Raw genomic sequence first — 71448 nt, 5'->3', positions numbered from 1 at the left:
ATAGCTTTAAATGAATTGAAATGCATGATATCGTTGTAGACAAAGATACCAAGTGAATATTTAGGTGCCATTTGTAGGATAATGCTTGCATATCTCCGGAGATCCATTTCTTTCAATATGAGACTAAGCACATGATAAGCTTGCAAACAATGTTAGTCTCAAAATCACAAATAAGATAACTCCCCCTAAATATATGCATACAAGTATTTGAATTACTTGTGAGAGACATGCACTAGTCAATAACGACATTGGAAAGTTATCCTATGCCTTTAACTAGGCTCATAAGATATGAAATAAGCACAAGTGCCATTTTCCTACAACAAATGAACCATGTAGGTTGCTCAAGGGTTAGAGATAAACACAAGCAACCTACCATATGAAATTACACACTAGAAAACGCAAAGGAAATAAAATATGCTGATGCAATCCTAGACAAGTATAGGAACTAGATGCTAATTGAAAGTGCATGAAAGACATCTAGTTACCTAGTTATCTTTGGAGGATTTGGGTATTGGATTCATCAATGATTTGCAACTTGCTTCAAATCTTGATTAACCTGGCACTTGCATGAAATACTCTTGTTTTGTGGCCAAGTCTCCAAATCCTTCCGAGTCCCGCGGACTTTAAGTCTCCTTTGGAACCCAAACCTTTTTGGATCCCTTCATGGTAGTGATGATTTCCTTGGGCACCCAGTTAGGTTGGTTCCATCCCTTGCCTTGCTTTGTTGATCAAGTGAGCCATCACCTTGTCATCTTTCTTCTTTAGGAGGTAGGGTGTGCTCTTCTTCATGTCAACGTTTAAGTAAGGCTTGATGTTGAAGTTGACTTTCTTCTTTCGCTCCCCCTTCTTCTTGTTCTTGCACTCATAGGACTTGTGGTCTTGTTGATGGCATAGTAGCATGTCACGGTTGCACCCTTCTCAAGCTTCTTCACCATCTTGGGATGGTTATCTTGAGAAGGTTGTTTCTTGCTTTCATTTACTTTCTTCTTATCCTTGAGCCTTGTCAAGTCCTTCATGAGCCTTTCCACTTCTCTGAGCTCATCATTTTCTTGAGCAATGAGATCATCACATGTTTCTACAATAACATTCTTAGCACAAGTCTCATTGCAAGATGTTGAGTAAGATTTATCAATTAAATCAATGCAAGAAGTATATGCATCTTTTTTAGATTTATTTTGAAAAGGTGTGTGAGGGATATGGGTACCCCATGGGTCCCCATCGACCAGGATACTGGTTGGACCTGACGAGTGGACCCGCCGACCAGGACATATGGGTCAAGGACACGAAGTTACTTGGAGTACACGTCAAGGTAACAAGATAGTCCAAATCTGCTCGGATATCATGGAACACGTTTGGTAGTCCGACTCAGATTACCTTCCATGTAACTACCGAGTAGTTAGATTCAAACCAACTTGTAACTCCTGGTTGTCAGCCTATATAAGGCGGCAAAGGGAGCCTCTCGAGGGCATCGAAACTCATCTCATACAAAGCAATATAATCCACGCATACAGGACGTAAGGTATTACTCTCCGGAGGTCCAAACTTATCTAAAACCCTCGTGTCCCCTTTTGTGTTCTCGTGATCACCTTTGAGTTCTTGGTTTCGCAATCACCCTCACCTACAAGTCAACCACTTGGGTAACCCCCTGGTGAACTACCGAGCTTATAAATCCGACAGTGTGGATGCCTTGTTAAAGGTAGTTTTAGCTTGTTCAAGGACCTCAATTTTCTTAGTTAGCTCATCATTTTGGTCAATGATCTCATCAAACCTTTTGGCCAATTATTTATAATTGGATGATGAACTAGCCAATTTTTCTTTGAGTTCCTTATTTTTAGTAAGAAGTTTTGTTATTACTACCTCTTGACTACAAACAACATCCGCAAGCTCATGAATGGAAGGGGAGGAGTCATCATCACTTATATCGCTCTTATTCATACCTTTGGCCATTAGGCAAATGTGCGATGAGCTTGATGATGATAAGAAAACACGTGGCTTGCGGTGGGTTTCTTCATTACTAGAGCTTGTCATATCAAACCCACCTTTTGCAATTCTTGTGAAGGCCCTTTTCTTGCTTGCTTTCCTCTCATTTTTCCTTTCTTTTCTTTCTTTCTTTCTTTGCTTGTGTCCCTTCTCCATCAACGGACAATACTCAATGTAGTGTCCCTCCTCACCATAACCAAGACATTCCTTCTTATTTTCTCTTAGGTTGTTCCAAACCAATAGTTTCGTAGGGACACCCTTTGAGTTTAGCTTCTTGAGTAGCTTGTTTACTCCTTTCACAAGTTGCTTGACCTCTTCATCATCGAAGGAGTTGCTACTACTAGCTTGATCATCCTCTTTACCTTCCACCTCATCATCACTTTCTTCTTCTTCATCACTTGAACTTGAAGCCTCACTTGAGGTTGAGCTTGAACTTGATGCTTGCTCTTGAGCCTTGTTGCTTGATGTGGAAGATTCTTTCTTATCTTCACTTTTCTCTTCCTTTTGCTTCTCCTTCTCTTCTTTGCTTGATGTAACAAGATCTTTACTTGAGGGAGAATGGCTTTTGGTAATCTTTATAGATAGCTCATGAGCAATAATCTTGTTCAAGATCTTGGTTAGCTTCAACTTGTTCATGTCTTCGAAGCAATGGAAGTAAGTGATGATGGCGGCGTACTTATCCTTGAGAAGAACATGGATGATCTTTCTTGAGACGTCCACATCAGATAGCTTGGTCAAACCTATTACATTTAGCTTATTGACAATAACATTCAAACTTGAGTACAAGTCATTAGCTAATTCATTAGGCAACATTTTGAAAGAATCAAAAGCTTCTTTGATCAAGCTATACTTTTGCTCTTTAACATCACCCGTGCCGTTGTGGAGCTCTATGAGCGTGGTCCATATTTCGTGTGTACTTTCAAGCTCATAGACTTTATTAAACACCTCAATGCTAAGAGATTCAAAAATTGAATTCCAAGCAATAGCATTGAGATGCAACTCTTTTTCATCGATCTTGGTGGGATTGTTCATCCAAGCTAGGGGTCCCATTCCATGTTTCGTCACTCTCCAAACACCAAAGCCTTTCTCCTCTAGAAAACATGACATGCGAACATGCTTCAAGCATATATAAAAATCTATTCCAATTTCTATCTAGATGTACACTAGGATTTTCTATGTGTTGCTATCTCTACCGTAAAAGAGTTTTGCACCCTAGGTTCCAATCCTATAAACTGCACATGGCAATTCTGGGAAAGCTAAACGCGGAATGTAAAGTGCAAAAAGAAATGCGGATGGTAAATGAGGTAGAGAAGGCAAACTCCCGGCACAACGACACGACGATTTTTACTAGGTATCGGAAAGCAAAACTTTCCACTAGTCCTCATTGTTGGAGCCCCTCTCGAAGAGAATGCCCATGCAAGGGCATAAACTCCCCGGTCCGTAGGATAGCCGACGGGCCTTCCCCACACACAAGTTGGTCTCCACCTAGCCTCTCCCGGATGCTACTTGCTGCTCTTCGCTTGGCAGAGCTTGGGCAAAACTCCGAGAGCCTCTTCTCCCTCTCACAAGCACCAGCGGCCACTCTACAAACGCGGTTGGAGGGTCTCGCACGACTTACAAGTCCCGGATTTACAACTCTTGGTGTGCGCAAGCACCGATACAAAGGAGGTGTGCAAACTTCACCTAACTCTAGGCTAATCCCTAAAGCAATGCGCTAATAGGCCTAAACTAGCATTAATCAAGACCTAAACTTTATGCTAATTGCCTTAATCTTCTCTTCAGCACTTTGGTGGCTAGAGCACTTGTGTGTATGTGAGAACCAAGCCTATAGCTTCTCCAAGCTCTAACACACTTCAAATGGTCAGGCATGGGGTATATATAGAGCCAACCAAAAAAACTAGCCGTTACCCCAACGATCACCAAAAATAGTGATCACCGACATATACTATGGCCCTTCATAGCCATCACTGTATCAATCGGTCGATCGGTGGTCACCGATTGATACTCTGATATTACGACTGTAATCACCGTATCATTTGGTGCATGCATAAAAACTTCTAGAGCCAAATTTGAGCCGATGCCGAGCCGAGCCGAGCCGAGCCGAGCAAACCGATTCATACTATGATTGCGACTATGATCACCGTATCATCCTATGATACGTGTTGACTACAAACCTTGCCAGTCACTTATTCATACTATGATCCCTTCATGGCCATCACCGATTCATACTATGATCACTGACTTATACTCTGATATTGCGACTGTGATAAATCTTCACCGTTTTGCTTCATTTCTTCGTGTGTCTTTGCCTTGCTTCTCTTTTATGATGTCTTGGGTTGCTTTGAGGTCTTGGACAGAGTAAGTATGTAGTGTTTTCTTATTTTGGCTCAAGTTTTCGTGATACCAGGCAGTCACCTAGAAAATCCGTTTCCCAGCATTTACGCAGCAAGCCAGGCAGCGTTTAGCAACAACTCGCACGTTATTACTGACCTGAGGGTGTGATTGGTTGCAAAGGGGTGAGACATATAAGATGGAGGGGTGGTACCAGCTAGTAGAAGGTGGGATGGCCTGATGCACTTGTGTTAGTTTGGTTGCACATTGCCGTCGTTCTGAATGAGCCAAGCTGCTGTTTGGTTAAATTGGATGGATTGTTTTCGTGTATGAGTTGGCACAAGAGGTCTTGTTTGGTAGGATGAATGGCAGATGTTCAGAACACCCTAGGACCATTTTGGTGAGGTTACCACCAATGTTGAGTAGCATGAGCAAATAAAGTGTTATGTTTAGCCTAAATTATTTCCAAAAGAAACTAATTACTACAAGCATCCCCAGAATAATAAAAAGCTCCACCACAATGATGATACGGAGTCATGGTGTTGTGCTGACCGCCATTTGTGCACCCAAAACAGGAACTTGGACATCTGCATCATCAATGAACTCAAGAAAAAAATGCAGTTGCCTCTTTTTTGGAAGTGAAACTCTTGTAGCAACAGTTTGGATAACCAGTCACCTGTTGATGGCATGTGATCCAATTTGCATACGCCCAGGCTTTCTACCTCGGTAGACAACATACCAAGCCATTATGCCTTATAATAAAATGAAAATATGATTCAATTGCAAGGTGTAGTATGATCAAAGAAATTGTGGTACAGTAAAGGTTGGCCTCATATTTTTTTTATTTTCGCATCATCCCCTGACCACATAAATCGATAAATCCAATCCACATGTTTGAATAAACATATATCCATATCACGAAAATATAGATCCATATGCACACGAACAGAAGCACCGCACAGATATGAGAATATAAGAAGGTAGGGTTACTCGTCGGCAAACAAAAACTGATGAATCAACATATCAGCGCACATCTAGATGGGAGAGGGGAGGAAGTATCGTTAGAGGAGGCACAGATGTACTGTCACACCACCGAAGGACCAAGAGTAGGGTGCCGGAGGACCTCGACCTGATGGCGAACCGAGGTCGAAGAAGGGGAGGGAGAGGAGAAGGCGCACCTGGAAAATGAAGGGGAGTGAAGGGAGTGGTGCGGGAATGGAGTGATAATCCTAACCTCTTATGCGTTTATCCTCAGGATGGCGCCATCTCCCAGGCTCGCCCAAATCTTCCCGCCTTGTATCCCTGTCCCGGGTCAGCGAGGGAAGGAAGATTTTGGTGGAAGGAGGGATGCGGGGTGGGAGTGGGCAAGTGAACGGGGGGTGCGGTCACATGGTGCGAACCATGAGTGCACGCAAGCCCGCTGGCAAGACAAAAGTAGCTGCACCCGAAAGCAACAACCGTCGCTCCCTACTCTTCATTCACGGGCTCACAGATTTGAGTCTCGTCGTCCTCTTCCTCGGCCGCCTCGTCAAGTCCACCGCTCTGACAACGCGTCCCAGCCCCGCACCACCGCCGCCACCACCACCGCCCTCATTCCCAAGTCCCCCAACTCGGCGGTCAGTCCCCCCAATCTGAGCTAACGGCCTCTTCTTCCTCCTCCTCGGCATGAGCGGCTTCTTGGTAAGCATTAGCTAGGCGCTTGGCTCCCTTCATTCCCCAACAGAGCGCTGCAAGACACGGCTCCTGTTCTTGGAAGCTGGGCTCCGACTGGTTCTCGCTCTCTTGGGAGCTGAGCTGAGATGAGCTGAGCTTTGATTTTTCAGTTCTTGCTGCCGGAAGATTTTTTTTGATTTGGCTCTGACCGCGCGGTTTTTGCTTCCTGTCGCGGAATCGCTAGGCGGTGGTCGGCAAGATCGGCACCTTCCTGCTGTGGGTGCTCTTCCTTGTCCTGCAGACGGCCACCCGGATTGTCGGCAGCCTCCTCGTTGGACCAGCCGAGCAGCAGGACGACGCGCAGCAAGAGCCGGCGGCGGCGGCGGTAGCGCGGCGCAGGTCGCCGCCAGCCTCGCCGCTCCGCGACCCCTACGAGCCGGCGTCGGCGCCGCTGCAGCAGCTGTGGGACCCGCCGCCGCCTCCGTACCCGCCCTCAGCTCCCGTGGCGGATGAGTACTCCTCGTCCTCGAGCTTCCGGCGGCGGGCGAGCGCGCCGCCGCCGGCTGAGGACGTAGTGGTGTCTTCGAGTGCCTACTCGCGTCCGCCGCTGGCGGCGGCTCATGCGCATTCCGTGTCAGCGCCTCCGCTGAGGGAGACGCGGGCGGTGCCAGCGAGGGCGGCCGCAGCTGGGGGTAAGCGGCCGAGGCTGGAGAGGAAGTACTCCAAGATTGTTGACCAGTACCGCTCCTTCGATGAGGTATATGCATGTGTTATGTTTCCTATGGCTCAAATGTTGAATATAGAGGGGATTAGAATTCGAATGTTTGGCTAATTTCAACTGACAAACTATATGATGCTTCAAATGAATATGGATTTGAAACTTAATTCGTTGGTATTGGATGGAAGCTCCGGTTTTGAAGTGGGTTGTAAAATCTGACATGTGTTCTTTTTACTGTTTAATTGATGATAATGACCTTTTATGGTGAAGTCTGGAGGAAGATTCTGATTATTTTAGTAATACCTTATTTGATAAGATAGTTGACACAATCCACGTCTGTAACTTTTCTTTTTACACTGACGGATTACACAAAGAGTGGAATGGGTTGAAGTTCAGAGCTATGCAGAGAAGAAACTTGCAAGCAGGAAATGCTATATTAGGATACGACTATTTAGAGAAAGTATTTGTTTTCAAGTTTCTGGTGGTGCTTGTATTTGAACATACTATAGTATGCAAAAGTTTCAATGGATATTTTCACAAGTATTTCTAAGCACTTTGAGCAATTGAGCTTATAAAATGGACTTATAATGTCTAACCTTAGACATGAATAGTCAGACTTGGATGTTGTGAAAGTCTTAATGATTTTCCATTGTGAAACATGAATTTTCCACTAGTAGGAGGTTATTGCTGTGCTATAATTAACCTTAAGGTGTGCACCATTTTGAGCAATTGATCTGTAGTGCTGCTTTCTTCGTTACGGTCGACACTGGAGAGGATGAGGGTGCCCAATCTTGATGAGAGAAGCTTCTAGGCCCTGAATGCTGTACTGCAACAACAGCACGGTAGAATTTTTCTAGAGGTGTTGAAATCGCGGTGGTAAAATTGTCCAATGTGACACTGTAGCAATGTATTTTGGCAAGCGCAGGAATATTTATGCTCCCTCTAGTCACTAATATTATATTTTTCGGTTGGCTGCGTCTGCCCGATCTGAAAACTTCATTGCAAATTACTTTCATGTGTCGAGTTTGAATAGTTGAAAAATAGTGAGTAAATTGGTCTTGAAAAGTAGTCTCATAGTTGTATAATTTTACTATGTTTCATAGAAACATCACAACAGAAATCTGTAGTCAGCGTTGTGTTTTGGAGACCATATCGATGTGCAATGTAACTGGCCAAGTCCATGCCCATGTGTTCTACTATGTCATCCATTTACAGCACTGTATACATAAGCGATGTGCAGTTGTGCATACAGAGTCATCTTGAACACAGTGAAGCATAGCTCTCTAATTCTCTATAGCTCAAGCTAACATGTTGTACTAAAAATACAGGTTATCGAAGCATTAGCACAAGCTGGTCTTGAGTCTTCCAATTTAATCATAGGAATCGATTTCACAAAGAGTAATGAATGGACAGGTAGTTTGTGTGAATTTATCTGCAAAGAAAGAAAACATTTGTTCTTGAATCTTGATGCCTAACTATTTTCATTTGCAGGAAAGAATTCGTTCAATGGCATGAGCCTGCATCATATTGGTGAAACCCCAAATCCTTATGAACAGGCAATATCCATCATTGGGCAGACCTTATCAGCTTTTGACGAGGATAATTTAATTCCTTGTTATGGTTTTGGAGATGGTAATGTGCTGCTACTTTTACTAGGATATGGTGGAATTATACACGTCTAATAGTTCTGGTTTCAATAATGCAGCATCTACGCATGACCAAGATGTATTTGCTTTCTATCCTGACGAAAGACCATGCAATGGTTTTCAGGAAGCTTTAGCTCGATACAGAGAAATTGTTCCTCACCTTCGCCTTTCTGGTATGAAAAATTCAGTTTAGTTCTTATTATTTGGAAATATTTAATGGTAAATTCATGGATATAATTTGAAATCTGGGAACAGTTGTGTGTAGTCCCTTGGGACCCTCACAGCCTTGATTTGTATTACTTGGATTACTTCTCGCATCAAATTTGGGCTCTTCTGTAATTAGGATTGATTCTCCAACATGCAATTTTTGGCATTTTTCAAGGTCCTACATCATTCGCCCCAATAATTGAAATGGCCACAACCATTGTGGAGCAAAGTGGCGGCCAATACCATGTTTTAGTAATTATCGCTGATGGGCAGGTAGGCCCTGGTCCACTCCCTTTTTTCACTAATATTTCTATTCAAATTTTTTCCTTGTTGTGAACGAGGAAACAAATGAAACAAAATTTTCTATTACTATGTCAGTGTCTGAAGGTATAATTGTACAGGTCACACGAAGTGTAGATACCGAATTTGGTCAGTTAAGTACCCAGGAGCAAATGACAGTTGATGCTATTGTACAAGCCAGGTAATGAAATAATTTATGCCAATGAGCTATGTACCTGGGTTTTATGTTTTGGTAATGCTTGAGAACAGAAGACTAGAATGCATAAGGTAGTGCTTCAGTTGTTATGCCAATGAGAAGGTTACAGAATACATATATTTACATGGAAGTGTTTTATAATTAAATTAACATATTATTGTGATTTCTTAGTCCTGGAGCATCTAACTCTGGTTATGTCTATAGGTTATGATGCTAAAATGCTCCTGACTTGAAAACAAAGAAACAACCTTATCTTTGAAAATAAGCAGCCAAGCCTCTCTTCTTGGAAGCATCAACTTGTAGAAGATGCTACTCTGCAGGCTCACAGATTCAAGAGCGATAAAAGAGCTCCTTTTCTAGCTTGGATAGACTCCTTACGCTAACTAACTCACTTGCTCGGTAGATCTGTTCTAACCTCTTTTCTTTCTTTCTGTTACAGTTTTTCAACACTATTTTAATATATTTAACACAGTAGGGGCCTCCCCTACTGTATTTACCTAAAAAAAATGCTCCTGACTTCCGAGAAACAGTAGTAAATTTTCTTAAGGATTTAATCAGCTTTTTTATGGTGTTAGTCAACATTTCTTGGGGTCACTTATAGGATGTCAAAAATATATGAAGTTGACTATAGATTAATGGGTTTCATCTCTAGCCTACACCAACTTGCTTGATTAAAAGGCATTGTTGTTGTAGAGTTATACCATGTTGGAGTTGTCACAATGCCACAAGAAAGGTGTAATATATTAGATTCCAAGGTTTATAAGGATTAGGAAATTTGATGGAAGGCTGACCTTTCCTTTGCACAAGCAGCACAAAAAACATGATAAATTTATACTATATTTTTTTTCTCGAATGTGCTGGAGCGCTGCATGTCATTGCATTGAAGAAGTGATGAATTTATGATATAGTATTTTATATACCAGAACACTCATAAAATAGCATTGCTTCAACATCTCATATTAGTGTGTTCCTTTCTTTTGTTATAGTGAATTTCCCTTGTCTATAATTCTGGTTGGAGTTGGAGATGGTCCATGGGACATGATGAAGGAATTTGATGACAACATACCGGCTAGGTCTTTTGACAATTTCCAGGTAGGTGCAAGAACTACAGGAGCATTTTTTTTGGGCTTATTAAGAAAAATAACTAATAGTAATTTTGACACTTGCTCTCATAGTTTGTGAACTTCACTGCGATCATGTCAAAGAAGATAAGTCAAAGCAAAAAGGAAACGGAGTTTGCCCTTTCAGCACTCATGGAAATTCCATTGCAGTACAAGGCAACATTAGAGCTTGGACTTTTAGGGTATGGAGAAACGAAAGCAAGACCATTTACATATACATATTTGTTGCTTGGTCCTTGTTGACCTAATTCATTCTTTTTATCTTTGTTTTTCTAACCAGACGTCGACTTGCAAAATCGCCTGAGCGGGTTCCACTTCCTCCACCCTTCGCAAGTTATAGCACTGTTTCAAGAGCAGCACCATCTCGGGCAAATAGCTATCGAAGCGTGCCTTCACGTCCTAGAGAGGAGCCAACTGTAGATTCAACTATCACAGCATCAGTGACATCCCCACCAGCTGTCGAAACTAGAGTTCCAGAACCTCAAGTATGATAAATTCTTCTATCCTTCTACTTTGTAGAATACAATTTGGTAATTGAGAAAAGTGGAAAATGGGCATTCTTACTGGTGAAACATGAGAAAGTGTTTCCATAGTATTTGAATTTTCCAATTAGTTTTATAGAAACTAGAATAATTAACTTGATGAATGATTTTTGTTCAATAATGAAAAATTTGAATCTAGGGTTACAGTGGAGCGCAGCATGAAGAACATAGTGCAAATTATTAGATCAATATGTTTGTCTGGTTAGTAAGTGAGTCAAATAGTTTTGACGAAATTTATGAGTCGGGACTGTTGTTTGTTCAACTAAAGTAAAATTTAAGGTTCAGCCTCTGATGATGAAGTAAAATGTTTCTGATTCCTTGCTCACCTTTGGAAATGTTAACCTATCATAAAGCACTCTGAACTCATGTCTTACGAGTTGGTTCAATCTTGCATCAACTTTACAAAAGGTGCTATCCCCCTGATGGTCCTTGATGGTTTTAGTTCACACTTCTTTTTTACTTTCCATAAGAAATCTTGGAAACACACAACTCTTGCAGCACTTATGTATTTTCTAGGTTTCGTTCCTCTATAAATTCATTTATGGTTTTATTTTATACATTGTTTTACTTGCTGTATACAAATCTATGGAACATGTAACTCTTCTGTTGCTTATGCACTTCCTATGATTTCATTCTTGGATAAATTTCTCCTATACCACTGGAATTTAACCCATTTTCTTAAGGACTCACATGTTAGTGATATAATGAGTGGTAAGTAAGGGACCATGTAAACTTTCATCTTCAATTATAGCGTGCATACGACTTATTGTGATTTAACTAATATCTGATTACAAATTCTTGGTCTCACTATCTGTAGATGTGCCCAGTTTGCCTTTCCAAACCCCGGGACATGGCATTTGGTTGTGGTCACCAGGTGAAACCTACAACAATACAGTGGACAGGTGTTCTCCTTCATGCATAATTTTTTTACATGGTTTAACTGAATTTTCCTTTCCCTTGGTACAGACATGTTCGGAATGTGGACCACAAGTCGCAGATTGCCCCATCTGTCGAAGGCCCATTGATACGAGAGTAAAATTGTACTAGTCAGGATATAACTGAAGCGCTCTCAATCAGGAAGTAGAATCCAATGAAATAGAATTCTCATTAGACTATTAATGATGTAGGGTGTATTTAATTTAATAAATCAGCTGTATAAAAATGGAGAATAATAGTCCTTTGCTCGTATCCTGTTTCAATTCTGTTTGATTGTAGGTCAGAGTTACCTCCTTTATCTAAAAAAAAATATTGTACGCTGGTGAGCTACATGTTGCAGCTTTTACCATGATGTGCTGCCATTTTATTGTGCAGTTAGGCGTGCGGGCGTGTGGTGCAGTGATTTCTTCTGGGATTCTGGATTTTGGCTGACACTGCCCTTATTGTTCGTTTCCCCTTTGTGCAAATGAATCTTTGTAGCAAGTAGGTAAAAGTCCAATTATATACTACCCTTAAGTATGAACAAATGTGTGCTGTCATCATAATAAGTAGCCTAACAAGCATCGTAGCTGTGCTGGCTGCTGAGTGTTGGGAACCAGATGCTTGAGAGCTGGTGAGCCTACTGCTGCACGCTCACCGCGGTCTTGGTTGTCTTCCTGCTTGAGTGCTTGTTCGCCGCCGCGCCGATGAGTCGATGACAAGGCGCCGGCCACCGTCTCCACCTTGCACGTACACTACAGCCTGCCTGAACGCCCATCATGGACTGAACGTCGGAGGCCTGGCTATGGCAAGAATGGGCCGAGCAAGAAAAGCCTTGGATCGGTACGTAGGCCCGTGCAACACGGGCAGGCCGTTTCCTCTTTAGCGCCTCCATACCCTATCGTGACCGAACTCTTGGGAATGGCACGAAGGGCAAATTTTGGCTATAGGGTTCATAACCACCAAAATAAAATCACGACCACCATCCAAGTTGAGGAATTCGTCTCCCTTTTGGATTTACATACAAGGACATCCTTCAAACTTCAACATCGTTGCAGATTTGTGGGAAGCAACGACGAAGTTATTCCACATGGATCAGCGTCGCGCCTTCGGTGGAGCTTATGGAAAGAATGCAACCGCAGAATTTGACAATGTACACTCAACAGCGTAGCAAGTGGCTGAGCGAGCTAAATATCATTATGAGCAGTACAGGCAGGCGTTCGAATCAATGAGATATTAGAGTGTTTAGAGAGTCTTTTGTCTTCCATGCCTTCCTCTTGCACGTACGACTTTTGCATAGACCTCATCACCTGAAAGGAAGTTCACTACAAAAACAACAAGAAGCGAAGTTAAGATGCTCCAAAAACACACAGGAAAAAAGATGAAGTAAAGATCAAGACCTGATTATGTAATGTAGAATCTTTCCTCGTAACAAAAATGGATGTGAATCTTCATTTTAATTCAAATCATTAAAATAAATTGACAAAAAGCTAGATATTTTAGTCAGAATCAAGTGTTGAGACCACTACTGGAGTAAAACAATGCATGCCATTCGCGGTGACTTTGAGCACTCATTAATTAATGAAAACAATATTGCATATAGGAACATCTCCAATTTAAGTATAATGCTCAAGTCTTTCAGTACCTGTTGAACATTGGCAGGTCACAGTGCTGACCGAAATGAGCAAGAAAATTTGTCAGTTGACTCAAGGTCGGATCCAAGTGAAGGCGACAAACTTGCAACCCGTTCAGCCAATATAATGGTAACAATCTGTATGATCTTGAAATTAACTTTCTTGCCTACCCGTGCAGTAATTTGACTTAAAACTTTAACGTCTGTATACAAAATGTGTACCATGTCATCTTGGCTGTGCACCATTTTGACTTTGGAATTTTCCCTGTGCCATCTCCAATTTGTGAATAATGACAAAGTAGCACCCTGTACCTTGACAGCATCTGGAAGCAAGACTACCTTTCAATATCAACAAGAAACATATGTGCCTGCAACTCTCTCAGGCAATGGTATTTGAACGAATGGGCACGAGAGTGTGCCTATTTCATTGATAGAGTAGAAGTTTACAGGAAATAGAACAAAAGAAAAACACGGCGTGCCGTGAGAAAAGATAAGGACTACTCTCGCGTTAGGATTAACTCTAGGTATTTAGCCCCGCCACTAACCATGCTGACGCCTCCTCTTTGATTTCGCCATAAGCATCATCGGTGAGCTCTCTTGTCTACTGAAAACGCGCGCGTTCCGTTCCTTCCAAATCTCCCACATGATGAGTAGTGTCAGGCTTCTCAGAGCTTTAGGGGGGAGTCCGGTGTCATAGTTATATTTTCCCACCATTCCAGGGTGTTAGCTAAGGGCCGCCACGCAGTTGGCCTCAGGTTTGGCTGCGCTATCCATAGCGCTGTTAGATCCCAAATTCTCTTTGTCTATCTACACTCAGCTAAGATGTGGTGGTTAGTCTCCATGGTCCATCTGCAGAGGGTGCAAGTGGCGTTGTGCAACCATCTGCTTTTAGCCATTCTATCCGCGGATCACACGTGGTTTTGTGTAATTAGCCACTCAAAGAATTTACATTTTGGTGGCGCCCATGTCTTCCAGATGGAGGAGAGATTTGGTGTTTCGGTGCAGCTTAGAAACTGTGCTTTATATGCCAATGCAGTTGTGTACACTCCTGATTTGGTTAGTTTCCAAATGATAGTGTCCTCGGTTCGTGGCTATAGCTCCGTTTGTCTGACCTTGTTCCATAGCAGGGCGACTGAAGCTAAATGTGAGTTGTAGATATTACCATTGATGTTGAGATCTCAGATCCAGTTATTATTATTGATGACGTCGTGAACCGTCCTGTTCTTTTTCCTTGAAATGGCAAAGAGGAGTGGCGCGATGTCTTTTGGTCGCTGGCCCTGCAACTAGCCAAAGTTCCAGAAGCTGGTCTTTTTGCCGTTGCCGAGGGTGATGACCGTGCAAGCAGCAAATAGTTGCATATCCGTCTCGTCGCACAGGATTTCCGTATTGGACCAAGGTTTGTCCGGTGATGTCCACTCGTGCCATAGCCACCTCAGGCGGAGAGCTCCGGTGAACTTCTCTAGGTTTGGGATGCCGAGTCCCCCATGCTGTTTCGGGAGGCAGCTTCTTGTCCAATTAACTTTGCATTTGCCACCTATTAGTTGTTGATCGCGCGCCCAAAGGAATCATTTATGGAGTTTGTCTAAATCTTCTAGCACCTCATTATTTGCTTTGAGAGCCATTAGGAAGTATATCGGCTGTGAGGAGAGGACTGATTTTGTGAGGTTGACTCTACCTGCATGGGTGATAGCGCACCCTGTCTCAGACCTCTACCGTGCTGAATTTGTGGCAATGGCGAGCCGTTGAGTAGCAGTTTTGATGTTGAAGTGGCTAGGATGGATGTAACCCATTGGCTCCAACGAGTTGGGAAGCCTCTGTGGTGCATAAGGGAGATGAGGTAGTCCCAACGTACTGAGTCAAAGGCTTTGGAGATGTCTAACTTCATTAGTAGAGCTGGTGTCGCATTTCGATGAAAATAGCGAGCGATGTTGCGTACGTATAGGAAGTTGTTGTGAATACTTCTGCCTTTTATGAAGGCGCTCTGGCAGGGCGAGATAATTGCATGCATGTGCAGGGCAAGTCTTAGCGCTAGCACTTTGGTGATGATCTTTGCAAACGCTTGGATGAGGCTGATTGGCCGGTACTCTAGGATGCTTTCTGCCCCTTCTTTTTTTTTTTGGAATTAGAACGATGTTTGCCTTGTTGAGTAGATTTAGGTCGTTGCAGCGGATGTTGTAGAAAGCATTCACTGCTGTCATTATATCTCCTTTAATGATGGTCCAGCATGTTTTGAAGAAAAGCCCCGTGAAGCCATCCGGGCCTGATGCTCGATCATGCGGAAGCTGTTTAATAGCGTGCAGGATCTCATTTTCATCAAACGGGCAGTCCAAGTCGGATAAGTCTGCTACAAGGGGATCTAAGTTTACCCACCGCAGGTCTATGTGCACTGTTTTGGGGTTGTCATTATGTTAGAAATTTGGTCATGAACGATGTCTTGCTTGTCTTGGTGGGAGAGATCCCAACTCGTGTCTGTTCGCAGCCGTTGTATGAAGTTCTTCCTTTTATGCGCATTGACCTTAAGGTGGAAGTATTTTATATTTGCATCCCCCTCTTGAAGGTTTTTGATACGTGATGATTGTCGTTTCCTTGCTCTTTCAATTACCGCCCACCCCAGAATGCGTTTTTTCAGTTTTGCTCTGAGGGCGAATTCTGCATGTGAAAGAGATCTAATGTCTTGCGCAGCATTGAGATGTAGGATTACCACTTCTGCCATCTGAAGTTTTAGTTTCGTGTCCGAGATGATGGAATTGCTCCACTTCCTAAGCACCATGGCTGTTGAGTGCAACTTGTGGTCTAGACGGTGGAACGGCTCTGTATGATTCATGGGTAGGTTCCATGCCTATTACACAGTCTCTTGGAAGCATGGTAATTTGGTCCAGAAGTTCTCAAATTTGAATGGGTGTGGCCTCTGCGGCCTTGAGAGTCTTGCTAGTAGAAGTGGGCAGTGATCGGAGTGGGAAAAGGAAAGGGCGTGTAGCGTGTGATCGTCAAATGCGATGTCCCAGGCTTCGTTGTAGAAGAAGCGGTCCAGGCGTGAAAGCGTTGGTTGACGCCTTTCACTACTTGACGTAAATTTTTGATTTTGAAGGTGTATTTCTTTTAGCCCACAGAAAGCTAGAGTACTGAGGAAGCGACGCATCAGTTGAAGGTTCAATCTTCTGTTATTCTTGTCCGTGGCTTTGTAAATGAGGTTGAAGTCACCAATGATCAGCCATTTTGTGTTGATGTCGGGTTTCTATCCTAGATGGTCCATATATGGTCGTTAATTTGAACTTGGAGCTGCATAGTTTGCCCGACACTGTTGCAGTAATTGAGAAATGCCCAATCTGAATGTCTTTTAGGTCAACAAAATTACCATCCCAAAGAATTAGGATGCCCCCTTGGTGCCTTGCATCGGTTTGTAAGCGAAGTTGGTCATACGGTAGCCACCTAGGAATGAAGCGAGGGCCGCGTCAATTTGATTTAGGTTAGTTTCTTGCAGACAAGCCATGTGACATGGCGTTGCTTTGAGTGTTTCGTGAACAACCAGGCATCTCACGTGCGTGTTAAGGCCTCGCACGTTCCAGTTGATAGTGTCAAAATTGTGTGGCGGAACCGCCAAAATTAACTTGACTAAAATGCATATAAGTCGCCTGACACGCGATTATGCACTTTAAGCAAGTCAACCTGGTCGACCGTCGGATTTCATCCTTACACAGGATCGAGAAGCATCGCTCACACGAAGGTGAGTAGCACAGAGATTACAACATTCCCATCACATTAACTTAGTTCTACAAATTATTACATCAGAGTTTCTAAAATTCAAGCAATTTGCAAGGTTCGAACAGTTGAATAAAATAAGCGGAAGCTAAACGTCGATACATGATATCATGACGAAGCTGATCATGACATCAAAAATCCCTGCCCTCACCGTTCGAGGAGGGATCCCACTCGACTGTCCAGCCCGGAGGGAGCTGGGTAGGCCAAGTGGTGCCAGCAGCCAAACTATTAACATCACCTGAAAAGTTAAGCCACAACAAGGCTGAGCAGCTAACACTCAGCAAGACAGACCCGTCGGGTAAACTATTTTACCAAGACCTAGACATGCAAGGCTTTTCTGGCTCTGGGTTTGCTTTGCCAACAACATCTAAAACAGGTCCTTACTTTCCACATTTTAGCTCAAGTTCTATGTTCTTTATCCAGTCTAGATTAGCAACTTATACTAAGCAAGCATAGTTTCCAAGCAATTAAGGAACAAGAATCAAATTAATATCATCATCATGTTCCATCGTTACTCAGTGCAGAATAGCGATCAAGTAGTCCCAAACTATGAGAAGCAGACGAACCGATTCGAGTTTATTAACCATGCATGGCAAACCTAATCTCACAACATCCACGCACCATGAGGGGTCGCTTCATTTGTCAGCCATCCCCATCGATCCCTTAGGCACGTGTCAGGGCCAACTGCCTTTGGCATGCAATGCTCCATAATCCCGGCCTCTGCCATACTATGACCGCACTTGCATCCACATGATGCACCATGGGAACGACGTTCCAAGGATAGCCGGAGGGTATGCCACGCCCCAGTTCAATCAGGTACTAGGCTTCCCCATTCTATACTAGGTATGAGATTAGTACTTTCAAACACTTGATCACGAACGCCGACACGTTTCGACCTTAGATCAATTTCATTTAGACAGATGGGGCAATCCACCAAGTATCAAACATAAGCCCGACCCTGTCCGTCGTCCTTATAGTTGCAACATAAATAAAACATTCAACTCCTATAACTCGCGAGTGACAGGAAATCACTCGACTTTTACCAGAACCTATTAAGCATTGCAACTACTCGACCTTTAACAACTAGTATTCAGATCAAGGTACTAAATTCATGCATCTATGGTTTCAATCAACTCCTACAAACGTAAATGCACAATCATAAGCATCACAATTGGCATAAGAGTAAAACAGGGAATTCATGCACCAGGGCTTGCCTTCAGGAAAAGTCAGCGGTTCCTCAGGGTCCTGATCCGGTTCGGGCTCGCCCTCCAAGTGATGAAGCTCCACAGAGGGGTCTTCCTCCGATGCCGGGTGGAGCTCGTAGGTTCCGTCGGCGAGATTTGCTTCTATACGACATGCACATGCAAGAGTTTAGTTGTATTCGCGTGTGTACCCAACGATGCAAGGCATGGCTTAAAGAAAAAGGAGTTGCAACAGCTACACTCACTTCAACAAGGCTTAACTTTCTTTAACTTCAAACGAGTGTGGTCGGTTTAAACTTGAGTTCGAATTGGATGGTGATTGTGTACATATATAGTTTCTTACAACTTAGAGTTGCATAAAGAGAGTGAAAGGTCATGTTTGGGTGGTTCAAGTGCATTAGGAGAGTTACTTACTTTTGAATGTTTTTATGTACCTCTTCCAATTTACACTTATTTAGCGTATTAAGATTTGTGCTTTTCTTTTATTCTTTTAGGTTGATTAATTAACCAAAAATGATTTCATAACCAAATAGTAGCTAAAGGTACTGGGAATTTTACAGCACCTCACTTAAACCAACAATGAGTTACTGTAAAATTTTGGAAGCCATTGGGTGACTCAAAAATGAATTACATGCATTTCATTATTAAAGGTAGCATGAGCTTAACTTTTTCTATCTCAAAAATTACAGAGAAACTGGGGATGAAATTTTACCAGTATGTCAAGGGTGTGTTACAGGAACTTTGGTGAATTTTTCGTGATTTTTGGAGAAGGAAAACTATTTCCTCTATTTTCCTTCTAATTAAACATGCTTAACAAATAAGGTGTTTTTCTTTCTGATTTGCACCACAACTTATATTTTTCTTGCAAACTATACAACAAAACAAACTTAACCCAACTAGTTTCACATTTTTCTGAGCTCTGGATCAAAACTTATGCAAAAATGAAGATTTAATCTTAGATTCCCAAAATAAAGTTAAATCAGTGACTTTAAGTTCTAGACCAGAGCCCTAATCATTTTTCTGAGCTTCTACACATAGAAACAAGCATCACAGAGTTAGTTTTACATTTTTCTCACTTTTCTTCTATTTATTTATTAGGAACTAGACAGAGCAAGGATTCCAACAAAAGTGGTTTGGCATTTTTATGATTTTTCTACGATTTACTAGGCATTTACCAAGTTTAACCCTTTTTCTGCCTATTATTAAATTAAAAAGCCGAGGCAAACTTGCATCCTACCCCCTGCGTCTACGGGTTAAACATGCAGGGGTCCCTGAGTTTTTGCGCCCAGGCCCCTGGAAAGAATGGGGAAAACGCAATGTCGTCCCCGGGGGCGCGCGCGCGGCGGCGTGGAAATCCCCGGCAGTTCGCCGACGGGGATGAGGCAACAAGTTGCCGGAGAGGCTCAGGGGCTCACCTGAGCTCGATTTGGCAGGACTGGGGTGACGGAGATGGCCGGCGGGGGTCACAACGTGGCGGCGGCGACAGAGCTTGGCGGGCGGCGGTGCAGGCGGCGTTCAGGCACACCGGCGGCGTCGGGGAGGCCACGGGCTGCTCGGAGACGTGCGCGGAGGGGTGGCGAAGCGGGCGAAAAAGTCGTCAGAGCACGGGGTGGCGCAGAGGTGTGAGCTCCACGGGAGCCTAGCGGCGACGCAGAGGAGAAAGCAGAGGTGCGGTTGCGGGCGGTGGCAAAGGGTGGCGCTATCGGCGAGCGTGACCCTTTTATAGGGCAGCGGTGGCATGGAGGGTCGAGGTGGGGCTCCGGTGGTGGGAGGATAAGGCCGGGGAGCGGCGGGTGCGCGGGTGAGGTGGCCATTGGCCAGCGGCGCCATTGGGCTGGGGAGGCGGAGCTCCGGGCGCTCTCCTGCCGCGATTGGCCTCGGGCGGAGCGTGTCGTGTGCCTCTGGTCTGTCGGGCGGGCGAAGCGGAGGGCCACGGCCTAGGTTTGGCGAGCGGGCGGAGACGCGGGACGTCGATGGTGTGGCGGCTTCTCCGGCGGGCGGGCGACACGCGGGTTGGGCGGAGCAGATGCGCGGTAGGGGGAAGGCACGCGCGCGGCCGGCGGTTGGCCAGCCTGGCGTTCGCCCCGTCCTATCGTAGGCGCGGGTTGGGTGCCGTGGCTCTCGCCCTATCGCTGTCTCGCCAGGGATAGGGCGCTGGCAAGCTGCCGGTGGCCGGCGGCCACGCAGCGCGCGGCGCGCGGGCGAACATGCCCTGGGCACGCGGGCGTCGAGGTCACTTCGGGCAGTAAGCCCGACCGGTTTTGGGAGCTCCTTTCTCTAGATTTTTCAACTAAACTTTCAAAACTCCTTTAAGCAAACTTATTCAACTCTGGGTGTAGTTCAAACTTGGTTTAAGGTATTTGTTCAGATTTGGAAAGGATTTGGAGATACCTCGAGCCAAAGTTTGCCAAAAATCTGGAAATCCAGACTTAGTCAATTTAGCCGGCGAGGTGGAAATTCAGGGGTTTAGCTATCTTTGACTCGATTTTAGGGGAGCTTTTGAGTTGAATTAGACTTAAGCGTTATTGAAGGAGTTGCTCTCAAAACTGAGTACTTCAACTTCTATTTAGGGTTTTTCTTGAGTTTAGTTCAAAAATTTGGAGGAACGCCCTCACCAAGAGGTGCACTCTGAGCAGTTTTCCAGACTGTTGTAGCGCCCAGCGGCTGAGTTGACTGTTTTACCCAACTTTGACCAAGATTTTGAACAGGTTCGGATTCAATTTGGACCTGGGTCAGTGTAACAAAGTTGGAACATACTCGAGGGACTACAACTTTTTATTAAGGGGCTGACTTGAGTTTAGATATGAAGTCGTGAGATAACAGGTTGCAAAGCTGGAGGAAAACTTGAATTCCAGGATAGGTGGTTTATAGGGTTCTTTAATACTCCGGTTTTGATTCCTATTTTTGACTTCCTCCCACTCCGAATTAGACAAAGTGCCTTTAACAAAAGTTGTTTGAAATTAAAATTTTTACAACTCTTATTAGGGCAAAAATTTAAGTTTGCATATAAAATCTCAAGTTTTATTTCGAACTCCAACAAGAGCTTCTTAGGGTTAAAATGGACAATTCACTTCTTTGCTTAGTGACTAATCACTTGTTTAGATGTGCAAGTACTTAATTTAGGTAGAGTTGTTACAAATTGTCTATATGCATTTAAACTGCCGTAAAGCGCTGCAGGGAATCATGTACCAGTCCTGGTAGTCGGAGCTGGAGCTGCCCGGAGATGTCGCGTATTCAAGTAGACGAGATGTGCCGATGGTGAGACGCATGTTGGGATATCTAGGATCGGCATATGCGGTTAACATTTGATGCGCTGATAAGTGTGTTGTCCGAAGGTCAAAGCAAGCAGGACCTAGTCGATGTCGCGTACAATAAGCCTGAAGGTCGAAGCCAGCAGGGCTGATCCAACAACTTGCCGAAGGTCGTAGCCAGCAGGATGTGGAGGACTAAATGAAAAATAGTACGAGGAATGTCTGGGATACATGGAGAGAGTCCTTCTCCGACTATGCTGAGGTTCCGAAGCTATCATTCTTGAGGGAGGGTGTGCTCGTTCTGGATGTCGTCGATGGCCTGTCCAGTTTGCTGTAGGAGTGCATCGTTTACCCTTTCCGCTCCTTCATCGTCCAGATCAAACAAGGCCATCATTGCTGCAATAATGTGGTCCAGCAGCGGCCACTAGTGTGAGTTGATGTAGTCCTGCAGTATCTCCTTGATTGGCCAGAGCTCATTGTCTAAGCCACCCAATTTGTGCCACATGTTGCGCTGGGTGTGCTCCAGAGCCAGTACAGCCGGCCTCTTGGCCTGCCGCGCGCTTCTGCGAACCGAGGACATGTCAAAGGTCCAGCGCGGGTGCGGGTGCTGACGGCATTCCGGCAGCTGCTGAAAGATCACCGGAGCCGGCGCAACGAAGAGGTCGTCGACGGTCTAATCCGCTGGGACAGGCGCAGGAGTTGCCGCGGCCAGCCCCTGTCCAGGAGGCCGTTCCATGCCCGCCTGTCTGCAAGTAGCCAACGTGCGGGTCTGAGGTGGCGAGGTGCCGGATGGCACCGCAGCTTTTTCAGCGGAGACAGCGACCGTCTCTTCCATTGCAGCATCCCGCCCGTCCATCGAAGCACTCTGGCCCTTGCAGCTGCAGCTTGTCCAGCGCGAGCTCGACGTCACGCATCGTTAGCGCCCCCTGTAGCGTCGCATGGAGCCTAGCGAAGACGCACTAGAGAGGCACCAGCTCCTCCATGGGTGCAGACCAAACTTGATTCCCCTCCGAGTGGAGCGGTCTGTCGGCAAGCCCGATTCTATCCGCTAGAGAGCAGGCCTTGGAGATGTAGTCATCAGCCCCGTATGTTCCGATTTCCTGTTGGGTCATTGAGTGCATAGGCGAGGTGAGCGTTGTGATTTGGCGCACCTAGGACTCAACCATTGCCTGAATGCTGCTCCTGATCGCCATAGCTTGGGCACTGAAGAGTGCCTGGACTTGTGCGTTCACCATGTTCTTGAGCTCATCCAGGCGTGGCAAGGCAGGAGCAAAGGCGGCCAGGCTCGCTTTGAAGGGCGCCGGCTTCAGCGTTGTTGCGGCAGGGAGGGGGTAGCAACAGTCCTTTGCTGCCCTCGCTGAACTCAGCCTCCCAACGCCTGGGTGACCGCGTACGGTCGTGGCGCATGATGTCATGGCCGCGGCTGTCATGAAGCTTGGTGTTCTTTTCGCGGCCTCGTCCTGGATGATCATATCCGTCGTCGTCGTTGTTATCCTCACTCTGATGCGGCCAGCAGAAAGGCCTATCATAACATGAGCCTTTGCCTCCCCGCCTTACGTCGCGGTTACATCAGTCACTGTCGTCGCGCTTGCCGTTCCTATCATGCTCGCCGCGGCCATGCTCTCGATTGCCACAGCCGCGCTCACGATCTTCTTCCTCGCATTGCTCCGGTTCCCGTGGCGACCGGGGTAGCCGTGTGGGCAACTTGTAGCGAGCATCAGAGGGAGCGCCGTCCGGCACCCCATAGCGCCAGGCATGACCCCGGTGCACTGGATTGAAGCTAGAGGGGTTGTTGATGGCACAGTCTAGGTCGCATGTTGCCACCGTATAGTCCTCCAGCATGCCCATGTGCAGGAAGACTTCATAGCGAACTCCCTGTTGCCAGCGGTCCGGCTGCGACATGGTGATGGTGATCGTAGACAACTTGTCTGAAGGCCGGTGAGTGAAGATCAGCCACACACGCTTGGGGATGTTGTTTGGATTCACCATCCAAGCCTAGAGGTCGACGTGCCTGGTGTCGGTTGGCTAGATGAGATCCGTGTTAATTTAATGGAGGGTGCATCGCGTGTTGATGATCCTCTCGACGATCTTCGACGTGCACGTGTGTACTGGAATGCCGTTGAGGTAGAGTCGCACCCGGAAGAAAATGCGCAGTCCGAGCGCGTGGCTCAGGCTGCGCCATGGCCGTAGGCATACGTCGAAGCTGCGGCCTTGGAAACGCCCGCGGCTGCGAGCTACTGCGCACTGCTCGCTGTTGATGAAGCGGACGAGGAAAGGTTCCGGCTGGTGGACAGTGACGACGACCTCGCCCTATTGAAGCTGCAGCCTGTCCCACAAAAGCTCCTCAATCTCATGGGTACCGGCGCTACGCGGGAGGTGTAAGGCTCAGGGGACCAAAGCTGTCCCCTCCCACTTCCTGGCATCCCGCTTCAGGTCGAACGAATTAGGCACCATGATGGTCTCCTAGTTGGGGCAGGTGTTGGGGTTGCCAATCCCCATCTGGTGAGCGACCCTCGGTGACGTTGGCAGCCGCGATGGCGGTGGAGGCAGTGTCCGCGGTGGCAGAGGTGGCAGTGGATCTTTGTGGCGATGGTGGTGGTGGTGGAGGATGGGGTGAGCAATGGCGGAGGGTGAATGGCGGTGAGGCGACCGGCGGGTTAGGACTGAACGGGTTGGCACCTGGCGTGGATGTGGGGCGTCTCGGTGACTCAGCACAGGCTGGAGGTTGCAGCAGCCGTGACCTGTGCAGGCAAATGGACGAAGATTGAATTGGAGAACCAGGGAGGCCAGGTGCAGCCCGCAGCCGTGCAGGCGTGCAGCGTGCCAAGCGCGTGGGTGGCGGCCGCCCGCCGGCGCTGAACGCCTGGTGCATCGCCGAGACGCCGATCGCTCGCAAGGGCAGATGAAACAAAACGTCGATGGAAGAACTGCTTTGTCTTCTTCGGTTCGTTATTAACAACAGGTCAAATAAAAGTAACACAAATTCGAGCCATCGGCGTAGTAAGATGAAGAAATGTTTTGTGCCTTCTTGTTCATGGGCTGACGATGGACTGAGCCAGAGCACTATTGTTGGGCCAGTGGGGGGCACAAATGGTGAAATTTTGTCACCTGCAAGGGCTGGGCCGAAAGTTGAATGACGGCCTGTGCCCTTGGCTGCAGCGGGCAATCCCATGTGATTTGAGCTCCAAAAGTTTTTTTTTAAAGCTCACTTATCCACCTTGTCCGCTTAACACCCTAATCAAAATTTAAGCTCACTTTACTCCCTCGAACTACTCCTCCGTATCAAAATATTTGTCACTGTTGACTTTTCTTCATGACGTTTGACCATTCGTCTTATTCAAAAATTTATTGTAAATATACGAAAAGATAAGTCAAGCTTATAATACCTTTTATGGTAAAGTAAGTCACAAACAAAACTAATAATACTTGCATATTTTTTTTGAATAAGACGAATGGTCAAACGTCATGAGAAAAAGTCAATAGCGACAAATATTTCGATACGGGGGTAGTATTTCATTTGGCCTAATCTACCCCTAATTAGATTTCTCTTTTTTGTTTCTTCGCCTACGAGTTGAGTTTTAATTTTAGATTTTATCAATTGAAAGATAACATGATACTTTATGTTAGAAAAATATATTAGAATTTTTTCATAATTATTTTCCATATAGTTTTGTATATCTTAGATCGATTTCATACTAAATATTCCTAACATATGAAAATAGCCATGAGAAATTCTTAGTATAATTTTTTAACATATGTCCTCGACCTCATTAAGCAAAAGGTACACTAATCCGGTGAATTAGTCTGGATACATATGTCCAATTCGATCGAAGAACACATCGCATTCGGCACGAATCCTACATTCCTTACTACAAAACAGTTCTACCTATCACCCAACGCCGCAGAGGCCGCCTGCGTACGAAGGATTTTTGCCGCGCGCCACCGTCGGTGCCAGCGTGGCCCGCCGACTCCCAGCCACATCACTCGCTAAACCACCTCTATGGCCTGCCCACGGCGGTTTAGACACCCAAGTTCCTCAGCATCGGTGGCGTCATTGTTAGTCCGCCACTGCCGCCCCCGATTCTTCCTCGCCCTCGACCTTTCTTATGTACTGCATCATAGTGTCATGGTCGCCGGTGCTGCTATTGGCCCTGTAGAGGAAGAGGGTGGCCACATAGGTCGCCACATTGTGCCCGCCCGCGGCGGCGTGGGCGAGCTCGTCGAGGCATGGCCGGGGGTTGCGGTTTTCCCTGAATAACTTGGGTCAGGCGAGCAAGGAGGGTGTTGTAGCTGTTGCTATCATTCCACTGCATCTCCATGGCAAACCGGTCTACTGCCATGCGCTAGCCAACGATGCGGTCACCACACACATGGCGCATGGTCGAGGAGGTCGGCTGTAGGCTGCGGAGGTCCTCCATGGGCCGCTCCGAGGTCGCAGCGAGGTGGCCCACAATCTCAATGGACACCTCGGTAGGAAGCTCTACTAGCAACAACGGGTGTCGCCTCAATGCCATGATTATTGCCGGTGCCGACGTCGCGCGACGCGGAGCGCGAGGGGGGCACCTGAGGGCTCGCGCAACGGCGTGGATGGAGCTGCGGCGCGTGGACGGCGGTGAGCTGAAGCACTGGAGAGGTGGAGCAGTGCGACGTACGGTGATCGAAGGGGGGTGATCGAGGGGGTCGAGCGCGTGGACGTGGAGTTCTTGAAAACCCCTCTTGTCTAAAATGGCAAGGACGACGAGAGGAGGAGTTCTTGAAATCCCCTCTGCGAATTGGAGTGGGAATTGGCGATGATGGCAAGGAGTTCTTGAAAAGCTCTCTTGGAACTGCCGTCAACTGCTGGCCTCTCCACTCACAGTTTAGGCGACACCGTGTCTCGGTGAGCGTGCACGGGAATAGGAACCCTCGTGCCCATGTGAGTATTTTGCTCAAAAAGAATGTGGTTGTGTAGATAGTCGAAAACACTTGAGTAGTGTAGAGGTTGATAGCATCTGCTGCACCGCCTTTGGCCCGTGTTCAAACCTGTGTGACAGCAAAATTTTTGCTCCCTTTTTAGGGCTCATTCGGCAGAACTGTTATTCAATGTGGGCCTGTTTCTCTTCGTGGGCTGGATCGAGTCTATCCTGGTGGCTCACTTGAATCTGGACTGGCTCCACAACAATTTCATCTTGGGCCTGACTTTGAAAGAGGTCGAGGCCTTATTATTTGCGGGCTCCATCATCACACGTGGCCATGATGTGGACACGCCGAATGGGGAAGCAGGCCCCATATCTACACCTAGTTGCCACAACTACCTGCTGGACCCACTGCGTGTACACGTGAACAAACGGGACCCACCCTACGGGACCTGCATGTACACATGGTAGCCACATCAGCCTACTAGCCCACACTCATACACTTGAACGGCCAGGTCCCACCTCCCTAGTGGACCTTGCATTCACATATTGAACCCACAACCCTAACACGTGGACCGTCGGGTCCCAGTCACTACACATGGCTGCCAGGTAGACATGTTGGACCAGTCAACCAGGACCTATAGCTACACGTGTTAGCCATGTCGGCCTGCTGGGCCTGCACTCGTACACGTGGATGATTGGGTCCCACCTCTCTAGTGGACCCCACGTTGACATATTGACCCACGGCCCTAACTCGTGGACCGGCTGGTCCTCGTTGCTACACATGGTAGCCACGTAGACACGCTGGACCCTCTGGCATCACAAGTGGACCTATGGGTACGAACGCTACATGTGGTGGACTGGTTCTATGAAAAATCACTAGCATCACAGATACGAGACATAGGTGGCGCACCATTTTGTGACGATATAAGATGTTGTTCTATGACGTGCATTTTTTTCCTCATAATTCCATAGCGGTCGAGGGCTCCCGCCGATGATCTATGAGGAACCCGAGATTTTCATCATAGATGTGGCATGTTCAATGAAGTTTTAGAACATCACGCGCAAAATGTCATGGAAGCTACTATTTCTAGTAGTGGAGGTTTCTGGAACATTCTAAATCTAATTTTTGTGGAGTGTTGTTCAAAGGAGGTTCAGAGAAGAGATGATAAACAAAAAGAAAGAAAGAAAGAAAGAAAGAAGAAAGAAAAGAAAAGGAAAAAGTATAAAGAAGAGAAAAGAAATAAAAGGAAAAGAAAGAGGAGGAGTTTTCACTGTTAAGAAGATCAAGAAAAGTGCAAAAAAGGATGACCTTATTTACGAAATGGTTTTTCATTCCAACCATGTGCAATCCCACAACAAGGACATCGCTTGGGCCTCAATCATTATTTTATTTGCCTTTGCATATGTCCACTATTCTATATCTTCTCATCCTTGAAAACCTCACATTATATGGTTCTTCTTATGATCATTGGCTCGGAAGGTAAGCGACCATTAAAGAGTTTTCTTAATTTGATAATATAAGTGTTGATTCTTGCTAAGCCTTGTCCAAGCTCCACCATATAATGAGTGACTTTTGAGAGATGAGAGCTTGCAAACTAAATAGGATAGCCACAATTAATGTGAGCGACATGATAGTACCTGGAGGATAATCTTGGTTTTAGTTCTTGTTGCAGGGAGAATGCTTTATGATAGAAGAAAAACCCTCCAAGATGATCTAGAAAGTGAGTGTGATTAAATCTTGAAGTAACTTAGTTCTAATAAAAGTTGTGGAGTACTTTTTGCTTTGATAAGTTTTTGAACGTCCATACTTTGATTATCTTTGCTGCTCTGCTGATCTTTTGTTTGAAAGGCTAGGTACTTGACTCGCTTGCTCAGGTTTGGTTCAAGATCATTGTTCAACCTGTTGGAGGAGTTTATAATCTTCTGACTTGCTCGAGGATGAGTAAGAGCTAAGCGTGGGGGGATTATTGACGCTCGTTATTGACACACTTTTAGTGCTATTTAACTAGTGTTTTCATTCATATTCTTATATTACCCGCCACTTGCATATGTGTTGTATTTTGGAGCATATTGTATTTTTGGCAGGAAATATGACATAACCAAGGGGATTTTCAAAAAGAGCTTAATGGATATTTGGACATGGGTGTGGCGGAACCACCTCTGATTAGCTTGATTAAAACATGGTTAAGTCGCCTAACACGCGACGCTCATGCCTTAGCCAAGTTAACATGAAGTGCCGTCGGATTTCATCCGATTTAACCACTTTAACAGGACCGAGTTAGCAAACTCACACGAAGGTGAGCGGTTCCAGAGAATACAACAAGTCCACTGAGTTAAACAATTTGACCATTTAGTTCAACAACAAAACAAACATCAGAGTTTTACAAGGTTCAAAAGCAGCGGAAAGATAAAACAGCGGAGGCTAGCGCCGGGGGTCGGACGTCCTTGGTGAGGCCAGCCAAGACATCAGTGATCCCTTTCCTCGCCGTCCGAGGAGGGATCCCACTCGACTGTCCAACCCGGAGGGAGTTGGGGCGGCCAAGTGCCAACAGGAGAAGACTCAGGAGCTGCGGCTTCACCTGAAAAGAAAGCCACAACAAGGCTGAGCTACTAAGCTCAACAAGACTTAACCGACCGAGAGTAAAACTACTCCACCACTTCTAGACATGCAAGGCTCTTTGGCTGAGGGGTTTGTTTGCCAAAAGCACTAAGTAGATCCTTATCTTCAAAATTTTAGCTCAGGTTCTAAGTTCATTAACCGGTCTAGGTTGGCAACTTACTCTTAAGCAACAAAGATCCAACCAAAGGGTATATAACATCATCAAGACCATGTTATCATCATATTCCGTTATTACTCAGTGTAGCATAGCGATCAAGCAGTCTCAAACTGTGAGAGGCAGATGAATCGATTCGAGTTCTTTAACCATGCATGGTGAACCTAACCTCACGACATCCGCGCACCACCGAGGTCGCTTCCTGTGTCGGCCTTCCCCATCAATTCCCTAACCCGTGTCGGGCCCATTTCCTTTGGTGCAAGGTTCCACAGACCCGGCCTCTGCCGTTCTGTGACCACACTTGCCACCACGTGCGCCCGCAGGGGAACTCCGTTCCAAGGACAATGGGGCGACCGCTCACGTCTAGGTTGAATCCGGTACTAGGCTTCCCCATCCCATACTGAGTATGAGGTTAGTACTTTCAAACACTTGATCACGAACACCACCACTGTCGGGCCTTAACAGATTCCGTAGACAGACAGGGCGATCAGCCGACCACCAAAAGAGTTAACCAAAACCCTGCCCCATCCATCGTCCTTATAGTTGTAACAGAAGAGAAACAACCAACTCCTATAACTCGCGAGTGACAGGAAATCACTCGACTTTTACCGAGTCCTATTTTAAGCATTGCCACTACTCGAAGCCAACAGACTAGTGTTCAGATCAAGGGAACTAAGCCATGCATCTACGGTTGCAAACAAATCCTATACGTAAGTGCACAAACATGATGGAGAAGGCATGTGCAAGTTTGGGAAACTGGGGTTCATGCTCCGGGGCTTGCCTTCAAACGAGGAGGAAGGGAACGGGTCTTCTGCTGGGGCGGCTTCGGCTTCTGGAAGCGGTAGCTCGGCTACAGCTCCGTCTTCTGGCGCCGGGTACAGCTCGTAGACGCCGTCAGCGAGAAGCAACTCTACACGAATGCAATGCAGGAGTTAGTGTTTTAGACGGTTAATTCAATAGCAACACTTGCAAGTTAAAGCTCGGATATTGGTAGCAAAGCTACAGAAAAGGTGGGGAAGTGTACTGGGGTTGGTGGAGAGTAAGAAAAAAAAGGTTGGATGGGAAGAAACTTATGATCTGACCCTTAGACTAGAGGAATAGTTGTGCTGGGGGGTCCTCAGACTTAACGCAGAGAAGTCCCCAATTTTTACACATATACCCTCAGGTCAAGGAAAAAGATACAGCCGAGTCCTCGGGCGAGGCGGAAAAGGGTCGGTGAAACAGACAGGGTCGGGCGAGATGGAGAAAGGGGTCGGACGAACGGACAGGGTCAGGCGAGGTGGAAAATGGGTCGGGCGGACAGACAGGGTCGGGCGAGGCGGAAAAGGGGTCGGACGAACAGATAGGGTCGGGCGAGGCGGAAAAGGGGTCGGGCGGACAGACAGGGTCGGGCGAGGCGGAAAAGGGGTCGGACGGACAGACAGGGTCGTGCGAGGCGGAAAAGAGGTCGGTAACTTACCTTTGGTTTATAGGTGAAGCTTGGGGTCGGGAAGGAGCAGACTGGGGTGGAAGGACTGAAGCACTAAGACTTGGGCAGGCGATGTCCGGCGGTGCTCCGACGGCGGCGATGCGTCTTGTGGACAACAAGCAAGCTCTAGCACAGCGCGGAGGAGCAAGCGGCTGGGTGGATTGGGAAAGGCGGGCGTTGAGCGGAGAGGAGAGTTCCTCAGGAACTTAGGTGGTAGCTCTCGAGCACGAAACAGAGGAACGACGGTAAGGCAGCGATGGCGAAGGGAACTCCGGTGGGACTCTGGCATTCCCTTTTATAGCTGCGTGGGGAGAGAGAGAGCTGGAGCAACACGAAGACCGGGAAGAAAAGGGGGAGTGCGCTGCCATGGCGGCGATTGAGCAATGAGGGGCGGTGGAGCAAAACTTCGGGGATGACACCTTCGGCCATTGGACACCAGAGACAGGGCGGCGCAGGCGCGGTTTTGCAGGTGGTTGTGGTTTGGCGGAGGCGGGCGTCGTCGTGCGGCGGATCTGATGGGTGTGACAGGGGGAACAGAGCTAGAAGCGAGGTTGCACAGGTGAGAAGACAGGCGGGCTGCGGCTGCGCGGGCGAGTGCGAAGCAGTGGTCTGTCGGGGCGCAGCTCTGGCAAGGCGGAAAAAGGAGCTGCCGCGGCCGGGGTCGGGGTTGGCGAAGGAGGAATCGTCGCGTAGCGCATCTGGGGCGGCGCGACTGTGGAGAGGTGGCGGAAAAGCCGGGAGGCATCGGGCCTTGCAGCCGGCGGTCCGGCGAGGTGATGATGGGCGCGAGCTGCGAGGCGCTGCAGAAAGGGTTGCAGAGGGGCTTCCACTGCGATTGGGGAAGAGGGCGCGGGAATCCTTCCGGTCGCGGCCGGCGACGGGGCGGAGCGGCGGGGGTCGGAGGAGTTGAGCCACGCGGCGGAGAAGCTCTGAAGTGGGCATGCCACTCGAGTGCGTCTGCACCGGGAGATCGGGGAAAAGATTTGCGGGTCCACCGGTCAGTCTCGGTTGGTCCTCGGCTCAGATTGAAAAGAGACACTGTTGGGGAGACTTCGAAGGATCCAGCGGGGTAGGTTGGGGGTTGGCAGGGGTCGGAGCTGGGAACCGGCGGAGAGGGGTCGGGTTCTCAAGGGTCGGGACCGGAACTGGAGGTTGAACACTTAAACTCGGGGAAGCTGAGTCAGGTGGGTTTAGGACTCGGATTAAGACTAACCTGAATGATTTGGGGTTGGTCGTTACAGCGGGTCGTCGAGGGAAGCTAGCATGATGAAGGAGAGGACCAGAAGGGCTAGAAAGGGCCTAGTCCGATCGGCCTGGGACCCTTGGGGTCGATCGGCCTAGCCCATTCCGGGGTTCGGTCGACCTCCCGTTTCTTCAGCGTGAAGTCTACGATGTTGTCTAGGGTTTTTTCACCAACATCGGTCCAGAGCCGCCACCTATGAAAGACCATAAATATCCCCACATGGATATGAAGGAAGATGAGTTGGAGAAGATAGGAGAACACCATGCAAACATCATCCACCACCGCCACAAGATCAAAAAAATGGAGAGAAGATTGGATCTACAGGAGGCCACGTGAAGAGGAGCACCAGGGGAGGTGAAAACCCCCCAAGCCGATCGGCTTGGATTGGCCTGGGGCTTTTCTGCCCCCATTCATCATCGTCTTCAGTCCAGTTGATCTACAGGGCGTCCTTTACCCCCTTTTGTGTCAACATGTGGAAGATCATAGGGTAATACCTCTATTTGTCCTCGGAGTTGTATGGAGATCTTGATTTGTAATCGCTAAACCTTTGGTTAAGATCTATTTTGTTATCATTCATATCCTGATGATGCTCTTTCATGTAAAGGCCAGCTAGCGCTACTTTGGGTTTCTTTATTGCTTACCTAGAACAATCATCATGTCGTGTTCTTATGTTCCAATAGTTGAGTACCCCTATGTAGTGATAGTATTGTGGGAGGGAAAGTGTTGGGCATAGTTCACATCCACTCACGATAATACTTAGATCTAGTTCTTTCATGCTTGGCGATTGCATCTGCAAGTGATCCTAGATCCCTAGGACAAGTGTTTAATCTATCTTGTTCACACCCTCTATTCTCTATCTGCTTAATCTTGACCGCTTAGTTCTTTTATTAGCATAATCACATCTTATACAAAGAGTTTTCGGTTACATCGATTAGTGCTTAGTTAAGTGTGCAAATCCCTTGTTTTGTGAATTGATAAACCTTGGGGGAATCTCTAAGGGAAAAGCTACAACTGATTCGTGCGCTTGCAATTCACAATTTGGAGTACTAACTGCCGTCTACACTAGGCCGATCGACCTGGGGAATTCCTTCAGCCCCTCGCCTTTCAATTTTTGCCACACGCTCTCCATACTATAAATACCCAAAAAACCACCGAGCCCCATATCCAAGATGACGTACTCGACGTGAAGCAGCAAAGAAGCAGAAGGATCTTGAGGGACACTACTTCAGAGAGCTGAGGGCCATGCAGTTGTCTAGGGATTAGCATAGCTAAGCCCTAGCCAGTGTGATCACCCTGCGAGGAAGATCCACGTAGAAGTTCTAGAGCTAGGAGTCATCAAGATCAAGGTAGGATCCCGGTGGTGATCTGTAATACCTGCCATTTTTAGTCATCAAAGTAGCTTTGAAGAAATGGAAGAAATTCATGAAGAAAGGGAGAAGAAATTGGCTAAAAATCAAATTCGGGTCAAATTTGACCGAAATTTGAATTTTGAATTCGAAATTCAGAAAAATTTGGCAAAAATATGGAATGGAGGTGTAAGGATGATTAGAACTTAAAGATCAAGATTTGGGACAAGATTTGGTCCTAAATACCTCAAGAAAATCAAAGAAAGAAATTGAAAATCAAAGTTACTGTTCCCTGTCCGACAATAGCAGTTTCAGAAAAACAGCACAGAGTTCATTTTTGGAAATTGAATTCTGTTGAATTTTTCAAATAAGTGGATCCAAACAGCTATACCATATTAAAGTATGGACCTTGGACAAGTATCTTCAGGTGTTGTTGATCAGGAACAGTAGAGGGAACCATTTCAAATGGAAGCTCAAAGTCAGCACTTTACAACGGTCAGCTTAACTGCTGAACTGAAAATTCTGCCTAAGTCTGAAACCGTGACAACTAGCTATCTTTGGAGCTGAATTCAGAAAAATGGAGTGCAAAGGGTATAAGTGATTATGGGCAAAATGGAATCCTTGGATGCTGTAGAACACAATTGGGAAGAAGTTGGACCAAAAGAAAAGGATTTGGACCACTGAAATGATTCACCAAGTCGGGTAAATGACCACATCGACTGACTGACGAACTGAATGGAAGAACAGAAGGGTTCAGTTATTTGCCACAGAAAAATTCAAATTTGAAAACTTTTGGATGCTTATCTCGGGCAAAGATTTAAATATGAATTGAAAAGCTCAAGATTATCTACAACTTTGGTTAAGACACTTGTGGGCCATCGAATGTACTTTCGACCAGGATTGAGCTCTGAAGTTCGGGCGTTAGAAAAACAAGAAAAGGGGGGGGGGCGGGGGATGACAGAGCTACGCTCGACGTGTCGCCGCCGGCGTTCTCGGTCGCCCGCCAGCGCGGTAGCTACGCCACCTCCTCGCCATGCAAGCCTATGAGTAGACCACGGTGTCGCCCATGCGTGCGGTAAATCGTTCGTATATCTACTGCTCCCGCGCCGCCCCTTTTACCGCTGTTCCTTTTCACCGCCGCCGCTCACTCTGTCAAACCGCCGCTGCCAAGCAAAATTCTCCCACCACACCGCAGCTTCCGTCGATTCTCTCGTCCACTCCTCCACAGATACCCCAGCTACACCCCAGTCAAGCCCTTGTCCAACATCCTTGCCGGAATACCCTGCACCGCTGTCGTTTCTGTCCGCCGTCGCCGCACCTTCTGCTCGCGGTGAGCACCTCCTTGCGCTTGCTCTCTTTCTTCTTGGGTAGTCGTAGGCGGGTCCTTGGGATGCTAGGAAGCCGTAGAGGGAGTCGTCGGGGTAAGCTAAGCCGTTGTCGTGCTTCGCCACGACCGGTCGTAGGCGCCGCCGCCCGCCGCCGTGGAGGGAGTAGCTCCGGCCATCTCCCGGGGAGTTGTCGCTGCGCACGGGTGTGCTATGGCATGGGGATGCTTCCCCGGCCTAGCCCCGTCGCCGGTGGGGCGCCGGCCGGCGAGCCGCGCCGCCCCCTGTTGCGCTCGGGATTTTGGCGGGAGGAGGAAGAAGGCGCTGGAGCAATGGGCCCGCGCGTCAGGGAGAGGAAGAGAAGGAGGAGGCAGGCCGAGCGCGGGCGTCGGATGGGCCGCGGTCTTGGAGGCCCAGGTGTGGGCGCGGTTCGCTGGTGGTAGAGAAGGCCGGAGGCCCAAGAGGGAAGCAAGCCGGGCTCGCAGAAGAGAAAAAGGGGAAGCAAGCCGTGGGCCGGTGCCGGTCCGGGAAAAGAGGAAGAAAAAGAAGAATCGGCCCAGTAGGGCCCGGCCGAGGAGAAGTAGGTCGGCGGGTAGGAGGAATAGGAGAAAGGGGTGGGTCCGCGCCACGGGCCCAGCGTAAGAGAGAGGGGGTAGAGTAGGGTCGCGTGAGAAAAGTTGCCGGGGGTGTTTTTCGGGAAAAATTAGATTTCCTTTATAGAATAATTAGTTGAAATCCGAATTTCACCTTTTAAATCACAGAAATTTCTAGGAGTGTCCAAAATTAGTGAAACCAATTTTGTTAGGCTTATTTTATTTTCCTTTATGCATTAAAATTTTTATACCCTAGAAAAATAACAAAAATTTGGGTATTTATTTAATGCCTTTCTTTTAAGGTATTTAAATAAATACTTAATCTTTATTAAATGCATAAAATATGGAATAACATTTTCATAATTACAAATTATTATTAATTCATAGGAAATTAGGTTTTAAAGCTAGAAAATAATTATAACATTTTCTAAAAATAAAACGAAAAGGCCCTAAGTAAGGTTAGTTAAGGAAATAAAATTGTGGGCTAATCTTTTCGGGTTTTTGTGTGTTGGCTTCCAACTTTATCATGATAAATTGTATAGTCCTTGTTGGCTTGCAACTCTATCATGAAGGAAAGTTGTATAGTCTTATATTCAAAAATTTGCATTCCTAACCCCTGCATGTGTTGTGTTATAGACACCGAAGTACCAGAAGGAGATTTCTCGGAATATTCAGAAGGATCTCCAGAATTTGAGGATGTCTTTGAATTGGTCCCCTGCGAGGCCAACCCTTCGGACAGTGCTAACTTTTTTAGTGAACAAGGCAAGCCCTGGTGCATTATGCCTATTATTTTGGAGTCAATATTTCATGTGTCCATTATTGGTTGTTTGCTATATGTATGCACTAAGTCTAGGAGTTGCTTGAAACCCATTTTTGTGCATAATCATACCTTGCTTTAAGGACATCTTTGCCACTTGTTCAAACCTTTGGTAGATAACCCAAGTCTAGAATTGCTTAGTTGCTTAATACTTGGTTTACCAAACCTTAAGGTAAATATTAAGTCATGCATGTTATTTATGAAAAGATGACTTAAAAAGTGAGAAGCGGACAGAAGCTAAGGATGTAGTTCTGTCTGCTAGTTTAATCTAGTTAAGGCTCGATTCGTTGTCTTAACCTTTGATCAAGTGAAAGACATCTGATCACTTACTGGGTATGGGACCAGTAAAGCCCAGTAGGTTAGTAAACCCTCTGATCGGGAATACTTCGTACCCGCGCTTGACGTGCTGGAGATTGGCAGGGGCGTAGCCTGAAACTCACATGGTGATCGAGCCAGACGTGGGGTCCCATGTGGGGGTGTGTCCCTGCGTAGCCTGAAACTCACATGGTGATCGAGCCAGACGTGGGGTCCCATGTGGGGGTGTGTCCCTGGGTCCGGGTAGTCTTATTCCCAATCATTGGATTTGCTAATCGAAAAGTCGTTACGTACGACCTGGACAGTCGTATATAGCTCGTGATCAGGTTACTCTCCTGCAGGATGTAATATGATCCGGATCGCCGCAATTCTCGGTTATGAATGCACTTGATCACTGTTGAGCATCGTAGCATAAATTCATCAATGCTATATCTTTCTACTAAGGTGTGGTGTATGACTTAACACCTTGTTGTTTGCAATAGTCTTTTATCATCACCTAGAATGGTTAGGTAATGACTTAACCCAAATAAAAGATAAAGCTAAGGTCTCACTTTTAGTAAGCTTTTTGGCAAAAATATATCAGCCAGTACACCGAAAAGCTATCATGTACTTCCAAGAAAAACTATTATATTGGTTAGTCGGGTAAGCCTTGCTGAGTACCTCGTACTCAGGGTTGTCCCTTGTGGCTATTTTCAGAAGCACTGCAGGAGTCCACCGAGGAAGAAGCCCCGAAATCCTAGGGTATTGTTACGAGTCTCACAATACCCTTAGAAGAAGTCTCATAATGCTCATCTCCATCGGAACCGTTTATGTTTTCTGTCCTAGAACTCTGTCTAACACTGCACTGTTAAGTTTGCTTCAAACTATGTCTTGTATTAACTCGTACCTCGTGTATGTATGTAAAAATGTAATATTTGTTGATGCTATCCCATCGCGGATACAATCCTGATGTATGGCTATGAGACATGACGTGGATCTTTCGAGAAGTCCTAGGGACACTCGACGGACGACCGGACTTATACTGTTTTAAGTGCGTTTCGGATAATTGCTGCGTCGGCAGCAATTAGGCGCATTTAAACCGGTTTAAGTTGGACGGTTCCGCCACAGCTGGTATTAGAGCTGTAGGTTGGGATAGTCAACATATATTACCAGTTAAACACTGAGACTCTATTTTAAACAAAGAAAACATGAGTCACAGGTGGCCGTAGTGTTAACTGGTTGTTTGTTTTGCAGATGCTAACTGTTTGCTGCGTGTCGCTAGTATTCGGTAGTATATTATTAGGGAGAGATTACGATGCCACCAATTTCTGTACGAGTGTGTATATGAGTCTGTGAGTACGTAGGAGTCGTTGCATCATGTTGCATAAGCATGTTTTAAAAACTTTTGGGTTTGGTGAGTGCCGTTAGACCTAACCTCGTTTCTTTTATAGGATGTTTCAAGAAGGCTACACCGACCAGGACGGATGGACCCGAGGGCATTACCTGGATAAGCCAGGGTTTGTGCAGCTGCTATGGAAAATGCTGCAGGAGTTAGGCTTCCATAACCCTCCAGAGTACTATTGGAGGAAGGAGGACACATGTCACAAGCAGTGCTGCACTGTTTATGTGCATATTCCAGATGAAGACACCAACCCCAATTGGCGTTTGGAAGAAGTGATGGAATCGGGTTTTGAGTTTAACGACACAACTGAAAGGGCGGCTATGACTGCTCTCACAGACCTGTGTGAGAAGCACAAGGTAGAAATAGGGTCGAGCTCTGCTCGATTCTATCCTATAAAGCATCAGGACGATGGAATCTGGAAGAGAAGGATTAAAGCCTTGAAGAATTCTTCTCGTGTAGAGCATGATATTTTGGTTGCTGCTGCCTCCGACTACATGACGGCCATGTACAACTTGCACCAGTCTTGCATCAGGGAGTATTATAATCAGAGGAAGAAAAATGAAGATGCCAAGATGGAGTTAATGGGTGCCAGACACGATAAGGAGTTGTACAAGAAGGCGGCATTAGCAAGGGAGCACGACATGGAGAAAATCATGAGAGAGCAGTCTAGAAGAATAGATGAATATGAAGAGAAGCTCCGGGTCATGCAGGGATTCATGGATGCCAGTAGGAGTATGGCAGACAGGGCAAGAGAAGAAGCTGAGGCCAATGTTAATAGGCTCGAGGCAGAAAGATTCTAGCAACTGGACGAAATCTTGTCTCTTCGTCTGGCTTTGGAGGAAATGCAGGCCCAGGTACCTGCTCAGAACGTAGTCAATGTTCCACCGCCTCCACCACCAGAAGAACCCCAGCCACCGAACCCAGAAGAAGCAGACCAGTTGGTGGACTTTGTAGGAGTGGAAGGTGATATTGCTCCACCTGCAGCTCCCGAGATCGACCTATACGCTCACGAGAATTTAGAAGGGTTTGATGTTGACATGGAAGATGATCAGGGTGAAGCTCCCATGGGAAACCAACAATTTGCCTGGGCCAATGCAAATGCCGATGGGTTAGATCCACAAAGCTACGGACCAATGCAGCAATGGGGTGACGCTGAGCAGGAAGACGGAGAAGAAGAAGAAGACCCCGAAGAAATGGAGGGAAATTCCGGAGTCAGTACCTCTGCATCCTACACTTCCTACACTTCAAGTGACCCCGGGCCAGAGTCAGAGAGTGAGAACTCAGTAAATCAGGCCCCACCTGTTGCTCCTCCGAGACAGACACTGATGACAGTGGATCAAGATATTCTGCAGGCTGCGATGGCCCGGCTAGGACTGAATGCCGAAGAGCTAGGCATCTACCCCTACGATGGTTGAAGCAAGATCTTAACCAAGGGATGTTGTGATGTAGTTATGTAAGATAAAGGTAGTCGACAAAGTAGTATGGTGGTTTTGTAAAAAGTAACTTCAAGTCATGTAATATAAATAAATATGTATATAAGTGTGGTTTGTGTGTAATTGTGATAGTCATGCTGTGATGTGTGAAATACTAGTGTGCACAGGGAACTGTTGGTGAAATGTAACTTAGATATTAATACTCTGTTTGCTTTTGACAGCATGACGGATCCGAGGGGTCCACGAGCTTCAGGGTCAGGGGGCCACGAGGAGAATTTACCGAGAGCTCCAACGTTGGCAGATGCCATAGCCAGCCTCATGAATTCAGGAGCCGAACAGGCTCGACTGCTTCAGATGATCGTACAAAACACCAGCAATGGTGGAAACTGATGGGACCCAGAACGGGGTGTATCCTACACCCAGTTCCTGGAAACTCGTCCTCCAATATTCTTGAAAGCTGAGCACCCATTGGAAGCTAATGAATGGCTTCAGACGATGGAGTAGAAATTTCGGGTGATTCCCCAGTGCACCACCACCCAGAAGGTAGAGTTTGCAGGACTGTAGCTCGAAGGTCCCGCTGGGACCTGGTGGACCAGCTATCTAGCAAGGCAACCAGTTGGAAGGGAGGTTACATGGGAAAACTTCAAGGAAGCCTTCCGGACACAGTTTGTGCTAGAAGGTATCATGCGTATGAAGCTGGAGCAATTCTTAGGGCTACAGCAAGGGATCCGCAGCATTCTGGAATACACCAATGAGTTTGATCACTTAGCCCAGTATGCACCGGAACATGTCAATACAGAGTCCAGAAAAAGAGATTGTTATCTTCATGGACTTAATGCGCGGATGCAGGAGAAGCTGTCCACCTGCACCTTTGCTGACTATAGCTCTGCGGTAAGCACAGCCATTACTGCAGAAGAAAAGATGAGGATCTTAGATGAGACTTTAAAGAAAGAAGAATCCTTGAAGAGGAAGAATATTCCTTTTGGAACCTTCAGGAATGCCCCACAGAGAATGAAGGTGGTATACCGAGGTCCTCCTCGACCCATGTATCGGCCTTCGTTTCAGCAAAGGCCCTTTCAGACCTGGAATGTCAGAGCTCCTATTAATGTTCCTCGACCTGGAAATGCACCACCTCTTGGGTTTTGTAACCCTACTCCTCCAGGGAATCCACAGGTTTGTTTTAACTGTGGAAAGCCGGGACACTTTGCCCGGGACTGCCGTTTTCCAAAAGTTGGGGGAAACGCGAATTTAAGAGCTCAAACCTCTGGTCAAGGCACCGGGCAGAAGTTTGTTCGTCGCAAGTTTCTGAACACTAAGACGGGGCAGGCTCATTATATGAATGTGGAAGAGATTCCGGAAGGGGAGCCTATTCTGGCAGGTATGTACCTTGTCAATGATTATCCTGCCATGATTTTATTTGATTCGGGTGCATCACATGCTTTTATAAGTAGAAAGTTTGTTACGCAACACCAACTAGAAGTACACACCTTAAATGTCAAATATGCTATTCAAGCTACTGGGGCTACTCAGAATACAAATCAGGTAGCTCGCAATGTGATTTTGAACTTAGAAGGAAATAAGGTGAGTGCTTATCCTTTAATTCTGGAAGATCAAGGAATAGATATTATTCTGGGGGTAAATTGGATGAAGGAACATAAAGTTCAAATCGATATGAATAACCGGGTCGTTAGTATGAGGGATGACCAAGGCCATCCTTTTGAGCTCCAATTATCCGCTCATCCTTGTCTAGACCAGATGGTCAAAAAGACTAGAGCAGTGACTCTAGAATCTATTCCTGTGGTTAATGAGTTTATAGATGTGTTCCCAGAAGATCTACCGGGACTACCACCTGATAGAGCGGTAGAGTTTACCATTGAGTTAGAACCGGGCACTACTCCTATCTCGAGAAGACCGTATCGGATGCCACCTAAGGAGTTAGCAGAATTAAAAATACAACTCCAAGAATTGTTGGATAAAGGTTTTGTCCGACCTAGCACTTCACCATGGGGCTGCCCTGCTCTATTTGTTAAAAAAAAAGATGGCACATTAAGTTTATGTGTGGATTACTGTCCCTTGAATGCGGTGACCATTAAAAACAAGTATCCGTTGCCACGGATTGACTTGTTATTTGATCAACTAGCTGGAGCCAAGGTGTTTTCAAAGATCGACCTTCGGTCAGGATATCATCAGATTAAGATAAAACCCAAAGACATACCTAAAATAGCCTTCTCAACCCGATATGGATTGTATGAGTATTTGGTTATGTCTTTCGGACTGACAAATGCCCCAGCGCATTTTATGTACCTCATATATTCGATATTCGTGCCAGAATTGGATAAATTTGTGGTCGTCTTTATAGATGATATCCTTGTCTTTTCTAAAAATGAAGAAGAACATGCGCAACACCTGCGTATTGTTCTAAGTAGACTCCGGGAACACCAGTTATATGCCAAGTTCAGTAAATGTGAATTCTGGTTAAAGAAAGTTCCATTCCTTGGGCACATACTGTCCGAAAAAGGAATTGAAGTAGATCCCGGAAAAGTCAAAGACATATTGGATTGGAAATCACCAACTTCGGTACATGAAGTAAGAAGTTTCTTGGGAATGGCCGGGTATTACCGTAGGTTCATCCCCAATTTCTCAAAAATTTCCAAACCAATCACAGAGTTATTAAAGAAAGAAATGAAATTTGGGTGGAACCCCGAATGTGAAGAATCGTTTCAGACCATAAAGAAGTTACTGACTACCGCCCCAGTGCTAGCTCAACCTGATATAGAGAAGCCCTTTGATGTGTACTGTGATGCCTCAGGGACGGGAATAGGGTGTGTTCTTATGCAAGAAGGCAGAGTTATTGCTTATGCTTCTCGTCAACTGAAGCGTCATGAAGAGCATTACCCTACCCATGATTTAGAGCTTGTTGCTGTAGTCCATGCACTAAAAATATGGCAACACTATCTTCTAGGTAGTGAATGCCGTATCTTTACTGACCACAAAAGTTTAAAGTACATGTTCATGCAAATGGACTTGAACATGAGACAAAGACGGTGGTTGGAGCTGATTAAAGACTATAAGTTAGAAATCCACTATCATCCTGGTAAGGCTAATGTGGTGGCGGATGCTTTGAGCAGAAAGGCCCAATGCCACTGTACTACTATCTAGTCTGACCTCAAGACTTTATGTGAAGAATTAGAAGATTTAAACTTGGAAATAGTAAAACAAGGCGCCCTCCAGAACATTATTGTACAAGATACCCTAAAGGAAAGAATCATAACAACCCAAAGAGAAGATCCTTGGATTAAGGTGCTCTATCAACAAAGAACAGAAGGAAAGATTCCCGAACTCACTCAAGAAGAAGATGGAGGACTCTATTTCAAGAAAAGGATAGTAGTTCCTAAGGATGAAAGTCTAAGAAAATTGATCTTAGATGAAGCACATCTATCTAAGTTCGCCATTCATCCCGGGAGCAATAAAATGTACCAAGATTTAAAGCAAAGATTCTGGTGGGTCAAGATGAAGCCTGAAATTGCAAGATATGTAGCCGAGTGCGATACCAGCCGGAGAGTTAAACCCATACTACAAAAGTCGGCGGGTTTGCTTCAACCTTTGGAAATTCCTGTCTGGAAATGGGAGGATATTTCCATGGACTTTATAGTTGGATTGCCTACCACTTCAAGAGGGTATGATTCCATATGGGTTATTGTCGACCGACTTACTAAGTCAGCCCACTTCATCCCAGTCAAGACTACCTATCTAGTGTCGACATATGCTAAACTCTATATAGCCCGGATCGTATCCTTGCACGGAGTACCAAAGACAATTATCTCCGATCGAGGTTCCCAGTTTGTTTCCAGATTTTGGGAACAACTACAAAAAGACATGGGCACTACTTTAATCAGAAGCTCTGCCTATCATCCCCAAACTGGAGGACAGACAGAAAGAGTCAACCAAATCTTGGAAGATATGTTAAGAGCATGTGTCCTTACCTTCTCTAAGCTATGGGACGAATGTTTGCCCCTAGCCGAGTTCTCCTATAATAATAGCTATCAAGCTAGTATCAACATGGCACCTTTCGAAGCCTTATATGGTCGAAGATGCCGAACCCCCTTGAATTGGTCGGAAATAGGAGAAAGGACACAGTTGGGATCAGATTTGGTTATGGAAACCGAGGAAAAGGTCCGGAAAATTCGTAAACATTTGGAAATAGCCCAGTCCCGACAAAAGAGTTATGCAGATAAAAGAAGACGGTCCTTGGAATTTCATACCGGAGATTTTCTATACTTGAAGATATCCCCGATGAAAGGAGTACAACGTTTTGGAATAAAAGGTAAATTAGCCCCAAGGTATATTGGTCCTTATGAAATTCTGGAACGAAAGGGTCCGGTAGCATACAAGCTGTCGTTACCAGACCAACTTGCTTCTATACATGATGTGTTTCATGTATCCCAGCTTAAAAAGTGCTTAAAAGTTCCAGAAGAGGTTCTAGAAGATCCAGAAATTGAGCTCGAACCAGATCTAACCTATGAAGAAAGGCCTATTAAAATTCTGGATCAAAAGACAAGAGATACCCGAACTCGGAGTATTACATTTTACAAGGTACAATGGAAAAATCATACTCCGGATGAAGCTACTTGGGAACAGGCTGAAGACCTAGAGTCTAAATATCCTGAACTATTTGAAACCATTAGGATCAGATGAACAGAAGCCACCACCCCACTTCCCTTGTACAAAAAAAAGAAAAGGATAGTTGGCCTGACGCAGTTTCCTTTCCATTCTCAAAACCAAGGATTTAACCCCGGGAATCTCGGGATGAGATTCTGTTAAGGGGGACAGGCTGTAATACCTGCCATTTTTAGTCATCAAAGTAGCTTTGAAGAAATGGAAGCAATTCATGAAGAAAGGGAGAAGAAATTGGCTAAAAATCAAATTCGGGTCAAATTTGACCAAAATTTGAATTTTGAATTCGAAATTAAGAAACATTCGGCAAAAATATGGAATGGAGGTGTAAGGGTGATTAGAACTTAAAGATCAAGATTTGGGACAAGATTTGGTCCTAAATACCTCAAGAAAATCAAAGAAAGAAATTGAAAATCAAAGTTACTGTTCCCTGTCCGACAATAGCAGTTTCAGAAAAACAGCACAGAGTTCATTTTTGGAAATTGAATTCTGTTGAATTTTTTAAATAAGTGGATCCAAACCACTATACCATATTAAAGTATGGACCTTGGACAAGTATCCTCAGGTGTTGTTGATCAGGAACAGTAGAGGGAACCATTTCAAATGGAAGCTCAAAGTCAGCACTTTACCACGGTCAGCTTAACTGCTGAACTGAAAATTCTGCCAAGTCTGAAACCGTGACAACTAGCTATCTTTGGAGCTGAATTCAGAAAAATGGAGTGCAAAGGGTATAAGTGATTATGGGCAAAATGGAATCCTTGGATGCTGTAGAACACAATTGGGAAGAAGTTGGACCAAAAGAAAAGGATTTGGACCACTCAAATGATTCACCAAGTCGGGTAAATGACCACATCGACTGACTGACGAACTGAATGGAAGAACAGAAGGGTTCAGTTATTTGCCAGAGAAAAATTCAAATTTGAAAACTTTTGGATGCTTATCTCGGGCAAAGATTTAAATATGAATTGAAAAGCTCAAGATTATCTACAACTTTGGTTAAGACACTTGTGGGCCATCGGATGTACTTTCGACCGGGATTGAGCTCTGAAGTTCGGGCGTCAGAAAAACAAGAAAAGGGGGGAGGGGCGGGGGATGACAGAGCTACGCTCGACGTGTCGCCGCCGGCGTTCTCGGTCGCCCGCCAGCGCGGCAGCTACGCCACCTCCTCTCCATGCAAGCCTACGAGTAGACCACGGTGTCGCCCATGCGTGCGGTAAATCGTTCGTATATCTACCGCTCCCACGCCGCCCCTTTTACCGCCGTTCCTTTTCACCGCCGCCGCTCACTCTGTCAAACCGCCGCCGCCAAGCAAAATTCTCCCACCACACCACAGCTTCCGTCGATTCCTCTCGTCCACTCCTCCACAGATACCCCAGCTACACCCCAGTCAAGCCGTTGTCCAACATCCTTGCCGGAATACCCTGCACCGCCGTCATTTCCGTCCGCCGTCGCCGCACCTCCTGCTCGCGGTGAGCACCTCCTTGCGCTTGCTCTCTTTCTTCTTAGGTAGTCGTAGGCGGGTCCTTGGGATGCTAGGAAGCCGTAGAGGGAGTCGTCGGGGTAAGCTAAGCCGTTGTCGTGCTTCGCCACGACCGGCCGTAGGCGCCGCCGCCTGCCGCCGTGGAGGGAGTAGCTCCGGCCATCTCCCGGGGAGCTGTCGCTGCGCACGGGTGTGCTATGGCATGGGGATGCTTCCCCGGCCTAGCCCCGTCGCCGGTGGGGCGCCGGCCGGCGAGCCGCGCCGCCCCTTGTTGCGCTCGGGATTTTGGCGGGAGGAGGAAGAAGGCGCTGGAGCAATAGGCCCGCGCGTCAGGGAGAGGAAGAGAAGGAGGAGGCAGGCCGAGCGCGGGCGTCGGATGGGCCGCGGTCTTGGAGGCCCAGGTGTGGGCGCGGTTCGCTGGTGGTAGAGAAGGCCGGAGGCCCAAGAGGGAAGCAAGCCGGGCTCGCAGAAGAGAAAAAGGGGAAGCAGGCCGTGGGCCGGTGCCGGTCCGGGAAAAGAGGAAGAAAAAGAAGAATCGGCCCAGTAGGGCCCGGCCGAGGAGAAGTAGGCCGGCGGGTAGGAGGAATAGGAGAAAGGGGTGGGTCCGCGCCACGGGCCCAGCGTAAGAGAGAGGGGGTAGAGTAGGGTCGCGTGAGAAAAGTTGCCGGGGGTGTTTTTCGGGAAAAATTAGATTTCCTTTATAGAATAATTAGTTGAAATCCGAATTTCACCTTTTGAATCACAGAAATTTCTAGGAGTGTCCAAAATTAGTGAAACCAATTTTGTTAGGCTTATTTTATTTTCCTTTATGCATTAAAATTTTTATACCCTAGAAAAATAACAAAAATTTGGGTATTTATTTAATGCCTTTCTTTTAAGGTATTTAAATAAATACTTAATCTTTATTAAATGCATTAAATATGGAATAACATTTTCATAATTAAAAATTATTATTAATTCATAGGAAATTAGTTTTTAAAGCTAGAAAATAATTATAACATTTTCTAAAAATAAAAAGAAAAGGCCCTAAGTAAGGTTAGTTAAGGAAATAAAATTGTGAGCTAATCTTTTCGGGTTTTTGTGTGTTGGCTTGCAACTTTATCATGATAAATTGTATAGTCCTTGTGGGCTTGCAACTCTATCATGAAGGAAAGTTGTATAGTCTTATATTCAAAAATTTGCATTCCTAACCCCTGCATGTGTTGTGTTATAGACACCGAAGCACCAGAAGGAGATTTCTCGGAATATTCAGAAGGATCTCCGGAATTTGAGGAAGTCTTTGAATTGGTCCCCTGCGAGGCCAACCCTTCGGACAGTGCTAACTTTTTTAGCGAACAAGGCAAGCCCCGGTGCATTATGCCTATTATTTTGGAGTCAATATTTCATGTGTCCATTATTGGTTGTTTGCTATATGTATGCACTAAGGCTAGGAGTTGCTTGAAACCCATTTTTGTTCATAATCATACCTTGCTTTAAGGACATCTTTGCCACTTGTTCAAACCTTTGGTAGATAACTCAAGTCTAGAATTGCTTAGTTGCTTAATACTTGGTTTACCAAACCTTAAGGTAAATATTAAGTCATGCATGTTATTTATGAAAAGATGACTTAAAAAGTGAGAAGCGGACAGAAGCTAAGGATGTAGTTCTGTCTGCTAGTTTAATCTGGTTAAGGCCCGATTCGTTGTCTTAACCTTTGATCAAGTGAAAGACATCTGATCACTTACTGGGTATGGGACCAGTAAAGCCCAGTAGGTTAGTAAACCCTCTGATCGGGAATACTTCGTACCCGCGCTTGACGTGCTGGAGATTGGCAAGGGCGTAGCCTGAAACTCATATGGTGATCGAGCCAGACGTGGGGTCCCATGTGGGGGTGCGTCCCTGGGTCCGGGTAGTCTTATTCCCAATCATTGGATTTGCTAATCGAAAAGTCGTTACGTACGACCTGGACAGTCGTATATAACTGGTGATCAGGGTACTCTCCTGCAGGATGTAATATGATCCGGATCGCCGCAATTCTCGGTTATGAATGCACTTGATCACTATTGAGCATCGTAGCATAAATTCATCAATGCTATATCTTTCTACTAAGGTGTGGTGTATGACTTAACACCTTGTTGTTTGCAATAGTCTTTTATCATCACCTAGAATGGTTAGGTAATGACTTAACCCAAATAAAAGATAAAGCTAAGGTCTCACTTTTAGTAAGCTTTTTGGCAAAAATATATCAGCCAGTACACCGAAAAGCTATCATGTACTTCCAAGAAAAACTATTATATTGGTTAGTCGGGTAAGCCTTGCTGAGTACCTCGTACTCAGGGTTATCCTTTGTGGCTATTTTCAGAAGCACCGCAGGAGTCCACCGAGGAAGAAGCCCCGAAATCCTAGGGTATTGTTACGAGTCTCACAATACCCTTAGAAGAAGTCTCATAATGCTCATCTCCATCCGAACCGTTTATGTTTTAAGTCCTAGAACTCTTTCTAACACTGCACTATTAAGTTTGCTTCAAACTATGTCTTGTATTAACTCGTACCTCGTGTATGTATGTAAAAATGTAATATTTGTTGATGCTATCCCATCGTGGATACAATCCTGATGTATGGGTATGAGACACGACGTGGATCTTTCGAGGAGTCCTAGGGACACTCGATGGACAACCGGACTTATACTGTTTTAAGTGCGTTTCGGATAATTGCTGCGTCGGCAACAATTAGGCGCATTTAAACCAGTTTAAGTTGGATGGTTCCACCACATGATCTTGTGATGTACAATCATTCATGGTGAAGTAATAGATGTGTTCTTGTTCTTAGCGATCTAAGTATCTCCTTCTATGGTTTTATGCTCTTTTGGGTTTTCTTACTTTTCAATCTATGATTGATGATATATTGCTTAGGATGTTCATGTGATTGTGATGATTGGATTTGCATGCCTGATCTACCAATGAGTATAACGTATTCTTTTGATCGTGCCCTTAATCTACCTGTGCTGATAGAGGGGATCATGACAGGATCTTTCTTATGTAAGGTGGGGGTTTTTGGGAGCAGGACCGGAGGTGTAGATTTAAAGATGCTTTTTTACTAAGATCATATGTGTGTTGCTTTGCTATCCATGCTCAGAATTACAAAATATGCATATTCTAGGTTGCTCTATATTGGTTACCTCTGCTCTATCTGTTATCTATCTGTACATGCTTAGTAGATTAGATTTGAATCACTTATCAACACCAAGTTCATACTAACAATGCGAGTTGAAATAGATCTTGTGCTAGAAGTTCCACAGATTGAGAATCGTTGGGGGAGTACTTTGAGGGAAGAGCTACAACTGATCCGTGCACTTGCGGTTCATAACTTGGTGTGCTAACAACCATCAACAGGGAAACGGCTCGTGAAGAAGTCAGTTGCTACTCAGGATGTCCCACCCAAGATAATTACCTTTGTGGAAGGATAAGACCCTGATTATCATATCTTGTCAAAGGATGTATCCAATGACAACACCGTGTCTACTCAGGATGACACTAGTGGTTTGCAGGTACTCGAGCCAGTGATGGATGCGGAGAAAATAGTCGCCATTCACCAAGGAAATAATTGAAATTGAGGATGATCCAGAGCCTCCTGTTGTTGTCGAGGACAACTCATCTAGACACATGGTGGACCATGCTAGCGGAAGAACAACCCAAACAACAGAGGCGGTATCTAAGGTTGGCCAAGATCCTATTGTGGATGTGCAGGCTGCGCCAAAGGCACCATCTCCGATCATTAAGCCTCTGCGTCTAACAGGTGAACCCACGCTGAAGTTGAGGAGACCTTCAAGGTAATCCCTTTTACTCCTTTGAGTGCTTATTATAACTCATAGCATCTTTTGTTGCTCATGTTTGTGAAGTTTTATCTTGTATAGGAAATCCTCGGATGTACAGCTGTCGTGGCCTGGCTCCAAATCTATGACTGATGGGAGTAGCCTCTCAGCTCAAGACATTGCCCCGGTGCCACTAGCCCCCGAGCCTAAAGAACAACCTGTGGCGAAGTCATCCACCCCGAGCGCTACATCTGTTGTAGCAGCACTTATGCGGGAGGTCATATCATTTGCAACTGATGTGGTGGTGCCAGCCTCCGAGCCGCAAGTACCCGAGGAGATGGTAACTACTTCTAGTGTCATGGCTACTTCTGCAGCCCCTAAGCCAGGAGTAGAAATTGAAGCAGCGACAGCTCTCAAAGCCACGGCTACAAACATATCTTCCAAGCCAGGTTCATCAAGCGACGTTGCTGTAGTTCCACAGGAGGAGATGAATCCTAAAGCTGAAGTGGACCCCTTGGCGGCTGGGAAGATCTATCTGGAGGACATTCAACTCATCGATGATCCTCTACATCATCCCGAGATGGTGTCAGGCATCATGGAAATGCACCATCACCTGGGCAGTTATGCAGAGGTATGTTTCGTTTGTCTTGATTTGTTGTCAAATAGCTTGTAGCTGGTGCCCGTGCATTAACTCTAGTAGCAATTGGTGATGTAGGATCTTATCAAGCGCTCTTACCGCAATACGGCAATATTGGAATTAGACAAGGAGAAGCTTTTCATCTCCTGGTTAATGATGAAACATGACGGAGTCATTGCTGGTCTTCAAAATAAAATCCAGCAACTGAACGAAGAAAAGGATCACCTCGATGGCCGGAACAAGTCATTGAATCAGCGGGTTAAAGGTAATCTCTTTCCTTGTTGATGTTTGAGTACTGATTTCCCCTGTATCACTGACCATCTTGTGCATTGATGTGCTGGTCTTGAAAAATCATATCGTGATGTCCAGGGACAGGTTGATGATTGGAAAAGCGCACACTATCACTTGGCCGACCAGCATAATTAGTACTCGAATATGAAAAGCTGGAACATCATCTGGAGAAGAAGAAGAAGATGCTCGAGAATGCTGATGTCGATGTCAATGTCATGAAGACCATTGAAGAAGATTGTTGAAGCTGCCCAACCTATTTGCCAATATGATAGAGCCTCCAGTTGAAGGCGTGGAATACCCCCGGGTTCAACAATGAGTAACATTGAATAACTACGCTATCCGCTGCTATGATAAATGATTTGGCCAAGATTGATTCATCCTCTTTGTCTGATAATATTGCTGCCTCATAACTCATGAGAAATTTCCTAGGATCAGAGTGCCCTGAGAATTTCAGCAATGGACCTGGCCTATAAGTCTGAGGCCAAGGGGTTAGCTGGAGCTCTTGTGATAGCAGTGACTTTCTATCCCAGGTTCTGGTGTGCAATATTCTTACTTCTTGATTTGAAGGGATGACTCCAATTGATTGCTCACCGATGGAAAAGGGATGGTTTGCCATGCCCCCACCCTCAAACCTCCTAGGTTGTTCTGGGTTGTTTGCTGATCTGCCTGGACTGTCTTTCCGCATTCGAATTTGCGGAAGCACTTAGCTACAGTTGTTTTGCCCTCAACTCTTCTAATTCAGCTTGTAGTTTCTTCACTTCTTCTCTAGCTTGTTGCACTTGTTGGGCGGCATGCGCTGCCCTCTGCTGCGCTGCTACTTGCTCTGCTAGCCTCAGTTTTGCTTGATTTAGCTCTTCCGCCTCCTGCAATAACTTGGTCAATTAGATTTCCTCTAGTGTTAAGTTCATGACAACTCTCATTTCGTGATGGCTCCCAATTTATTTACCCCTAGCCTCCGTTACACTACAATAAGAGCAGGGGCACAAGCAGAAATTCATGCAGGCGGGTTGCTCCGTAACTTTATTTAGGAGGATATCTACTAAAAAAGGATATATACAGTTGCTGATTTGTGCTTAAGGTTAGATAATTTAACTGGTTTTAGACAATAATGCACTCCTTGATGGTAAGCAAGCTATAAGACTCTTATCAAACGCTCCAAATCAAATGATGATGAAATTGCAACTAAACATATAGAATATGATGACACCGACAATCCAAATAGTGCAAAAACTATATTTGGATTTCTGTTCAAAAGCCACTCTATTTATCATTCCAAAAACATGACCCTAACACACCGTGAAAAACATCTCCCTGTTGTGGCGGTAAAGGTTATTGTGGCAGATCAATGGAAAAATTCTACATAACCTCCCAACATATGGATGGTGGTTCACTTCATCCCCTAACCTACAAAACTGGAGTTTTTACACGTTAAACTAGAGAAAACCATTCATCTAACCCCCTAAGGTGGTTTTGCACCCTGGTTTTGATGACTTGGCATGCCACATGGGGCAGGGATGACACCTAAGCATTTTTGGCTCCACTTGTCGGTTCTTCGTAGACTCACAAATTATGCTGACAGTTATAGGATTTTTGGAGGGCCTTTTTGCAAAGATTTGGGAGCTCGTTCCCATGGCTAACGATGACTCTGGCTGAATGCTGTTGGCCTCAGCGTGGCTCCAGCAAGCCAGGTGCACCAAGATTGGTTTAGAGAGTAGAGAAGAAGGAGAGGAGGCCGTGGGTGTGCTCACTATTCACCAGGGTCAAGTAACGGACGGCGGCGATGGGCAGCATGGCAAAAGCTTGAATGGCAGAGGCGGGCGCGCTGCTCTGGCGATGAATCGGTGACGGAGTGGGACGGAGGATGTGCGTGGTGGCTCAGCGAAGCTCATGGCGATGACGCGTTGCTCTATCGGTGATCAATGGTGCCAAATTTTGTGGTAGAAATCAGCGCGGGTGAGGTCCTCTTCTTCTTCTGCCCCTTTCTCTCACATGGTTTCTTGCTTTGGCTTGCTGTCCATCCTTGAGCAGCTCAAGTTGTGCCCGTCCGCCTAGCCCGCGCAAGTAGTGCACCTCCACAGACGCCCGGTGGTGTGGGCAGCTTAGGCGGGGGCAGGCAGCTCTGTGTGGAAGGGGGCGTGGCAAACGACGGGCAGCGGAGTGTGAGGGAGCGGGGTGGACGAGGGCGGTGGTGCGGGAGAAGGTGGAGTGGAGGGCGAGTGATGGGGTGGCAGCACGAGTGGGTCAGGTGGACTACAGGAGGAGGTGGCATGGATGACGTGTGGCAGCGCGAGCAGGGGAGGGGAGATGGACGGTGGCGCGTTCTGGTCTTTCTGGAAGAGAGATGGAGTAAAACACTTACAGGTGGGCCCAAATGCTTCGGTGTTATTTTTATCCAACGTGGCATTGCCAACTCAGCGAAACTGGATTGCAAAACCACCTAAGGGGGTCAAATGAATGGTTTTCACAAGTTTAGGGTGTAAAACCCCAGTTTTGTAGGTTTGGGGGTGAAGTGAATCACCATGTATAGTTTGACGGGTTATGTAGACTTTCCCCCAGATCAATTGACCTTGTACGCAACTAGTCCTTGTTAATTTATAGTCTCAATGTAGCAGACCAAATGACACCATAAACTAGTCTTATGTTCGATGAATTTTCTTTGCACTAGCACCACATTTTGTTTTTGTTTTGGATTTGTCTTTGTGATGTTGTCGGCAACAATGATGGATTTTTCATGGACTCAATGATGAAATGTAATCCAAACTGAAAGTTGGAGTACATAATTTTGAAGCCTCCTTGATATGTTCAATTTGGAGTCCAGACAAAAAAAATAAGCTCGAAAAATCAAGAGGCCTGCTGACCTGAGGAGGAATTCCTATGGTTTCTTTCGGAGGGACACATAAGAGTCCTTTTCTCCCTTCATGTAAGGGATCAGGTCGTCGTCAAGGCGAACTCGCATTAAGATTGCAAGTATAGTACGCTAGAAGAAAGTCAATCCGCAACCAAGTGTTCACGTACACACCAAGAACACGTTGAACGAACGAAACGCACAAGTCCTACCAAAATCCATTAAAATGTGCAAGACACAAATAAGGCAAGTTCTGCATCTAACTGACAGTAGTTTGTAAACCTTACTAAACCTGGCCTAATGCATATGGCAGTAGTTCTTAACCACTAATTATTATCAAATCTACTAAAGAACTAATTATTTAATTACTTATAATTAACTAGCCCGACGTAGTCGAGCTCCACCGATCCCAGCCATAGCTTGCCGTCTTTCTCCGCGATGTCGCTGAGCGTGACACCCTTGGCTGCTGTCATCACCTCTAGCTCCGCGCCCTTGCTGTCGACCCGGACGCCGACGAGGTGCTCGGGAGCCGTCGCGTTGATCTTCTCCCTATTCAGAGCGAACCAGTAGCCTCCCCTGGTGTCTCGCCTGATGTTGTCCGCATACCCCGGTAGGTCAGCGAGGAGCTCGTAGCGGCCGGCCTTGGGCCCCCTGATCCAGTACCTGAACGCCTGGCACGACCCGTGTGTGCCACCACGACGTGCGTCCGGTCTGCGCTCAGGGCGACGCCATTCGGGTAAGGCAGGCCAGCTTTGAGCACGGTGACACGCCCAGCCCGCGCGTTGTACCTGAGCAGTCTCCCCGTCACGTCGCGGTGGATCATGATCTGTGTGTTGCGCGCGCGCGTGTAGGTGGTGCTGGAGTCGATGAAGTAGATGTCGCCGGTGACCTGGTCGACGTCGATGCCGTTGGTGAAGGTGAACGGCACGCCGTGGGCCTCAGCGGCGAGCACCTCGGCCTCGCCGCCGTTGGACCCAACCTTCATCAGCCCTAGGTACGCGTCGGCGATGTACAGATCGCCGGTCTTGGCGTAGAATTGCAGGCCGAGCGGCCGCCCGCAGATGCTCTCGACGTCTTCCTGCCGCCTCGCGGGCGCCGTGCAGATTGGTTTGTTCTTGTAGTTGGCGTTGTACGCGAACGTAGTCCAGGAGTTGGAGCTCCCGTCCCACCGGAGGATGCGGCCATCGGAGACGCCGGTGTAGGGCCCCTGGCCCCTGCGGTCGAAGGCGAGGCTCTCGGCGCCGGTGACGCCGTGGGGCAGCGGGATGTGCTCGAGGGCAAGGCTCTGTGTGGCGCTGCCGGGCTTCTGGATGCTCCAGGGTGTTGGCTTGGCCGCCTCGAGCTGCTTGGCATCCGCAGCACAAGACGACGGCAGGAGGATGCCGACGACAACGAGAAGGGCCATGGCGCGGTTGGGCGACATCTCGACACGGGAGTTTCCTCGACGGAGGATGTTGTTCGATAAATGACTAATACTAGCACGTATAAATAGGGCGTGATATGGTGGACGCACTCACGATACCTCAAGAGAGTCCAGGGGAAAGAAATTCGGTGGAGGGATCCAAAGCGCCCTCCGTGTATACCCCGACGCTGATGTCCGCAGCGTGATGTGTCCCAGGGATCCAAGGGCAGGACGGGCGCGGCTGCAGAGTCCAGACGCAGCGCGAGGACGCGGCTCTAGCCTCCACGCGACGAAGATCCCCGCTCGGCTCGGCTGCAGTGCACGACAAGGCTTCACATCCCCGCGGCCTCCTGCGCCGGCCCCCTTCATCTGCCTTTGCTTGGCTCTACCGAACTGGAGCGACGTCGGGAGAAATACTTGCCCTCGTGTTCGACGAGACCGAGCTCCTGCTCACCCTGCCGGCGCATGGAAATAAATGACGGCTGGAAGGTCGCGGCGCAGCACGAAAATGGGCTTCGACGTCAAGCTGAAGGTGGAGCAGACGACGTCATCCGCCAGAGCCCGAGAAGAAGACTTGCGTGCCCAAGTATCGTTTCCCTCCTCTATTAGTTGTCTTTATCCCTTCTCCGATCACTTGTCATCAGCGCAGCCTCTACTGGTGCCATGAATTCTACTTGATGCATTATGTTGCAGCTGAGCAGAATCATACGTTAACCTATCACTACCATAATCTTCAGTTTGCAGCAACATGTAGATTGAGCAAACAGGAAGTGATGTTGCCTTCCTGTTTGCAGGAAACTGAAGAAATGAGCATGTCAACTCTAGTTATATTTAGCATGCCAATAGCTGTGAAAAATATCCCACACCCCTGATGATATAATACATCATCTTTCTTCAACCTATAGATGATCTCAATGTGCCAATCATGTTACAAACCATCAATTTACAATCACAATTTGATCTGCCATCCATCAACAATTTGATCAATGAACAATGTTTGCACAATTCACAACAACAAAAACACAATTTCATCCTACCAGCCAGGATCAGACTGCTTTCGTTTTATCCAGTAACTAGGAGTGGAGGGATGTTCTCAGTCTGCTCTATGCACAACTTCTGCCGGACACCAGCAGCTTTCAGCTTCTCAGCAAGTTCTCTTCAGCTGAGTGCCCGTATCTCTCCTTTCACCTCCAGGCCCCAGCTGTGATTGCTGCGGGGAGGGAGTCGAGCCGAGCCGAGATTGTCGGCGAGGAGAGGAGCCGGGAATGCGTTCGAGACCCAGGGCGAGAACGTGATTCGTTGGATTGAGGCGTCCACCAGGTCCGATGGGACCAGATGCGTCGTGCATACCGAATGCACCCAATTTTCTTCGAGTCCAATGTTGTTAGGATCGGCAGTGGCGGAAGGAAAAAACGCCACCTATCAACTTGATTTTTTTTAAACGGGGCATTAAACCTCCAGTGTCAAGGACAAATACGTGTAGGAATGGTAATGAATCATGACCCTCATGCCTCATTCACAATCCAACTCAGCCCTGAGAGACCAAGTTGAGAAGTGCCTTGGTATATTTGTGATGAGTGATTGACTAGATGATTTGAAGCTTTACTGGTTGAGTCCATATTCCATATATGCTTGATTATGCTAACGGCTAACCGGAGGTTTATGTTGTGTGAGATGTGTTGTGGTATTTGAGTATACTGTATGTTGTGTGTTGTATCTCTTGACTTGTGATGTGCATGTGTAGGATGCGATGTGGCGGTCAACGGCATGAGGTGAAGGTCAAGCGCGAAAGGTTCATGCTGATGTACTAGGGCTGTGAAGGGTGGACACGAGTAGGCTTGGAGTGAGGGACCTGAGGAGTCTGGGCGGAGTCATGGGCGATCCACATGGTGCACGGAACAGCAAGAGTATACGGATGGGATGGAGACGGCATCGGTCAAGTCAAGCGGGACGGAGACGAGTCGAGTACGCAGCTCGGGAGCCGGGAGCAAAAGACTTGGAGGCTTCGGAGGCTTGGCGGAGGCCGGACACGCATCGACATCGGTGAGTCACGTCGGGTGCGGCGTGCAAGAAGGTTTGACCGGTTTGGCCTCAAAACTGGGGGTGAGTCACGCTAGGAGGGTGTGCGGTTTGGATGATTTGGGCCTCAAAACCACTGCGTAGGCAGGTTTGCCGGTTTGGGCCTCAAAACCGGGGGCGAGTTTAGTGCGGCCAGATGGCGTCGAGTCGGAGGACGCGTGGTACCATCGTGAAGCTTGCGTCGAGGCGAAGCGAAGTCGTGAAGGCGTCGGGTCCGTTCGATGAACGAAGAAAAAGTTGGATGACTTTACCCATAGGGGGTATTTGGGTTGTGTGCTTAATGTAAGAGCATTTTGGACATTTGCCAAATGCCTATATATGTATAGGAGGGCTGTTTGGGGCAGCCATCCCCCCTGGGCTAGTTAGTGGTAGGCTACTCATTTATTTTGTGAGAGTCTTTGGTAGAGGTGGAGAGGGAGAGAAGAGTGGATCTTTGTGTTGATCTTTTTGCCATCCAAGTTTTGTTTGTGCTTAGGATTGGCTTGTAACCGGATATGGTGGAGTAATCCAAGAATCAATTTCGTGCTCAATTGCTTCTCCTTCTCAAGATCTGAAATTTATCTTTCTCCCCATTTTTGGGTGAATTTTTAGATCTTACGATTGGCAGTGTTTTGAGGTGTTTTTCTTGGGGCAAATCGGTACTAGGACATGTGAAGAACACCTAGGATGATCCCCTAGCAAATCCATGTATGCGCACCTTGGATTTTGAGATTTCCCGAAAATCCTCTTCTCGTGCCCTTCTCCAAATTCATGGAATATTGTGACCAATTCGTGAGCTTTTTGACTTGAAACTTTGGGAACACCTCGGGAAAATCCTCTTCTTGTGCCCTTCTCCAAATTCATGGAATATTGTGACCAATTCGTGAGCTTTTCGACTTGAAACTTTGGGAACACCTTTGGAATATTGTTGTGAGGCTAGGTTCAAATTTCGTGATTTTTGGAGGTCATTTGGTCAAGTTTCGGATTTTTCTTCTCTCCTCACGAAGGCTGAAATCTGGGATTCCGGAATATTTCGGAAGTAATTCCGGAAATTTCCGCACCTTCGGAAGTTTCCGAAGGTTTCTCCGGAAATCTCCAAAAATCCGGAATTTTTCGAAGGTTTGGCCGGATTTTTCCGCACATAGGTGTTGTTTTTCAAAGTCCTTCTTCCGGTACTCATTTCGACTCTTTCTTACTTCCGTTATTCTCAAATTGGGTTCCTAACATCATTGTTAGGTCCATTAGCTCATGCATAGCTAAGTGGACTTGATTTTGCTAGAAGAGAGGATTGGGGGAGTTTAGTCGAAATTCTTGGAGAAAATTTGAAATGGCTTCCATTCACCCCCTCTAATCGCATTTCCGATCCTTCAAGCCCTATCTATTTTTAGCTCAAAATCATATATTATTATGACCCAGTTCTTATTGAACCCGATCTTTAAATTTGCTAGGCTAAATTAAAAATTCTTTACCACACCTAAATACGTGACAGCCGTCCAGTCCTGCCACGGGCGCCCGTGTCATCCTCAACCTCGAGTTCTTCTTTTTCTTTCTAATAAATTGGAGTGTATTTTTTTTTGTTAGATTTGGATACATTAACCAGACTTAACCGCGCACGAGAGCTTGTAGAGCGGTTTGTGCATCATTTCTTTATATCTCGTGACACTAAATGACGACCGTGGTGCTAGCTAATTAATTTGCAGCTGCTGATGGCAACGATCACACACAGTTTCCGATAATGTGTTGGTAGACCTTGCAGCACGAATTGCACTTATCCTGGCCATCCATCCCTTCTCGTGTACCATGTGATCTTATCCTTCGAGAGAATGTATTCCAGTTGTATTTGTTTTATTTGAATAGTATGCGTACCGGCAGCAAATAATCTTCGCAGGTGGACACGATGGAAAAGTACTAGGTGGAAGACACGATGGAAAAGTACTATGTGGGAAACCTTGAAAGGATATAAAGCAATGTAGATAGGTGGGAAAGGTGCACTCGTTATATGCTCTGTAGTCGGTACACTCATCTCCAATTAAAAAATAATCGGCACCACTCATTGCAAAATTAAAAAATAATCGTTACACATGACAATTTTAATTATACTGTACATTTATCCTTGTTTTTTTTAACCTATCTTGTTGTTAAGTATAGCATGTGATATACCATGAATCCACCACTTGTATAAATTAAGAAATCTCCTATACTTCGTTGTACCGGTGCCCATTGTTTTTGTACAGCTAGATTTGAAGCCCAAATATAATTGATACTAGTGATTTAATTTCCGCATGCCCATGCGCACGTGGAGTATTGTCGTTGTCAAGATCGGCGGATCAAGACTTAGACTAGTAAATTCTTTTATGCGCGTAAGCCTCAGGTGGTGGCATGGGAGACACGGGTTTAGACTGGTTCGGGCAAGGGAAGCCCTACGTCCAGTATCGAGGATGTTCGTGTTGCCCACGCGGGGTTCTGTAGTAGGGGGTTACAGATCGACGAGAGAGGGACTGGTCCCCAGTCTCTTCCGTGCTTGCGCTCTCAGGGAGAGTAGTGATGTGTTGTGGCTTGCGGGGGAGAAGAGGCCGATCCCCCCTCCGGCCCTGGATTCCTCCTTTTATATCGCAAGGGGGGGTGGCCGGAGTTACAGCTGGGATCAGGTGAAGAGGACCGTAAAGAGTAAAGCGTAGAATGGTAAAAAATACGGCAGGAAGGAGGAGCAAGTTCCTAGGCGCCCGACGCCTCCGCCGGCCCCTGGTGAACGCCGGCGTGCATGCCGGAGGGGGAGGCGGCCGCGTGCCAACTGTCGTTGCATCCTACAGATAGCTCCTTCGACACTCGTAGGCGTCGAGTCATGATGAAGGCGTTCCGTCGTTATCCTGGTGTCTGTTGGGGAGGACGGTGGATGCTATCGTTCAGACGACAGCTCCTAGAGAGAGGGCGTCACATCCTTGCTGCTGGGCGCGCGGGACCCAAGGGCGTGCGGGGCCCGAGGACAGGCCGGTCTCTCCTTCGCTCCGGCCGGCGCAGGCCATGAGTACCCTGCGGCGAATGGGTGCGAGCTGCCCGCACTGTAGCTTGTACAGTGTGGTCGTGCACGGGTACTTGCGACGGGTTGCGTGAGGAGTGCGGTCATCCCTTCCCTCCGCCAGGCCTGCGGCGCATTTATGGCGAGGCCGACGGGGGACCCACAGGATTTTGTCTGTCTTGCCCACCTGGACCGCATCCGAGGGGGATGCGTGCCCCGGGGGCCCTAGCGCGCCCGACCCCTCCGCTTGGGGTCGGACGAGGCGGAACTTCGTGGCGAGGGGTCGGGCGCCCCCGACCCCGGGGCCGCAGTCGGGCGAGGCGGAAGCCTTGTGGAGGGGGGTCGGGCGTTCCCGACCCTGGCGCCTTGGTCGGGCGAGGCGGAGTTTCGATTATGCTTAGGTGGGCTCGGGCCTCCGCGTTTGCTCTTTTAAGCAGTATTTTAGGGGTATTTCCCCCCAACAGTAGCCCCCGAGCCTGTGGTGGAGCAGAAGTGCTCCTCCGGAGGCTTCTTTCGCTGTTTCGCCATGGGCTCTGTTTTATGGCGCGCTTGTTTTATCCTAGCTTGGCCGGGGAGCCTGCGAATGGTGACCACACGCGTGGCCGCTAGTTGCGATGCTAGCCCCCGAGCTCCCGCGCGCTGCAGGAAACCGGTCGGGAGGCTAGGTCGACTTTTGATCGTTGTCCCTCAAGCGTCCGTTCGCTAGGATGGAGGGGTTGAGCCGGGCCACGTTATCCTCGTTGGACGAACCGTGGTGCTCGTTTGAGCTGCAAACGGGTAGGTTCGAGTGGAGTCCCGATCCCCGTTCAGGGGGGTCCGGCTCGGGCCAAGCTGGTGGCGCACTCCAATTTCCCGCCGGCCAGTTCATATAGTTCCCGGATTCGTTCGACCGGATCTGGGGGCTCGTTGCCTTTCCCTGTGGAAAAACCATGAACTTTATACCGGACGGTACTCAAACATGAGGTCGGGACGCCCTTGGCTTTCACTTGCCTGGGTGTTGGCCGCTAGCGGACCCGTCCCTTCTCACCCTTTGCTCGGGGGATGTCCTGAGGCAGCTGTCGAACCCGTGTTGGGCCAGCTTTCGAACCTCTGGACCGTAATGGGCCATAGGGGCGTTTTCAGCCCCATATCCCTTTCTTACCTCCTTGTGGGCCGTGGGCCGAAGCGAAGCGGTCGTTGCGTCCGGGCCGAACGTGGGGGCGTCGTGGGCGCGTCATCCGGGAAGTGGAGTTATGGGGAGCGTCGTCCCGCGAATCGAGGAGGATAGGATGTTTTTCGCGGCCGATTGTGCGCGCGGTTTTCGAAAAGGAAACGGGCGTGGTAGGGGCGTACCTGGCGCTGCATTTATGGCGGCCGGGGCGTCGATTTGGCTTCCCCGGTACCTTTCCTATAAAAACGGGAGCTCGCCGCGCCGGTTCCGCCTCCCTTCTGCATTCGAGCCTTCTCGCCTCCCAGCCTTACGCTCAGTCCATCCGCGCCTTGCTTCGTTTCCTTCGCTCCAAGCCGCACGCTCTTCTTCCCGTCTTCGTCGATCTCCTCCCTCCTCCAGCGATGGGTTCCTGGGGGGTCTCTCATTTCACCTCCTCGCGCGCCGAGGGCCTGGTGCGGAAGGGCCTTCTTTGCGAGAGGACGGCGGCGGGCGAGTGGGAGCTGCCGGGGCTGGAGCAAGTTCCGACGCCTCCCTCCGGCTACGTCGTCTCCTTCGCTCACTTCCATGAGCGGGGGTTCGCCTCTCCCCCGAGTCGCTTCTTCCGCGGGCTCCTCCACTACTATGGCCTCGAGCTCCAGCACCTCAACCCGAACAGGATCCAGCACATTGCGGCGTTTGTCGCACTGTGCGAGGGATTCCTGGGCATCGAGCCCCACTTCTCGCTGTGGAAATATTTTTTCACAGTGAGTTTGTACCAGAAGTCGGGGAAGGCCGGGAGCCAGCAGCGGTTGCCTCCGGTACCGATCGGGTGCGCCGGGATCCACCTTCGTCATACTCGCTCCAAGGAGTATATGACGATGAAGACCTCAGCGTCCCATAAGGGGTGGCACAATCAGTGGTTCTACGTGAAGAACTACCCGGACTCCCCCCTGCCGGCTTTCACCGGCCGTACCATCGACGTGGCGCCGGATGTATGGGCGTACGGGCCGGTGGAGAAGGAGAAGAAGCGATTCTTCAACCTGCTGCAGGCCATCGAGCGGCTGAAGAGGAACGGGCTCACCAGCGCCGGGGTCTTCGGAGCGTATCATGCCCGACGGGTGGTGCCGTTGATGCTCCGGATCCGACCGCTCGCCGCCATGACCCCCGACGCGCCGACCGAGGGCACCGTCTTGGCGACAGGCGCGCTTGCCGCCTCCGAGATCCGGCAACGGATTCGGGAGGCGCTGGAGGACAAGGACGTCGAGTACCCGATTCCCGGGCACCCGCCGATGCGCCCGGAGGTGGGCTTCCTAGACATGGTAAGGAGTTGGGGCATCGTCATCCTTTCTTTATATCCTGCGATCGTCGCTCTGACGCGGAGCTATTTTGCGTTTGCAGGGCCCACTAACCCGGGTTGCGGACTCGCTTCCGCCGGTGCCGGAAGATGCCAAACGGCAAACTCGCAATCGTCTCCTTGCCGAGGCGCAGAAGCGCTGCAAGGACAAGGAGACGGCGAAGAAGCGGAAGAAGGCCGCCAAGGAGTTCCAGCGGCGGCGGAGGGGGTCGGTCGTGTCCGACGACGACGACAACGACGATGATGAAGATGAAGAGGATGAAGATGAGGAAGGTGATGAAGAGGAGGAGCTGGTTCCCCCCCCGATCGGGCGCCCTTGTGATTCGGGAGGCGCCCCCGCGGACGGCCGCGGGAGGTGAAGCGGGGGAGGCGTTCGCCCGGGCTTCGGCTCCACCAGGCCCTGGGGCTGTGCCTCAGGGGCCAGCACAGCGCGTGCCCCAGGAGTTGGAGCGGGCCGCCCCCCAGGGGTCGGCGCAGGACGTCCCCCAGGAGCAGGTGCGGGACGCCCCCCAGGGGTCGGCGTAGGGCGTCCCCCAGGAGCGGGTGCGGGACGCCCCCAGGGGTCGGCGCAGGGCGTCCCCCAGGAGCGGGCGCGGGACGCTCCCCAAGGGTCGGCAAGGGGTGCCCCCCTGGGGTCGACACGGAGCGCCCCTCGGGGGTCTTCGGAGCCTGCCCCCGCCGCAGCTTCGGATCCGGCGTGGGGCACTCCCCAGTAGTCCGTTCAGGGCGCTCCTCGGAGGTCCATGGAGCCTGCCTCCACCGCCATGCCCGCTGCCGGAGAGCAGCGAAGCGGCGACAAGCGGCCGTTGCCGGATGCCCGGGGTCGGCGTTAGGCTACGAGTCGAAGCGCGCGCGCCGTCCTTGTGCTTCGTAAGTTGCCCTTCCTTGTGCCTCGTTCCTCACCTCTTCTTTCGTCCGTTTCTGCTGATGTCTGCTCATTGATGTGTAGCACTGCTCCCCGTGGCCTCACCCTACAGCTGGCGCCTAAGAAGGCGCTGCGGTTGTCGGCTTCCTCCGGGGGGCGGACCGCGGTCCCGCCCGCGGGAAGCGGCGGGGTCCCTGGTGAGGCCGCGGACCCCTCCGCGGAGGTGGCCCCTGCGGCGGCGGCTGGCGGAGCGACAGCGGCGTCAGCCGCGGCAGGGGGGGCGGACCCCACTCCGCCTTCGGTCGCCCCAGTCGTCCCTACAGTGCAGGGCGCGATCCTCCCAGGTTCTCAGGCCGGGGAGGTGATCGACCTCGACGCCGACGAGGCAGAGGGGACGGCGGTGATGGGAGGTAGGGCGGATGCCCCCGCAGCTGTGGTGGGATCAAAGATGGAGGGAACGCTTGCACCTGGAAGCGCGGCGGCGGCGGAGGCAGTGGTGACGGAGGCAGGGACCTCCGCCCCAATCACCCCCGTGGGAGTGGCTCCGGCGGCGGAGGCGGAGGGGCCCACTGGGATGCCGCTGGCGGCCTTGGCGGCGACGAGCGTGCAGGTGCCTAGGTCATCGGTAGACCCGGCGGCTCTTAGTGCAATGGTGCCGACCTTGACGGCAGCGTCAGGGTCGGCCCCTGCCTCGGCCTTGGCTTCCTCCGTTCCCAGGGCGTGGAGGGGGTCCGTCCTTCGCTGGTCATCCCGCGATGACCCGCCAAGACATCTCTTCGCGCTGGACGACGCCGCCGAATGGCACAAGTGGCAGGCGGTGCAGGGCGGCATTGCCCACGTCCAGGCGGCTCTGTCTTCGGCGTTGGGGGTTCTGGGTAACACCGTCCTCCCTGGCAGCCAGGTATGTTGCTCCTACTGTTGGTGATCAGTACCTCCCTTTCGCTTTTTGCCTTAACGGCGCGTTGCTTTGCAGGCTCTCCAAGAGGACAGTCGGGGGAAATCTGATTTCCTCCGGCGGCAGCAGGGTCTCTGGGAGCGCTTCAATACTGAGAGGGAGCGCACCAGGGACCTGTCCCTGCAAATCAACGCCACCCAGGGGGTCATTCGTGACCTGCAAGGGCGTGAGCGGGCGGCGTTGGAGGAGGCGCGGCGAGCGGAGGCCAAGCTCCAAGCCGTCACTGAGAAGGCCCACCTCGACCTCGAGGAGTTCCAGGCCGTCGCTGAAAGGGCCCGCCGCGACGCTGAGGAGCTTCAAGCTGCCGCTGAGAGGGCCCGCCGTGACGCCGAGGAGCTTGCACAGCTGAGGGGGGAGCGTGAAGCCCTCAGCGTGGAGACTGGTCACCTTCGCTCGCAAGTGCAGGGACTTCAGTCCGCTATGTCCCGAGGGGCCGACCGGGAGCGCGAGTTGAAGACCCGGGTCGACGGTGAGGTTTTTTCCGTTCCCGCGTTCCCGTGTTATTTGTGTTCTGTTCTTTGACTTGGTTGGCTTTTCTGGATGGTTTCTGCAGGTGAAATCGCCAAGTTGCAGGGTCTGCTCGACGCGGAGCGCGGCGAGCACGGCGCCCTGCGAGATACGGTCCGCGTCGTCTGCGACGACTTTGGCGTAGCTCCGGAGGAGGGGTCGAGCTCTCTGCCGGCTCGTGTCCTCGGGGTACGCCGTCGGCGTCGCGAGATTGTCGTGGACGCGCTTCACATCGGCGTGCGGTGAGCCTTTGGGGTCTTCGGCTCTCACTATTCTGGCATCAATTTTGCCGGGATGAGTGAAGGGTACGCCGCCGGTTACACTGAAGCTGAGCTGGACGGGATCGATGCAGCGGTGACCGTGCCGGCGGAGGCCCTCGCGAAGCTCCTGGAAGATGAAGCCGTCCCTCCTGCCGTCCCCTCGTCAAGTTAGCTGTACCGGGCTTGTGCCCAAAAGTTGTAAATATGTCAGTCTTGAACTCATTTTGCGTTGGCCATACGGGCCTGTTCTATGACTTTGTTGCGTGAAAAATCCCGATCCCCTTTACTGTTCCTTTGAGCTCGAAAGCTTAGAATGCGTCGCCGGGTGCATGAGTAAGTTTTGATGAGCGAAGGTGCCGTAGCCACTGGGGCGTAGGTTTTTTCGCAGTCCGATCAAACTTGCCTAAGCACCGTTCACGCATCCTTCTCTTTTTTGCGCCCAAAGGTCTAGAAAGGGAGTGTTCGGTTTGAAAAAGAGAAAATGTTTCTTTTAGATGGTGCCAAGCGGCTGGGGTCGGGACCCCCGATAGCCCCCGAGGGGTATGCGATCCTGGAGCAAGGCCAGGGTCGGATACCCCTGAGCTTGAAGGACTGAACCGAGGCGGCTCGGGGTTTCTTTTTTCGCAGAAGAACAAATCTGGTAGCCCTCGAGGGGTATGCGGCCCTGGAACGAGGGCTGGGTCGGATGCCCCTGAGCTTAAAGGAAAAAACGGAAATGACGGCAAGTTTATGCAGGACTTGGAAATAAGAGCTATGGGTAGAAGCGCCTTAGCTGTTCTATGTTCCAGGTGTTGCTGAAGACCTGCCCGTCGGGAGTTGCCAGTTTGTAGGTGCCTGGCCGTAGTACTTGCACGACGATGAATGGGCCTTCCCATGGGGGAGTCAACTCGTGCCGACCCCTATTGTCCTGGACGAGGCAGAGCACTAAATCACCGACGTTGAAGGCGCGGCCTTGTATCTTGCGGCTGTGGTAACGCCGTAGGGCCTGCTAGTATTTAGCCAAGTGTAGTAGGGCTACGTCTCACGCCTCGTCGAGTTGATCTTGTGCGTCCTCGAGTGATGCCTGGTTTCCCTGTTTGTCGTATGCCTTGACCCTCGGCGACCCGTACTCTAGGTCGGTGGGCAGAATGGCCTCTGACCCGTAGATCATGAAGAACGGGGTGAACCCCGTCGCCCGGCTGGGGGCGTCCTCAAGCTCCAGAGGACTGCGGGAAGTTCCGCAACCCACCATCCACCGAACTTTTTAAGGCGGTCGAAGATCCGTGGCTTGAGACCCTGGAGTATCATGCCGTTGGCTCGCTCGACTTGCCCGTTCGTGCGGGGGTGCGCCACGCCACCCAATCCACTCGGATGTGGTGGTCGTCGCAGAACTGGAGGAATCTCTTCCCGGTGAACTGCGTGCCGTTGTCGGTGATGATGGAATTTGGGATCCCGAAGCGGTGGATGATGTCGGTGAAGAATTGTACCGCCTGCTCAGACCTGATTTGCGCCACTGGTCTTGCTTCGATCCATTTGGAGAACTTGTCGACAGCGACGAGAAGATGGGTGAAGCCCCCGGGCGCCTTTTTGAAGGGTCCGACGAGATCCAGCCCCCAGACCGCGAACGGCCACATGATGGGGATGGTTTGCAACGCCTGTGCGGGCAGGTGAGTCTGGCGGGCAAAGAACTGGCATCCTTCACAGGTGCGGACTACCTGGGTAGCATCCGCGACCACGGTCGGCCAGTAAAAACCTTGTTGGAAGGCGTTGCCCACGAGGGTCCTTGGCGCGGCGTGGTGACCACAAGCCCCGGCGTGGATATCCTAGATCAGCGCCTTTCCCTGCTCGATCGGGATGCAGCGCTGGAGGATCCCAGTGTGACTTTTCTTGTAGAGCTCCTGGTCGATGATGGTGAAGGATTTGGCGCGGCGCGCGATCCTGCGGGCCTCTGTTCTGTCTGCCGGGAGCGTGTCGCGGACGAGGTAGTCGAGGTATGGGGCTCTCCAGTCGATCAGGGGGTTGGCCCCCGCCGCGGGGTCTGTCGTGATTTCCATGACCACGGGGTCGGATGGATCGGCTTCTAGGGCCGAGTCGGGCAAAGCAGCGTTGATTCCCTTGGGACTGGTGCTCGGGTCCGGGACAGGTGGCGCGTTGCCGACCTCCCCTGGCTCGGGTCCCGATCCCAGGGCTGGGAGTGCTTCGCCGACCCCTGCCGGCTTGGGATAGCGGATTGAAGGCTTCAACTGGTCGCTAACGAAAACGCCGTCGGGGACGGGCATTCGGCCGGACGCCGCCTTCGCCAGCTCGTCAGCGGCTTCGTTGAAGCGCCTTGCGACGTGGTTGAGCTCTAACCCGTCGAACTTGTCCTCAAGCTTACGGACCTCGTTGCATTAGGCTGCCATTTTGGGGTCGTGGCAGCTCCACTCCTTCATGACTTGTTCGACGACCAACTGGGAATCACCCCGGACGTCCAGCCGACGGATACCCAGCTCGATGGCGATGCGGAGCCCATTGAGGAGGGCTTCGTATTTGGCGACATTATTGGATGCAGGGAAATGGAGGCGGATCATGTACCTGATGCGCACGCCTAATGGAGAGACGAAAACGAGGCCCGCTCCGGCACGGGCCCTCATCAGTGATCCGTTGAAGTACATTGTCCAGTACTCCTGCTCCTCTGGCGCCGATGGGGTTTGAACCTCCGTCCACTCAGCCACGAAGTCGGCTAGTGCCTGAGACTTGATGGCGGTGCGGGGGATGTAGGCGATTCCCTGGTCCATGAGCTCAAGCGCCCACTTCGCGATTCTCCCCGTAGCATTTGGGTTCCGGATTACTTCACCTAAAGGGAATGATGAAACAACCGTTACCGGGTGGGAGGTGAAGTAATGACGCAACTTCCTCTTCATGATAAGGATGGCGTAGACGAGCTTCTGGATCTGTGGATAACGCGTCTTGGATTCGGACAAGACCTCGCTAACGAAGTACACCGGGCGTTGCACCTTGAGAGCGTGTCCCTCTTCTTCCCGTTCCACCACCAGGGCTGCGCTAACCACCTGGGTGGTCGCCGCGACGTAGAGCAGGAGGGTCTCGCCGTCGGTGGGCGGGACTAGAATCGGGGCCTTCGTTAGGAGGTCCTTGAGTCGGTCAAGTGCCTCCTGGGCCTTGCTGGTCCATTCGAAGTGGTCAGACTTCTTCAGGAGCCGATAGAGAGGAAGACCTCGCTCGCCGAGGCGCGAGATGAAGCGGCTTAGAGCTGCTAAGCATCCCATGATGCGCTGCACCCCCTTTATGTTCCGGATTGGCCCTATGTCGCTGATGGCCGCTATCTTCTCCGGGTTTGCCTCGATGCCGCGCACGGAGACGATGAAGCCTAATAGCATGCCCCTTGGGACTCCGAACACACATTTCTCGGGATTGAGCTTTATACGCTTATCCCTCAGCCTTTCGAAGGCTAGCTCCAGGTCGGGAACGAGCTGGTCACCCCTCCTGGATTTAACCACGATGTCGTCAACGTAGGCCTCAACGGTCCGCCCGATGAGATCTCCGAAGCACTTCAGCATGCATTGCTGGAAGGTAGCCCCCGCGTTTTTGAGGCCGAACGGCATCTTAACGTAGCAGTAGGGGCCAAAGGGGGTGATGAAGGAGGTAGCGAGCTGGTCGGCCTCTTTCATCACGATCTGATGGTAGCCGGAATATGCATCGAGGAAGCTGAGGGTCTCGCACCCGGCGGTCGAGTCGACTATTTGATCTATGCGTGGCAAAGGAAACGGGTCCTTTGGACACGCTTTGTTGAGACTGGTATAATCGACACACATCCTCCATTTCCCGTTCTTTTTTGGTACAAGGACAGGATTGGCCAGCCACTCGGGGTGGCGCACTTCCTTGATGAACCCGGCCGTCAGAAGCTTCTGGAGCTCTTCGCCAATGGCCCTGCGCCTTTCTTCGTCAAAACGGCGCAAGCCTTGCTTCACTGGTTTGGAGCCGGCCCTAATGTTCAAGGAATGCTCGGCGACTTCTCTCGGGATGCCAGGCATGTCCGAGGGCTTCCACGCGAAGACGTCGCTGTTCGCGTGGAGGAAGTCGACGAGCGCGCTTTCCTATTTGGGGGATAGGGCCGCGCTGATCCGCACAACCCCTCCATTGGAACAGCCGAGATCAAGAGGGACTTCCTTGATACCTTCGGTGGGTTCAAAGGAGATGTTCGACTGCTTGGAGTCGGGCTGATCCTCGATGACCTCCGCAAGCTGGACCGCCATGCCGCTCGTAACGGTGATGGCCGCGGCATACTCGCAACACTCGACGTCGCACTCGTATGCCTTCTGAAAAGTCGTGCCGATGGTGATGACCCCGTTGGGCCCCGGTAGCTTGAGCTTGAGGTAGGTGTAGTTGGGGATTGCCATGAACTTCGCGTAGCACGGCCGTCCTAAGATGGCATGGTAGGTTCCATGAAACCCCACCACCTTGAAGGTGAGGACCTCCTTCCTGTAGTTGGAAGGGGTCCCAAACGTAACGGGTAGGTCGATTTGCCTGAGAGGCGTCGCCTGCTTCCCTGGCACGACGCCATGGAAAGGTGCCTTGCTGGGATGGAGGCGGGAGCGGTTGATCCCCATAGCATCGAGAGTCTCGGCGTAGAGGAGGTTGAGGCCGCTGCCCCCATCCATGAGTACCTTGGTGAGGCGCGTCGTGCCGACGATGGGGTCGACGACGAGAGGGTAACGCCCCGGATGCCGGACGCGTCCAGGGTGGTCGGACCTATCGAAGGTGATGGCCGGCCCGGACTAGTCGAGGAAGGCCGGAGTCGCAGGCTCGGCCGCGTAGACCTCCCGGCGCTCCACCTTTTGCTGGCGCTTGGTGTCGTACGCTGCGGAGCCGCCGAAGATCATGAAGCAGCCGTCGACCTTAGGGAAGCCGTCTTCCTTCTCTTTGTCGCCCTTCTTTTCCTCATCGGGCTTCCGCTTCCGGTCACCTTTCACCGGATTGCCCACGAAGTATCTCTTCATGAGGTTACAGTCTTTGTAGGCGTGCTTCACGGGGAACTCGTGGTTCGGGCACGGTCCCTCGAGCAACTTGTCGAAGAAGCCAGGAACGCCTTCGGGGGGCGGCTGCCCCCGCTTGCGCTCGACCGCGGCCACGAGGGGGGCCTCGCGCCGTTGCTTGCCCTTCTTCTTCTGCTGGCGGTTGGAGGTGCCTTCGTCGGCATCCTCCTCCCGTTTCGCCTTGCCTTTGGAACGGTCGAAGATCGCTCCGACGGCCTCTTCGCTAGAGGCGTAGCTAGTGGTGATATTGAGGAGCTCCTCCGTGGTTCGCGGGCCTCGGCGCCCCAGCTCGTGGACGAGGGGCCGGCAGGAGGTTCCTGCTAGGAAGGCTCCTATGACGTCGGCGTCCGCGACGTTGGAGAGCTCGGTGCGCTTTCTGGAGAAGCGCCGGATGTAATCCCGGAGGGACTCGTCCGCCCCCTGACGACAGCTCCGGAGATCCCAGGAGTTGCCGGGGCGCGTGTACGTGCCTTGGAAGTTTCCTATGAAAACCTCTTTCAGGTCGTTCCAGCTGCGAACGCGTCCCGAAGGGATATGTTCTACCCAAGCTCGCGTGGAGTCGGCCAGGAAAAGGGGTAGGTTGCGGATGATAAACAGGTCATCATCCGCCCCGCCGGCTTGACATGCAAGCCGGTAATCGCTGAGCCACACTCCAGGATTCGTCTCCCCTGAGTATTTGGCTATACTCGTGGGTTGCCTGAAGCGCGGCGGAAAAGGCGCATTTAGGATGCGCGTAGAGAAGGCCCGGGGCCCAGCCGGTCCAGGGCTCGGGCTGCGGTCTTCCCCGCTGTCGTAGTGCCCACCACAGTGGACGTGGTAGCCTCGATCTACCCCGTCCTCCCTGTCCGCGCGGAAGCGTCTCCGCGCGTTCAGGGTGTCGCGGGCGTCGCGGACGAGACCGACGCGCTGGTGGACGGATCGAGCCTCGCCTCCCGCGGGTGGCGGGGTCCATTGGGCGGACGCGGCCTGATTCGCCCCCGGAGGGGGTTGATGGACAGATTCCCCCCGCCTTTCTGGGGGCGCGTCGGGCGTCGCCCGGCTGGCGTTCTGCCCGCGTCGCCGGGACGCCAAACTTTCCGCCTGCTGGACGGCAGCGCACTCGAGCAGGTTGCGCATCTCTTGGCGTGCCCGTCGCTCCTCGGGCGTCGCTGGTTCGGGGAGCTGTCGGAGCAACACCGCCGCGACTGCGACGTTTTGGCTAGCGCGGGCGAAGAGCTGCGGACGCTCCTCGTCCACGCAGATGCGTTGCTGGACGTCGCGCGCCCGTTGTCGCACTCCTCCCTCGTGGTGGGGGTGTTCGACTTCTTGGCGGGCGCCCGCGCGTGCCTCTGGTTGCCGAGAGCACTCCGGGGCCCTTGGCAAGGCTCCGGTTGTGGCTGCGGTGTGCGAGGGGGGAGCCCTTTGTCTCCCCTTGGCATCGTTGTCGTTGGATCCCTCGGAGTGCGCGTCGGCCACGAGGCACTCGCGCGAGGGGTGTGGACTCCCGCTGCTGGAGCCAGCATCAGAGATCGTCCTCGTTGCGCCTACGAGCTCGTTGCTCGCGGACGACGCGGTCATGGACCGTGCCAGGAGGCGTCCGTAAGCCCCCGTGGCGTTGCGTAGCCCGAAGGGCTGTCCCCTTGGTGAGGTCCTTCCAATGGGCGAGCGGCCGTTTGCCGCCGTCCCGGCAGCGGGGCCGGGGGCGGCTGAGCGAGCGGGTAAGACGAGGATAGGGATCAGCTTGATCCCTTCCCCGGTGGCAAGGAAGTCCAGGCTCCCGAATCGGATCAGGGAGCCCGGAGCAAAGCTACTATCGTAATTGGCCATCTGAGGCTGGGAATGTACGCGCAAAGGTCCCCTACCTGGCGCGCCAACTGTCGTTGTCAAGATCGGCGGATCAAGACTTAGACTAGTAAATTCTTTTATGCGCGTAAGCCTCAGGTGGTGGCGTGGGAGACACGGGCTTAGACTGGTTTGGGCAAGGGAAGCCCTACGTCCAGTATCGAGGATGTTCGTGTTGCCCACGCGGGGTTCTGTAGTAGGGGGTTACATATCGACGAGAGAGGGACTGGTCCCCAGTCTCTTCCGTGCTTGCGCTCTCAGGGAGAGTAGTGATGTGTTGTGGCTTGCGGGGGAGAAGAGGCCGA

The 71448-nt window shown here is 49.3% G+C and overlaps 1 protein-coding gene and 1 pseudogene across 1 annotated transcript; one reads left to right on the top strand and one right to left on the bottom strand.

The window, feature by feature from the left end:
- The first annotated feature begins 5749 nt into the window (after positions 1–5749).
- On the top strand, positions 5750–12004 carry LOC117850330 (E3 ubiquitin-protein ligase RGLG3). Its single transcript, XM_034732156.2, has 12 exons — positions 5750–5991; positions 6209–6721; positions 8011–8095; positions 8174–8314; positions 8388–8501; positions 8711–8808; positions 8937–9016; positions 10018–10123; positions 10207–10334; positions 10433–10637; positions 11512–11568; positions 11661–12004. Exons 1-12 carry the CDS (start codon positions 5977–5979, stop codon positions 11739–11741), a joined length of 1623 nt encoding a protein of 540 aa, XP_034588047.1. The 5' UTR covers positions 5750–5976; the 3' UTR covers positions 11742–12004.
- Positions 12005–52981: 40977 nt separating this feature from the next.
- On the bottom strand, positions 52982–54852 carry LOC117850872 (protein STRICTOSIDINE SYNTHASE-LIKE 10-like; annotated as a pseudogene).
- Between the last annotated feature and the right edge of the window lie 16596 nt (positions 54853–71448).

Source organism: Setaria viridis, chromosome 3, assembly GCF_005286985.2.
Source record: "Setaria viridis chromosome 3, Setaria_viridis_v4.0, whole genome shotgun sequence".
In the NCBI taxonomy this organism is placed as follows: domain Eukaryota; kingdom Viridiplantae; phylum Streptophyta; class Magnoliopsida; order Poales; family Poaceae; genus Setaria; species Setaria viridis.
The sequence above is the reverse complement of the archived record's forward strand: the minus strand, read 5'-3'. Positions and strand labels throughout refer to the sequence as shown.

Excerpts from the sequence above, each read along its gene's own strand:
- LOC117850330 (XM_034732156.2), top strand. Across the intron at positions 8,096-8,173 it reads AAAGAGTAATGAATGGACAG|GAAAGAATTCGTTCAATGGC; the intron begins GTAGTTTGTGTG and ends TTTCATTTGCAG. Across the intron at positions 8,502-8,710 it reads TCCTCACCTTCGCCTTTCTG|GTCCTACATCATTCGCCCCA; the intron begins GTATGAAAAATT and ends GCATTTTTCAAG.